Here is a 72,089-nt window from a genome sequence, read left to right on the forward strand (position 1 = left end):
TGATAGAAGCCTAGTAGGATACCACCTATTGTTTAATTGCTTGTCAAGTACTAAAGGCTGGCCACCTTCTGTACTAACTATGCGATGTAACAAGTGTTCATGATCATAGTGATCTCTCAATAAAATCTTTTACTTCTATACGATGGATCAAGCTTTCGAAGATCGAAGCAGCTAGAAAGGAAGTAGTATAAGTGCGGTGGTACTCCGAATCTAACGCGTTGTTGTTACTAAGGTTGACACAATTGTTAAAAGTTTATAGAACGCTAACAAGCTATAGTGTAACCAGTATAGTATTAGGTACGGAAGATAGTAACAATTACGGATGGGAAAAGAGTGGGTATTGAGAAGCAAAAGCTATAGCGCAAGAAGCTATGATGAGAGTCTGTGCGATAGACTTGAAAAAATTTGGAATGATCACTTAGCACGTATCGAGTTTTCTTACGATAATAGATTTTATGTCAGTATCAAGATGACGCCTTATTAAGCCCTTGGGGGAAGACAATGCCGATCTCCCCTGTATCAGAATGAAGTTGGAGAGCACAAGATGCTCGGACCCAAAGTGGTCCAAATGACCAAAGATATAGCTGATCTAATCAAAGGACAAAAGATAGAAACCCCAAGATGGATAGAAGAAGTATGTTGATTTAACTCGAAAGGACAAAAGGTATGAAATAGGGGACCTAGTGTTGTTAAAGGTATCCCCTTGAAAATGATTGATGAGGTTCGGAAAGAAAGAAAAGCTAAGTCCACGATTTGTTGGGCCCTTGGATATATTAAGACATATTGGGAAGTTATCAAATAAACTAGCCCTACCCCGAACCTGCAGCAAGTTTATAACATGTTCCACGTATCAATATTAAGGAAGCATAATCTGAATGTCGGACATATAGGAGAATATGAGCGCATAGACATGTAACCAGACTTGACCTATATGGAGCAACCAGTAATGGTTATGGATTGAAAGGAGCAAGTGCTTAGGAACAGGGTTATCAAACTAGTCAGAGTTTTGAGGTAAAACCACAATGTTGGAAAATAGACTTGGGAGTTAGAAAGTGCAATGCTAGAAAAGCATCCCCAACTGTTTTCTATCTGATTCTGGGACGTAATCCTTTTAAGGAGGGGAGACTGTAATAACCCCAATTTTTGGAATCTTTGAAACCCTAATGAATAGTAATTTTTTGTTGATTGTACCGATTAAGGAAAATTATCAGACCACACTATATAGAAGTACTGTTATGGAAATTCTGAGATCGTATTAGTATTCTATAAATTAAATGAGTGTATGTAAAGGTCGTCAAAATTCAGATTCGAACACTTTGGTTTTTCCCGAAAATCCAACAGATTAAGTATAAGGTAACATAATTAAAATTATTTAAGGATTATAGCATATGATCATTAAAGGAATATAAGATATTAATAAAGATTCAGGGAAGCGCAAGTAATAAGATCCCGGATATGATCCCTCAAACTATTAACGAGAACGAGAATTAAGCGAACCGTAAAACAAATAAGCAACCAAGAGACAAGCTTGTACAAGAAGCCAAGGATTATGACATCATCAAACCACAAGGTGTGGACAAGTGGATGCAAGATGACATGTGCTTGATGACATAAGCATGGTTTAAAAGATATTTAGCCAAGGATGATTTATGGCCATGTATTATGACCTTGGTTAATCAAATCAATGTTAGATTAACTAAACAACTAAAACATCACACCAATTAACCAAGGAAAATCAAATAAGCATTTCATCTCCCCATTTTTCAAAGCTTGCTCTCTGCCAAAACCAGAGCAGAAACTTCAAACTCTTATATCTCCTTCAATACTCACTCAAATAGTATGTTTTATAGCTCTTTGGAAAGGTATTTAGATGGCCTACAACTCTTGTTCACAAGTCTCGTTTAAATAAGCATGGTAAGTATAATATCCCATATTTTCAAATATTATTATTATTATTATTTGGAATTGTTTATGTGATTTTTATGTGAATTTTGGTGAATTATCTGGTAATTGAAGTGATGTTTTGGATGTTTATATGTGATATTCTTTGAGTATTTTAATTTTTATATGTCCGGAATAAAATACCGATAATTATGGTATTTTTCAGGTAATTTTTGGATTGATATATGATTTTATAAGGATTTATAGATTTAATAATTATTTTCTGAGTAATTATAAAACTATTTTATAAAGCCGGGAATCGTCCAACTTCAACTGTTTTTGCGTTTTTACAACCCGAAACTCTTCCGAAAACTCCTTCCTAACCTAATCTGGTAATTCCGGACATTTTCCGTGTTTTGACTTTTTCGATCCGGATTACGGTTTGACCCGTGAGCGGCGAGACGCTAGATTTTCGATACGATAACCATTTCGATAAATCAACAAAACTCGTATTCTCGAGAGACGGGATATTTTTACATTATTTTCGTATATAGTGTTTTATAATAAGAAGCCCGGTTTTGATAATTATCTGATGCTAATATTAATTGTATCGTTTTTATAGTTACTTAGCGGCTAAGTAATCTATTCTCGGATCCAATGTGTAGATGTGATTCGAATTTATTAAATAAAATATGTATATGGGTTCAGTTAGCTGGATATTATTTTGTTACTAATTATATGTGATTATTGGTGTTCGAGGATTAATTGTGTAATTAGTTGTGAAACTGTGTTGTTTTGTTTTTGTATTTAAAGGTGATTATATTCAAGATTTATTTTCATAAATATATGTGGATTATCTCTAAAATCATTTTTATGGCTTCATAATTTTATTGATTATTTTTAGGAGTTTTTAAAATTGAGAAATCAATATTTTATTGATTATTTACCCTTAAATGATTTTCTGATATTATTTATTTGTTAAATCTGTATTTAATACCAAAATTTTTCAAAAATTATGAAACTCATATTTATTTAAGTGTGGAATATTCCGAGAATTTTAAAATTATTTTGGAAATTTTTGGGATTAAATTCACCCGCACGTTGATTCGTTTAATTGATAAAAGCGGGTATAAATTGCGTTTCAAAAATTATTTTAAAATTACGAAATTTATGTTTTTATAAACTTCGGGATATTTGTAATATTTTTAGACTATTTTCGTGATTTTCTGAATTTGTTTCTAGTGCAGCTCGGTTCGTTAATTGTAAAATGCGGGTATAGCACGCAAGTCAAAAATACTTTAAAAATTATGAAAATTTTATATTTATTACTTTTAATTATTACGAGAATTTTAAAATTATTTTAGTAATTTTTCGGGTTATTTTTCACCCGCACTTTGGTTCGTTAAAATACAAAATACGGAACAAACCAGGCTGCCAGAAAGAGAAAATCACACGCATCCTTAATTCCATATAACCACATATGCGTGACAGTTTCTCGCCAAAAGAAAAAGGAAAAAAACACACACATACACGAACCCACACCATTTTCTCTATTATCCCATTCATTTTTTTTAAGCAGCAGTGCCCCCCTCCCTCCTGTGAATCACTGCCCCCCTGTTTTCTTTTCCAAGTTGAAAACTCCTCCAGGCCAACGAATCAATTTCTTCATGTCCCTTCTCCCTTTCTCTGTCTCTCCTCTCTTTCGTATATTTATATAATGTACAGAGTCTCCACCCACCAGCTTTCTTCTTAACTTCTTTGTTGACATTCCCCGAAGCTTCACCTTCTCACCTTTGTATGTAAATTGCATGGTCAGCTGCAAAAAATCCCGCAAAACTGGACCAAGCTGAGAAAACCATTGAATTCCTAGAACAATGTCACTACCATTGAGAGGTAATAACAATACATCTGCCAAGAAGGAGACGCCCTGCATCTTCCATGAAAAATTCTTGATAATCTTGTCACACAACAATAGACCTCCATCATCTACTCGAACACTCATAGGTGCAATCTTTTCAACAGTACAATTCAACCTCAAGGCTTTAGCTGCATCTATAAAATTATGGGTACTTCCGCTATCATGAAGAATGTGTAAGTTCTTTTTGTCATGGTGACCAGTCAAACGCATGGTTTGGAAAGCTGATATGCCTTCCATTGCTTCAACTGAAATCTGGGCACATTGTTTTTGTTCATCAACTGGCTCGTTTTCTTGCTCTACAAACTCTCCTCCCTCCATATCATCCTCGACCTCAATGTGGAAAAACTGATGTTTCTTGCCTTTACACTTATGTCCAGGGACATATTTCTCATCACACCAAAAACATAAATTCTTAGCTCGCTATTCAGACAACTCTTCCGGGGTTAAAGTACGTATATTGTTGTAGGTGGGTGAGGGAAGGGCCAGAGTGGGTTTATTTGGATAAATGGAAGAGGGTTGATGAGTGGAAGTGTATTGAGAAAAAGGTTTACTCATAGGAGTAGGTAATAAATGAGTTTTGTTACTACCTTTGGGCTGCCTCACTTTAATCGAAGCTTCGTGTAGCTTGGCTAGGCAAAGAGCCTGTTGAATAGATGTAGGTGTAAACATTCGTACAGATAGCTGAATCTCCTCCTTTAGGCCCCCCAAATAACAACTGAGTAAATAATCCTCTGAGAGTTTTAGTCTACTGCTAAGGACATCAAAGTGATCATGGTATTCTTGTACAGAGCCTTGCTGTTTAAGAGCTTTTAAATCAGTCATGGGATCATCGAATAACTCACCAAATCGAACATTAATAGCTTCAGTATATTGACTCCATGTGGGCACAACATCATTTAATCTTTGCATATAGGTTTGATGCCACAGTAAAGCCTTACCCTCTAGGTGTATAGCAGCTAGCCTCACTTTTTGTGAATCAGTGATGTCATCCAATTGAAAAAATTGGTTACATTTAAATAACCAAGATCTCATATCTGTCCCATCAAATTTTGGAAAATCCACCCTAGTCATTCTAGCTGCATAAGATACCCCTTTACTCCCCCTATGTTCATGACCCGTACTCCCACTATTAGTCTCATGACCATTAAAGCCGCTGTCATTCCAGACTAATTTATACACCTGAGTCGACAAGCCTAATACTAGCTCATTTAACTCAGCAATGGATTTGGCATTCAGCTCTATTTTTACATTATTATTGTTGCAAGTCTGAATCAAAGTCTGATTCTGAGCCTCAAACAAAGCACGAAGATTTACCTCGATTTTGCTGAGATTTGTTCTTGATGCCTCGCTTTCATCCTCAGATGTGCCACTCCGTGTTCGATTTGGAGCCATAGTGTCCCAGATTCGGTTGGCTCTGATACCAATGATATGGGTGATAAAATGTGGAATGAAAAACATAATTTTTATAAAGATGAATCAATCTAGTCTCAATAATAGAGAGGAAGATCGAAGAAAATTACTCAGAGAATGAGCCAAAATGAAGGGCCATTTTGTTAAGCAAATTTCAGGGATTACAGAACTGAGTCTAGATAGAAAATTACAAACAGTTATCAATATGCATGAATACTCCCAAAGCTCCTACTGTACTATATATTCTTCTACTGAAATGCGGCCTAAATTAACAAGAAATGCAACTAAATGCAAACGTTGAGGTTGTTATGCATGCTCCATAGTGGTCCCCTTGTCCTTCTTTCCATTATTTTTCCAGGCTTCCCGTCCTTCCCCTTTGTCTGACTCGGCAACATGCAGACCCACACTCTCTTCTCCACGTAACGCATCACAACTGGATTTGTACACGTTCTTCCCGATGCTACGGAAAGTTTAACATCTCCCTGTTTGAACCAAAATCCATGGGGGAAATTCCCGTTTGCAGGATTTTTCACGATGATCTCAGCCATTGGAACTTTGATGATCGAATGCTATGCTACTAATTTCTTTTCCAACTCTAATAAATCTCAGAGCACTGCAGCAGCAGCTAATGATGGAGAGAATGGTGATATAGAAAAAGGCCTGGATAATAATTTGCATGTTCATAGCCACGGACACGCGAACCGGTCTATGGATCCATCCCAACAGCTTATTCATCATAGGGTTGTTGCAGAAGTACGTATATTTTCTACTATTGCCTACGTATATGATATATGTTACATTTTTAATAGTAATAGGGTATATTAATTAATTTATTATGGATTGGGGTAATGTATGCAGGTACTGGAACTGGGTTAGTAATACACTCAATTATAATTGGAATATCACTCGGTGCTTCTCAGAATCCGACAACGATATGGCCTCTTGTTTTTGCTTTGGCTTTTCATCAGTTTTTTGAGGGCATGGGTCTCGGCGGATGCATTACTCAGGTTACTCCTTCATCTCTTTTTCATTATTATTCTTGTTATATGGTCCTGAAAATCTACCAAGCGCTGTAACAAAAGTCACCAAAAACTTGAATGAGTAGGATATCATGACTTTGAATGTATAGGATATTTTACAACTCATTGCCTATACAATTTGCGGTCTTAGATTGTGAGATATGATCATGTTGCCTTAATGAACATTATGCATTATTATCGAAACCTAATGTCTAGTCCGACTAATAAGATATTTCTGTTACTCAGTCCTGCGTAGGTATTATTAAATCCAGGCTTAAGCTAAGATTGTCTGATGCCTTGATTTTTTTCACGCTCTACTATCATAACATATATAACCATTTCATATGCATTAGATAATTGTTAGAATGTCAAACTCTTCCAGATGCATAGTTAATGAATAAAACAAAAGAATAAATATAGTGCAAATCTTCATCCAGGAAAAATGGTAGGCAGCTCAGTGCAATAATTTGTTATGCATGCATGGTCAACTATTCACATAAGAAATACACAGAAGTCTTCCTAAGAATCAGGGAGTTGTATGGCGTTGGTATGCAGCAGCTGTTAAAATGAAAGGCTGGGTTTTATCATTGAGCTACTAGTTGGAAGAGTCAAGTTTGAATGCTAGATATAAGGTAGGCTGCATGTTTTCTAGTTAAAATAATATGTAAGCAATGACATAAGAAGTTTGTACACTATAAATAGACATACCTAGGAACATAGCATTACTACAAAAATTTGAAAACATCAGAGAGAAAAAAAAGAGTCATAACTCTTGAAAGAAAGAAACAAGGCCATAGCCTTAGTGTTGTAAACAAAACAAAAGCTGTAGTTTTTATTTATATATAAAGAGTGTGCTTTGTCTGTTTTATTATCAAAAATAATTATACATACATAGCAGCAGGTGTTTTAAATATTAGAGTTAGCCCATTCACGTTTCCAACAACTGGTATCCGAGCCAGCGTTCCGTTCAAGAAAATGGCAAATATAGTGCAACCAAATATTCCAAAATTAACGGCAATAAATTACGGGAATTGGAGTATCCAGATGAAGGTGTTACTCGGTTCCTACGACAATTGGGATATTGTCGAAAGTGGGTTTATTGAGCCCGCAGATGCTGCCGCTGAAGTAGCACTACCAAATACCGAGAAGACGGCATTAAAGGAATCCCGGAAAAAAGACAAGAAGGCGCTATATACAATTTTTCAAGGTGTTGACGAATCTACCTTTGAAAAAATTTCAGATGCAAAAACGGCGAAAGAGGCATGGGAGATTTTGCAAAAATCTTTCCAAGGTGTCGAAAAAGTTAAAAAGGTGCGGCTCTAAGTTCTTCGTGGCGAGTTCGAAAATATTAAAATGAAGGCCTCAGAAAATATTGGTGAATATGCTACTCATTTAAAAACAGTGACAAACGAGATGAAGAGAAATGGAGAAAGTCTCGATGATGTTCGGGTCATGGAAAAATTACTCCGGTCATTGACAAGAAAATTTGACTATGTCGTTACTTCTATTGAGGAGTCAAAAGATTTATCCACAATTTCCATTGATGAGTTAGTTGGTTCACTTCAAGCGCATGAACATCGGATGAACCAGTATGATGATACAAGTCATTTGGAAAAGGCGTTGCAAAGTAAGGTGTCCATTATTGAAAGTTCAAGCAGTAGCAGTTCTGGTCGTGGAAGAGGTGGCTTTAGAGGTGGCTACCGTGGTGGAAGAGGACGTGGAAGACAGTCCTTCAACAGAAGCCAGAACACTGAAGGTTATCGTCCATCTGGCCGTGGTCAGAATTTTAGAAGCCGAGGATGAGGAGGATTTCAACGAGGTGACACGTCTCAATTTCAGTGCTATAATTGTAATAAATTTGGCCATTTCAGTTATGAATGTAGATCACCAAAAGTGGAAGAAAGGAGTCATTTTGCAGCAGCAAAAGAAGACAAAGATGTTGGCACTGCTATGTTCCTCACTTACAAAGGAGACGAGGAAAGCAAGAAGAATGTTTGGTATCTTGACTCAGGGGCCAGTAATCACATGACTGGTCACAAGGAATTATTCATGGAGATAGACGACACCATCAGCGGAGAAGTTACTTTTGGTGACTCGTCAAAGATTCCGGTGAAAGGAAAAGGTACCGTCACAATCATGTCAATGAAAGGTGAAAAGAAATATATAAATGATGTTTATTATATTCCTGCATTGAAAAATAATATTATCAGTCTTGGCCAGCTTGTGGAGAAAGGATATAATATACAAATCCAGGACAATTCCCTCATTATCAGAAATCAAGCTCGGGAATTGATTGCAAATGTTGAGATGTCAAAGAATCGTTTGTTTACGCTTGATATGCAAACAAATGTGCAGAAGTGCTTAAAGTCGGTCATTAAAAATGACTCATGGTTGTGGCATTTGAGATATGGTCATCTTGGATTTTCTGGCCTGAAATTATTGTCAAAGACAAAGATGGTAGACGGTTTGCCAGAAATCAACGAACCAGAAAATTTGTGTTAAGCGTGTGTCAAGGGGAAGCAACACAGACAAAGTTTTCCCGTTGGAAAATCGTGGAGAGCCAGGAGGCCATTGGAGATAGTTCATACAGATATAGCTGGTCCATTTGATATTCCATCACTTGGAGGTAATAGGTATTACCTAACATTTATTGATGATTTTAGCAGGAAAAGTTGGGTGTATATCATCAAAGAAAAATCGGAGGCTCTTGATAAATTCAAGGAGTTCAAAGCACTGGCGGAAAAACAAAGTGGATATTATTTGAAGACACTCAGATCAGACAGAGGAGGCGAGTATACTTCAAACATGTTCAAAAGTTTTTGCAGAGCACATGGCATCAATCATCAGTTGACAACAGCATATACTCCTCAACAAAATGGCATTGCAGAAAGAAAGAACCGCACAATTCTTGACATGGCAAGGAGTATGGTGAAAGCAAAGCACTTGCCAAGAACTTAATGCGCAGTTTATTTGTTGAATCGTTGTCCAACAAAAAGTGTCAGAAATAAAACTCCGAATGAAGCATGGAGCGGAAGCAAACCATCAGTTGGACATCTCAGAATTTTTGGGTGTATTACTTATGCCCATATTCCCGATCAAAAAAGAAAGAAGCTGGATGACAAAGGCGAAAAGTGTATTTTTACCGGATATGACAAAAGAAGCAAGGCGTACAGACTCTACAATCCCCTGACGAAGAAATTAATCATTTCTCGTGATGTTGAGTTCGATGAACCAGATTACTGGAGATGGAGCGAGGATGAAAGAAAAGTTGCTGGTTTATTTTTCAATGGTGATGACGATGACGGTGATAACCAGAACATTGAAGATGACAGAGATGATGATCAAACTCCTCCACCAAGTCCAAATCAACAAACTCCTGGATCGACACCATCCACGGGAGGAAGCAGCAGTTCAGGGAGAGCACCACGAAAGATGCGGAGTCTGGATAATATTTATGAAGCAACAAGTCCGGTACAAACATCCTTTGATTATTTCTTATTTTGCTTAATGGTTGAATGTGATCCAGTTACATTTGAAGAAGCTTCTGAAGAAAGCAAATGGAACAAATCCATGAATGAAGAAATTGGCGCAATCAAGAAGAATGATACATGGGAGCTCACAGATCTTCCAGAAGGACACAAAGCAATTGGTGTCAAGTGGGTCTATAAAACCAAGACGAATCAAGACGGAGAAGTGGAGAAATACAAGGCGAGGTTGGTGGCTAAAGGCTACAAGCAGAGATATGGCATTGACTATGACGAGGTATTCGCTCCAGTTGCAAGAGTTGATACCATACGGCTTCTGACAGCAATTGCAGCTCAGAACCAGTGGAAGATATTTCAGATGGATGTCAAGTCAGCATTTCTAAATGGTTATCTCGAAGAAGAAGTCTACATCGAACAACCTCCAGGATATGTTCAGAAAGGCCAGGAAGATAAAGTCTACCGGCTAAAGAAAGCTTTATACGGCCTAAAACAGGCACCGAGAGCGTGGAATACAAGGGTTGATGAGTATTTTCAGAAAAATGGTTTTGTGAAGAGTCCATACGAGCATGCTCTCTACACGAAAACAAATTCAGGGGGAGATATTATGATCGTTTGCTTATATGTGGATGACATGATCTTTACTGGAAACAATCCTGGTATGTTTGATGATTTTAAGAAAGTTATGACTAACGAATTTGAGATGACAGATATTGGTCAAATGTCATACTTTCTTGGAGTCGAGGTGAAGCAAAACAAAGACGGGATTTTTATGTCTCAGAAAAAATATGCGGAGCAGATTATAAAGAAGTTCAGAATGGAGGAATGCAAGCCAGTGAGCACGCCAGCAGAAGCAAGCATAAAGCTTAGAATTGATTCAACGAGGGAGTCGGTAAATCCGACATTGTTCAAAAATTTGGTTGGAAGTCTGAGGTACCTAACTTTCACTCGTCCAGATATTATGTATGCAGTTGGAATAGTTAGTAGGTACATGGAAAAACCGAAGCAAGATCACTTCATGGCAGCTAAAAGAATCTTGAGGTACATAAAAGGTACACTTGATCATGGTCTGTTTTACACGCATTCTCAAAATTCAAAATTAGTAGGCTACTCAGACAGTGATTATGGTGGTGACTTGAATGTACGGGAAAAGCACTTCGGGTTATGCTTTTCACATTGGTTCTGCAATTTTTTCGTGGTCATCAAAGAAGCAACAGACAGTTGCCCTCTCAACATGTGAGGCGGAATACATGGCAGCAGCAGCATGCGTATGCCAGGCTATGTGGCTAGACTACATATTGGGCGAGTTAAATCTTGTAGAGGAAGGTCCGGTTAAAATTTACGTGGATAATAAAGCCGCTATTTCACTCGCAAAAAATCCAGTGTCCCACAGTCGAAGCAAGCACATCAATATTAAATATCATTTTCTTCGAGAACAGGTGAATGATAAAATCGTGGAATTGGTGCACTGCAGGACAGAAGAAAATTTAGCGGATATATTTACAAAGCAATTGAAGCCAAATATGTTTGGAAAAATGAAGCAGAAGCTCGGAATGCAAAATCGAGTTTGAGGGGGAGTGTTAGAATGTCAAACTCTTCCAGATGCATAGTTAATGAATAAAACAAAAGAATAAATGTAGTGCAAATCTTCATCCAGGAAAAATGGTAGGCAGCTCGGTGCAATAATTTGTTATGCATGCATGGTCAACTATTCACATAAGAAATACACAGAAGTCTTCCTAAGAATCAGGGAGTTGTATGGCGTTGGTATGCAGCAGCTGTTAAAATGAAAGGCTGGGTTTTATCATTGAGCTACTAGTTGGAAGAGTCAAGTTTGAATGCTAGATATAAGGTAGGCTGCATGTTTTCTAGTTAAAATAATATGTAAGCAATGACATAAGAAGTTTGTACACTATAAATAGACATATCCAGGAACATAGCATTACTACAAAAATTTGAAAACATCAGAGAGAAAAAAAAGAGTCATAACTCTTGAAAGAAAGAAACAAGGCCAAAAGCTGTAGTTTTTATTTATATATAAAGAGTGTGCTTTGTCTGTTTTATTATCAAAAATAATTATACATACATAGCAGCAGGTGTTTTAAATATTAGAGTTAGCCCATTCACGTTTCCAACAATAATAGTTACTTTCGAAGGAGCATTCCAGAAAGATAGGTGTCTGTCTAGGGGGGATTGGAAATTCTGGATAGTTTCAGGCTGAAAGGCACTAGATTGATTTAGGCTGATCTTTCATTTAATATAGGCTGAATGGCTGATCTTTATTCGTTCATCTTTGTAGAGGAAGTCCAAGCTTCTTAAAAGGCCGTTAGGTTTCAGCCTCTCACTTTCTAACAGACTTGGCAGTTCATTTGGGTCAAAATTTAAAATGTTTTATGTTTTCTGTTGGCGTTGTTTCACTGAAGTAGTTTGTAAGATGATATTGATTAAGTGTAGTTTAATGTGCCATATACCGATAAACTTATAATACCAGTACCATTATACCAAAATATTAAGTGATTCTAAGTTACAATGACAGATGATATATTAAATATTAGTCATGTGAAGCAGGAGTGACGAAATTGTTCATAAACTATAATAGATGTGATGTGCAGGGCAAATTCAAATCGTGGGCAGTTGCAATAAGGTCACTGTTATTCTCGTTGACAATGCCGGTAGGAATTGGAATTGGCATGGCAGTAACGAATGTATATGACGAGAATAGTTCAACTGCTTTGATCGTGGAAGGGCTATTTAATGTAGCATCAGCAGGAATATTAATATACATGGCACTGGTTGATCTTCTTGCTCCTGATTTTAAGTGTTCCAGATTGCAAAACAACAGAACCCTTCAGTTAGGAGCTAATGTTTCCCTGCTTATTGGAGCCGGTTGTATGGCTCTTCTAGCCATAGCTTAGACATTTTTATTCAATTTCTGTTTAATATTCTTGTACTTCAACCTTTATAGTTTCAGTACTATCAGTACATTTTAATTTGGCTGTTCTGGTCTCTAAAAACTTTCCTCGTATTCTTGAATATGTCATGTCTCCTAATTGTTGTCGGATAGATATTGATAATTGTATGGTTTAGTCTTGATGCGTTTGTCCCCTGATTAGTTCAAGGGTTTCCTGCATTTGGAGGCCTATAATATAATGTAGGCTTAATGACCTTTTCTCCCTCAAAGTTTTCACCCGTGTATCCATAAAGCCCTAAAGTTTGAAAGCGTACCTTTTTGACCCTCGGGTATCCAAAATATGTTTTTTTACCCTTGACTCGAGATTGTTCAGAAATCGGCAGGGCTATTTCAGTAATTGTCCAATATTCAGATAAGTTTAAAACGTACCTTTTGAACCTTAAAGTTTAAAATTGCACCCATAAACCCTTAAAGTTTACATGGATATGATATAAACGGGTGTCCACCTAGCTTTCGATTCAACAGTCACAAGATGATCCTATTCCCAAATCAACACAGACTATAGATGACATACCGACACCAGTCCAGGTGGCTAGCTTGACTGCAAGCAGCAACAGTTTAAGCAACAATGGGAGTACAAAAAGCATCTACAGCGTTTGGAAGTATGCATTCTCATGCAAGTGGATTTACTTCTTTTGTTTATGCTATTTCTCAAGCTGATGGGACCATCTTTATCAATAGAACCAACTTCCCTTGCCTCAGAAGCAATCACGGGTCATCAATCTTTGGAGGTCAATGCAAAGTTTGAAACAAGATTTTTTGTTGTTTATGGTCATGGGTCCGGGGATCCTGGCAGTTCTAGGCATTACAAACACAAGGACTAGAACTTGACACCCTATGTTTATGTTGTTCACCAAGTAAATCTACCATATATAAGATACATGCAACAAACATGTTAGAAACATTTAATTGCTCATATAAAGTCTGACTGTCTGAGCTTCCAAGCATGTATAAATTTCTAAAATCACATCTAGTTTGTCAAAGGTAGAAGAAAGCAAAATAATCCCTACATGGGGTGTATTATGACAGTGAATGGAAATATTACAATTCACAGTAACTAGAGGATGGCCATTTGAAGCTGATACATATGCATTCAACCTCTTCCCCATCTCTTCTTTGTCATCTTGAACGGAAATTAGGACTGTAGTTGTATTTGATTCTTCCCATCAGCTACTTGGGAATACCAAGAATTCCACGCTCCCAACCAAAATAGATCTCTCAAAGCTGAAAGAAATATCAAAAGAAAGTAGTTTCCTATTAGTATAAATTGCTCTAATTCAGGCCAATTGAATACAAATAGAAAATACAGCAAAAAAAATTTGAAGGTAAAATATTAGTTGCTGCATTAGAAGACGAACTTATAACAAGCTTCCACTAAGAGCTGAGAGTTAACAGCCAAAGTAAATAACAATGTGTAGAAATAAACATAAATGTAGAAGTGAGCGTGACACTTGAAGGCATGCAATAAATAACTTATTTTATGGTGGGCAGTCAATTTACTCATCACATGCCAATTTTTGTCTGACTCGCCATTGGAGTCAACAATAATTCAAAGACATTGAACGATGCATCAGAGAATGAAGCAATACCAAGGTTATGATTCTAAGGACTGTGTGTTTTGGCAAGAGTTTCCCAATCATGGATCTGCTTCTGGTTATTACTTGAAGGTTTCGCTTTAGGTACACGTATAGGAGCAAATGGAACAAAGTGATAGTTCTGGACATTCTGTATTGATCCCTTTTCCAAGTCACTTGCATCAACCTTTTTGACAGTGATGCAGTCAGATCGTGTTTGTGATGGTGTTATCCTTGCATCATTCGTAGTTGCATTTAGAGCCGGCAATTTCGTACACGACACGAAAATAACGGGTTTCGTTTGACATTTTTGGTACACGAACACGAAAGTACACGGATGAATTTAGTGCCGGTTTTGGGCTTATACCTGGGTACACGACACGAAACGAAAGTACATGAAATAAATAAATTTATCAAAATTACATAAATACATATATCTTACAATAATATTTTACATATAATATGTACATAAAATAGATTTAAATTTAAATTTCATAATAATTGAATACACTTGAGTCTTTATGACTTATTAACTTAAGACTCGACTAATAAAAAACTTAATATTTAAATATATATTTTATTTATCTTTATTTTTATTTTTAATTTTAAATTACACGAAACACGACACGAAACGTACACGAAACGTACACGAAATGAAGGTACACGAACACGAAACAAAACGAATCCTTAACGGTTCAGATTTGGATTGGGCATTCATGATACGAAACACGAAAGTACACGAAACGAACGAATTGTCAGTTGCATTAACTGATTAAGCCATCCTTCATCTTTTGAGACTAGAGTTTGTGAGCTCAGTTCCAAATGTCCGTTTCTTTATGGGCTCGTGGGTGCGATCCCAAATTTTAAGGTCCAAAGTTTTAAACTTATTTGACTATCGAAATAGTCTCGTCGTTACGTAACATTTTTTGAACATTTTTTGAATATTTTCTGACCCGTCTCGGTCAAAGGTAAAAAAGCATATTTTAAATATCCGATAACTGAAAAGATACGCTATCAAATTTCATAGTTTTATGGGTACGTTGGAACAAATCTCGAGGCCGAAAAGGTCATTAAACCTATAATATAATGTTTGGTTCTGCAAAATTTGTGTTGCGATGTGTGGTGAAATTCTTGGACTTATACATGCGCCTGCATCAGTGTTGAAGAATCACTAATGCACGTTTTGAGCCTTAATTTAGTTGTTCTTTTAAATGTGAATTCCAGTTAATTCTTTTGAGATTCATACTTATTTTCATTAACCTCGTTCTTATCCCCAATTGTCATGATATGATAAACTAATATTTAAAATCTTGTTGGGAGTCAAATCTATCTATTATTACATCTATACTAAATTATAATAATTGAGATAGGGTATAATTTGATATGATCTTTTTTAGTTGGTTTGATTAATCAAATATCTTTTATTTTGAAAAAATTTCACGGACTCCTCAATTATGATCATCGAATATTGTTTAATTTAATGATCATGACCATTAGATTCAGTAACTAAAGAAATATACCATATTCCAACTTTTAGGTTTGAATCCTGCCAATCACAAATATTTATTTTATTATATATTATTTATACGTTATTCAAGTTTCAGGTTCGAATCCTGCCACCAACAAATATTTTTATTATTTATAAACATACTAATAAGATTAATTAATGATTTAAATCTCATCAATCATATACTATATAATATTAACTAAATTTTTTTATTATGATTATAAATAATATAAAATATTAATAAAGACCCATAAATCACACGGTTTATAAAGCTAGTTTTACTGTATACAGCAAACATACAAAAATTGATCAACATCATGGGACTAGCAAGTAAAAATTGGCTAGTTCATTATAGTAGAAACACTTTTTCGTAATAAATCTTTCACTTGAAACTCATGTACAATACGTCTGCTGCTGCCTCAAACATTATTGGATTCTTGGTGTGTTTAATCTCAGACGTTCTGTAATCGCCCAGAGCCTCAATCGAACCATTCATGCTCTCGTGCTAACTTGAAAGAGTAAACATGCGGAAACAGACGCAATAATGACATGCCCAACCAAATCAGATATAACGGTAAATTAATGATTTGAAATAAGACAACATTTCTCTTATATGATCTCTTAACTACTGCACCGCTAGGCTGAGGCTTGGTTTGATAAATATATGCCTCTAATACTTCTCATCGCTATACATTTGACAAATTCTCCAACAAAATTGACTGAATAACATTAGCAGGTTAATTGTTAGGATCAAGACAAATAGCTATTGCTTCTGACGAAGAAATCTTTTCATGTGATCATAACTTTCAGCGTTCACAATAAGACGCATCTTTACTGAATCTTCCCATAGCAAACCGCCATATTCTCGTGCAAAATCACAGGCAGCCTCGAATGCATCCTGGAAAAAAACAGAGAATTTGTTATATATTTATATATAGTAAGAACATTGCCACAGCATCAGATATTTGGTTCTTACCCTGGAAGGAAACTCATCATACAGATGGGAAGGTGTCATTTCAACCCTATTCAAATCTGATTCCCACAACCTTATCTGTCAAAACATAATAAATGTCAGGACTGTCATCTTAATTGATTAGTATATGTCTTTCATTAAATTTTCCTTTTTCACACAAGTAGGTTGCTGGAAACACTACAAAGATGAGATACAGTCAAAATTACTAAACATCGACCATGTAATCTAAGTTTGATTGTTGCCAATTATTGTAGGTTATATTGCAGAATGAAGCAAGCAAGTTATGAACTACATACAGCTAAAAGATTATAAAATCCTTGTGGAAGAATGGGAAAAGAAGAAAAACCTGATCAGTTACGTTCTCTGGTACAGAAGGCACTTTTTCAGCAACTCGAGGATGTGCATTCTGCTGAAGAAAGCAAATAATCTGTGCAAATCCAAAGGTTTAGAACATAAAATGTGTTCCACATAGATGATCAAGCAGATACAAGAAGATATCGTCATAAAATAAATAATCTAGCCTATAGACACTGAGAATCATGTACTGTTATTCTGTTTAAGATATCCTTTATAACACACATCAAAGGGTTCCAGCAGAGAATCAAGGACAGAAAAATAAGGATTTCATGCGCACCATCCTAGATTCTCCAAATAGAATTCAGGTTTTGGTGATGCACAAATTCTGCTTTGTAAACTTTTGAAATCAGTAGCTGACTTGTCATCTGGGTAGGCCTCCCAGGACAGTAGAACTTGAAAAGGCCAAAAGCAAAAGCAATGACTTATGAGCTAGAACAATTTTGTAAAAAGTCCAGCTCCGCAACAAGTGTTTTAGTCGTCAAATTTGTACACAATAAACCTTAATCCCATGTTAATCCAAACTCACAGAGTAGAAATTTTGGGCAACAGCAGACTGCGTAACAAGAAAATGAAGACATTTAACCTCTAGGGCATGGTAAAATTTGATATCATCATCAACGAGAATAGGATACATTTTGTTGAACAATGACTAGTTATGTAATAAAACATTTAATATGCAAAGGAGTGAATTAAAAGGACAGATTATTTATATTAATAGGAAATTAAAAATACTTGCCTGATCTGCTGTGATGCCGTTTTGAAAAGCCTTATAGAGATTTTCTTTCGTAATTGCTCCAACAATGAGATTTGGCAGCTGATACTCTATCCTGCAATTTCAGCACACTTATATATCCCCTATAGATTTCTTTTGAACCAAACAGCTCACTAAATGGTACTATTAAACTTTGATGAACTCGATATAACATATATATACCATAAAAGCTGATGAGGAACGGGAGTGGTTTATATATGTTATTTATGAGTTTATATGTATTCAGATTAGAGAGGATTAAAAATATTTGTTTGTGTTTTATGTGGGGCTAGTAGTTTATTAATTAAATAGGTTTTTAATAATAAAGCCCAAATGTCACGGGCCTTAGTCCATTAGGTTTAATACTAGGGTTTTATAGTCTATATAAGAGATGTAATCCCCCACATTATTAATTAGCTTTGATTATACACTTTCTTGGAATAATATTGATTAATTATTCATGGGAATCGTATAATTCATTGTTTTCATGCTCTTGTTCTTGTTTTTATATTACAATTCATCTTTCTACTAAATCTGTCCTGCATCAAAAGCCAAGTTATAAAGTGAACTAAAACAGTATAAGTTTCTTTACACAATTATTCAAAACAAATAAAGAGCAAGCCACTAAGCGAACTGAAACAGTATAACTTTCTTTACACAATTTATTCAGAACAAAACAAAGCAAAAAACTAATCCACGCACTAAGCCGATAAATTGAATAATTAAATCATACTAATATAATCATGACTATTGATGTACACTTGTATACTTCTATTGATAATCGTCATTCAACATGAGTGAAATAATTTAAAATATCGACAGTATACCAATCATTAATAAAATAATTGATATTATTTACTACTAGTTTTAAGTTTTAACCCCGTACAAAGCACAGTTCTTTTATATATACTTGTTAACTTGATATGATTTAAAATCTGAATCTTTGTTAATTTTTATAATTGATATTATATTTTAATATGTGACTTTGTTTGTTAATTTTAAGCGGAAAAAGTTCCATGAAGTACTCTTAAATGAAGTACTAATTGAAGTATTATAGGTTCTGCAACACGTTCTGCATTTAAATATTGCAGAGCATATTGCAGAACATGTTGCACGACACTTCACTTCTTCTTTTTTTTGAAAATACACGACACTTCACTTAGAACTCCATTTAAGAGAACTCCCCAAAACAAAGCTTTATTTTAAATATTAGATTAGTTGTTAATGAGTATCAAAGACCTTCAGCAGTAATTTCATTATATCCCTCTTACTCTTATTATATATAAGTTAATAATTTGATTTAAATCTGTTACCAAGGAGTATCGAACTCTTGATTTCTAGTAGTACTTTAATAAGATCCCTTTTATGCTTATTATATACTAGCCTATAACCCGTTCGATGCACGGACTAATTATTATAACATTTGTAATTTTATTATATTATATAAAAATAAATTAAGAAAAAGAATAAGTGTATATTATTGAGATTAATGAAATTAAAATATTTACGTATTATTTTGTATGTATTATATTATTGAAGTATTCAAAATTTAGATAGTAAAAATCTTAATAAGTCCTACTACGGCCTCCATAGATCGTTGTGCGGATGCAGAGCCTATATGAAAGTAGCAGTCTTGATAGTTGATAGTTGATAGCAGTGGTGTATTTGAATGATTTGGTAATGTTTTTCTTAATATTAATTTTTTAATTTTTTCTTGATTTATTAATTATTTTGTTATATTTTAATTTGAATTACTAAAATTAATTTTGAAAGTGTTTCCTTTAGGTAACAAAGAAGTTGAGTGTGATTAAAAATTAAGTTGGATAAAAAATCATTATGTTTGTAGTTATTTTTTTTAAAATTAAATTATATTTATTTAAAATTTATTTTGGAAAGTGTTAACAGACTTTTTAGGAAGATGTTAACCAACCGACCGGACGAAACCATGTTTCGCTTATAATAGTATAGTATAGATACACTAGCCTAAAACCCGTACGATGCACGGATTATTTTTAATATTACATAATTTTTGAATTTAATTTGAAGTAAAAATTTTAAGTTAATGAAGTTATTTATTTGAAGTTTTAATAATATGATTTGATAATACTTATTATTATAGACATAGGTGTATAAGTTAGTGATACTACAGTTTTAAAAAATAATATAATGATTGAAATTTTTATTTTTATTGATATTTATAGGTTTGTGATAGGGATAAATAAATCCTGATTGTATAATTAAATATTGCATTAATTATACAAGGTATGGGCTGCTGGGCCCAATAAGAAGATGTATGACATTCAGACCAGAAAGGTTAACATGCTGATCAAGCCTGATGGACCAGATCAGGCCCGATGAAATAAAGAAGGCCCAAAAACCCTGATTATTAATTAATTTCGTAATTAATTAATAAGGGAAAAATCAGCTATTGAGAAGAGTCCCGATAAGGATATAAATCCTTACAGATTAGCCTCAAGGGGACCTAAAAGGATAAGGAATCAGTTTCCTACTATCTAGGACTCCAAAGTTCATTCTAATTATGATGACTTGCCCACCAAGTCTCCTATACCAAGTCCAATTCAAGGACTCCCAACATCTATATAAGGGACCTCACCCCACACATCAGAACTACGTTTTTTGGCTTGATTCTCTAATTCACAGAGATGTAAAGGCAGAATTAAGCTACGAAACACGAGAGCAGCCATTAAAGGCCTTGAGCTCCCGAATCTTAGTAATAAATACAGCAAATAATAACCTTAGTTTTTTATCCATAACATTTGGCGCCGTCTGTGGGAAAGCACAACAACAACCATGGCGAGAACACGGAGAACAATTAGAGCTTTAGAGGAAGGAACACCATCAGAGGCAACCCAGGTGATTTCGTCGACCGTGGAGATTCCTCCCCATTCAACTTATGCATCTACTCAGGGGAAAGCCCAGATAGGGGCAACTCAACCTCAGCCACATAGGACAACTCCCTCGACTATTCAAGGTACGAATCCTCAAGTTCAACAAGTACATATACCTGTGAATTCTCGACCCGTCGGGTATGAATATTCAACTATTGTTACTACTAACCCCCCTTATGGAATGCCCCTTCACCCTGAGGTTGGAGGAAGTGGATATGCTGGGCGAAGTGAAGCACGAGGGCAGTCGCCCCCCTATATACGAGGTTTGGCTCCTATCCCCGAGGATCGAGAATTTTCTGGTCCTTACACTGAGAGAGACTCCGAATCTTCGGATGATGAAGTGGCCCCGAGAAGGAGGCGTCCTGGCAAAGAATCCATGGCCGATGGAAGGCAACGCCCTCAAAGCACCCATGGGCGAATCCCCAAGAAGTGCAGGAAAGGATCAGGGCTCGTGAGGCTGAGATCTAAAGGCTGAGGCGTGATTTAGAGGCTCACCAGGCCACCAGATCCCAGATACCTCCTAGGGGGAGAAATCCTCCTCCTGTCATAGACCTGGATGGTCCGGTACGAAGAAGGATTGTCGTCCCAAGAACTGATCCAAGCAATCTCCTTCCCCTTGGAGATCCTGATGATCCAACTCCACCCTTCACAGAAGAGATAATGAATGCCCATATCTCAAGGAAATTCAAGATGCCCACTATCAAAGCCTATGATGGCACGGGAGACCCCGCTAATCATGTTAGGACATTCTCTAATGCACTGCTGCTGCAACCCGTGAATGATGCTATAAAGTGTCGGGCCTTCCCTCAAACCCTGTCGGGTATGGCTCAAAGATGGTACAGTCGCTTGCCCCCAAACTCTATTGGATCGTTCAGAGAATTAAGTCAGTCTTTTATTAAGCAATTCATCAGTGGAAGAGTCCATGAGAAAAGTTCAGCATCTCTTATGAGTCTTGTGCAGGGAGCTAAGGAATCCTTGAGAGATTACCTGAATCGTTTCACAAAGGAGGCTTTAAAAGTCCCGGACCTTGATGATAAGGTAGTCATGATAGCACTGCAACAAGGAACTAGGGACGAGTTTTTTAAGATGTCCTTGGCCAAACGTCCCCCTGAAAGCATGTTGCAGCTCCAAGAGAGGGCAGGGAAGTATATCAAAGTTGAAGAAAGTATGAGGAAGACCGTAGTAAGTAATGAGCCCACTGGAGGCAAGAAGCGGAAAACTGATTTAGAATATATTGCAAAGGACAAATATCCTAGAACCGAACAAAACCCTGATTCAACCCCCAAGAAGGGAGGACCTGGGCAAAAGTTCACTGAATACGCTAAGCTGAATGCTCCTAGAAGTCAGATTTTGATGGAGATTGAGAAAGATAGAGATATTCGCTTGCCTAAGCCCTTGAAGACTGATCCCGCCAAGCTAGATAAGAGCAAGTATTGCAGGTTTCACAAGGATGTTGGCCATGACACCGATGAGTGTAGGCAGTTGAAAGACGAAATTGAGTTTTTGATTCGAAAAGGAAGATTGAATAAGTATACTGGAGATGGAGGGGACAGAAATAATAATGGAAGGAAAAACTTTGAAGATCGTAGGAGGGACCAAGACGATCAGAGGCGGAATCCCCAACCTAGAGGGCCGGTTATAAATGCAATTTTTGGAGGACCGTGACGCCCTCGAGGACCTGTGATAAACACGATCTTTGGAGGTCCAACTGCTGCTGGATTGTCCAAAAATTCCAGAAAGGCATATACTAGGGAGGTTATGCATATTGTTGGAGAAGCCCCGAAGAGGGTCAGGACAGAAGTAACATTGGCTTTTGATGATTCCGACCTAGAGGGTGTGAAGTTCCCTCATGACGACCCGCTGGTCATAACACCGATAATAGGAAATAGCCCGGTTAAGAGGGTCCTTGTGGATAATGGTGCTTCTGTGGATATCTTGCTCCACGACACCTTTCTAAGGATGGGGTATAACGACTCCCAGTTGACACCAACCGACATGCCGATATAGATTTGCTGGAGTAGAATGTCCTGTGGAAAGGATAATCAAATTGCCAACCACCATAGGTACAGAACCAAGGCAAGCAACGCAGATGCTGGATTTCGTGGTGGTAAAGGCTAGTTCAACTTATAATGCTATCATGGGGAGAACAGGGATACATGCCTTCAAGGCAGTCCCCTCTTCCTACCATTCAGTCATGAAGTTTCCCACCCGAAACGGGATTGGAGAAGAGAGAGGAGATCAAAAAATGGCTAGAAGCTGTTATGTGGCCTCTTTAAGAGTAGATGGAATCGGGGGACATGTTCTTCCTATTGAAGATATGGATGTCCGAGAAAATGACGAGAATAGAGGAAGACCAGCAGAAGACTTGGTTTCCGTTCCTTTAGACCCCGAAAATCCTGAGAGGATGACTTTCATTGGAACCACATTAGAGGAGCCCCTTCGAGGGCAGTTGGTGAAATTTTTGCAAGAAAATAGTGATGTGTTTGCATGGTCAGCAGCTGATATGCCAGGCATAGACCCGGAATTGATTACTCACAGGTTAAACGTGGATCCAAGCCGGAAGACAGTAAAACAAAAGAAAAGAAATTTTTGCCCCAGAAAGACAAGAGGCTATAAAACAGGAAGTAGAAAAGCTCTTAGAGGCTGGTTTCATTGAGGAGATTCAATTTCCGGAGTGGTTAGCAAACCCTGTAATGGTGAAGAAGGCTAATGGAAAGTGGAGGATGTGTATAGACTTCACTGATCTGAATGATGCATGCCCCAAACACTGTTTTCCGCTGCCAAGAATTGATACTTTGATTGATGCCACTGCTGGACATGAAATGCTGAGTTTCATGGATGGATTTAGCGGATACAACCAGATCAAAATGCATAAGGATGACATTCCAAAGGTATCATTTATCACTGACTTTGGTGTTTATTGTTATCTTGTCATGGCGTTTGGTCTCAAGAATGCAGGAGCCACCTATCAAAGGTTGGTAAATAAAATTTTTAAGGATCTTATTGGTAAGACTATGGAAGTCTATGTTGATGACATGTTAGTCAAGAGTCTATTAAAGACTGATCATATAACCCATTTGAGGGAAGCCTTTGAGGTCCTGAGGTACCACAAGATGATGTTGAATCCTACGAAGTGTGCTTTCGGAGTAGGATCTGGAAAATTCTTGGGATTGATGGTCTCAAAGAGAGGAATTGAGGCTAACCCCGATAAAATAAAGGCAATCCTGGACATGGAACCACCAAAAACTGTCAAGGATGTTCAGAAGCTCACAGGAAGGGTCGCTGCGCTAGGACGATTCATCTCCAAGTCAGGAGACAAGTGCTTGTCATTTTTCAAGTCACTGAAGAACATCAAAGACTTTGTATGGAGTGAGGAAAACCAGAAGGCATTCGAAGAGTTAAAGAAGTATATGGCTCAGGCCCCGTTGTTGGCCAAACCATCTTTGAATGAAGTTTTATTCTTGTACTTGGCTGTTTCAGAGAGCGCCTTGAGCGCGGTGTTGGTTAAGGAGGAGCTAAAAGTTCAGAAACCCGTATATTATGTCAGCAAAATTCTGCATGGTGCTGAATTGAATTATTCAACTATTGAGAAATTTGCTCTAGCCTCGGTAATGGCTTCGAGAAAGCTGCGTCCTTACTTTCAGGCTCATCAGATTGAGGTGCTAACGAATCAGCCCCTGAGAAATATCATTCACAGTCCCAAGGCAAGTGGGAGATTGATTAAGTGGGCAATAGAGTTGGGAGAATTCGATCTCAAGTATAAGGCCCAGGCACTAGCTGACTTCGTGGTGGAGTGTACCATACCCAACCAAGAAGTCGGGGGCAGGAGGATACCGTGCCACAAGACAAGGGAATCGATAATGGGAACAAAGAGAAGGAAGATAAGGAGAAAGAATATTGGGTTCTCTATTTTGATGGAGCATCAAAAACAAATTCCAGTGGAGCAGGGTTGGTTTTGCAAAGCCCTGATGGGTTCCTAATTGAGTATGCTATGAAGCTAGACTTCCCAACCACAAACAATGAGGCAGAATATGAAGCTCTGATAGCTGGTCTTGGCCTAGCTGGGACACTTAGAGTCAAAAACTTAAAGGTCCGTGGAGACTCGAAGCTGATCATATCCCAGGTAAAGGGAGAATTTGAGGCAAGGGATGATACGATGGCCAAGTATGTTCGCCTAGTAAGGGTTGTGATGACTCAATTTAACGAATGCCATGTTGAGCACATTCCAAGGGAGGAAAATGCTAAGGCAGATGCGCTATCAAAGTTTGCTTCATCTGAGATAGAAGAAAGTTCAGGAAGTGTGTACTTCCGTGTTTTGAAGACACGAAGCATAGATGTTAAGCTTGTGGCTCCCATAGGCCTGGGGACGTCATGGATTGATCCCATCAAGGCTCACATTCAAACTGGTTGGCTGCCAAGCGATGCAACTGAAGCACGAAAGTTAACTGTTCGCGCACTAAGGTACTCTTTGATAGATGGGATTCTTTACAAAAGATCTTTCGTGGTTCCTTACTTGAGGTGTCTCAGGCCCGATGAGGCACGCTTGGCTCTTGAAGAAGTGCATGAAGGTATTTGTGAACAACACTTGGGGGGCAGGGCCTTGGCTCATAAGATAACCCGTTTAGGCTTTTATTGGCCAGAAATGATGGCTGATGCCAAAGAATATGTGAAAAAGTGTGATCGCTGTCAGAAGCATGCACCAGTTGTTAGACAACCCCCCGAGATTCTGACCTCTATCAACTCGCCTATTCCCTTTGCTATGTGGGGGATGGATATTCTAGGGACTTTCCCTATGGCCACGGCACAAAAGAAGTTTCTGATTGTAGCCATTGATTATTTTACCAAGTGGATTGAAGCCAAGCCCTTGGCCAAAATCACAACTAAGCAGATTGCACAATTCCTGTGGGAAAGCATTATGTGCCGATATGGAATTCCCCGTATCCTCATCACTGACAATGGAACACAATTCAACAACGAGGAATTCAAGAAGTATTGTGAAGAAAATGAAATTGAGTTACGGTTCACCTCTGTGGCTCACCCACAAGCCAATGGGCAAGCGGAGGTAGCGAATCGAATAATCCTGGATGGACTAAGGAAGAGGGTCGAGAAATCAAGGAATAACTGGGTGGATGAGATACTTCCAATATTATGGGCCTATAGGACTACCTGTAGAGTCACGACTGGAGCAACTCCCTTCATGTTGGCATATGGGGCAGAAGCAGTTGTTCCCGTGGAGGTATCGCATTCTTCTCCAAGGATTCAAGCTTTCAATGCTGGGAAAAATGAGGAAGGACAAAGGTTGGCTCTGGACTTAATTGATGAAGTGCGAGATGAGGCATATGCAAAGATCGTAGAGTATCAGAAAAAAGCTTCGTTTTATTACAACTTAAGGGTTAAAGAAAGATTCTTCAAGCAAGGAGATTTGGTATTAAGGAAAGTGGAAGCCTCTGGTGTAGGACAGAAAGGGAAGCTTGTCCCGAATTGGGAAGGGCCGTACAAAGTCAAGAGCGTTCAAGGTAGAGGAACCTACAAGCTGGAGACAATGGATGGTTTTGAAGTCCCAAGAACTTGGCATGCTCAAAACCTGAAGGTTTACTACGTGTAGGGCAATTGAATACGATTCTCACTTGTCTGGATGACAAGTAGGTTGAAAAGCATCTTGAAGCTTTGCTTGCATAGGATTTTATATTCCAGTAGAAAATACATTGTCAGGTTATTATTATTGTTAAGGGTCGAACCCATATTATGTAAGGTTTTGAAAAACCAGACTTCAAATTGAAGAATTTGAAATTATTTCAATCTAAGGATGCTTAAAGTTTAAATGCAAATTAAGTATTGTAAAGAAGAAAAAACAAGTAAGGAAAGCAGCATATCAAATAACCCCGAAGGGTAACAAGTTCTAACATAAACAAAGTTTACATATTTTCTAAAAAAAAATATATATACAAACTTAGGCCTCGGAAGGCTGAGATTCTTCGGAACCACTATCCGAGGTCTCCTCGGACGTCTCAGTCGTCCCTTCAGAAGTCCCTGTGGAGGTTCCATCAGAACTGCCTTCAGATGCTTTGGAGGATGCGGGAGACACTGGATTCTGAGGCGCAGCCCTTGGAGGCTCTTCGACCCTGATCTTCTTCGCAGCAGGCGCTGGATATTCTTCGGATGAAGCCTCCTCCTCCCCAAAACTGAACTCCAGTTCTTTCCTCTTGTGGCCTGGGCTCCCTGAAGGGCCGTCTTTGATCATATCAGCTAGCTTGTTAGTAACACCCCCAAGCTCCGGAACTCGCACAGGGCAAGGAAAGGAGGACTGCTCTAGGACTTCCGGAAATTCATCTTGGATGGCCTCCACAGCAGCGTCCCAGCCCTCCTTATAGCTAACTGGGTGTAGGAGGGCATCGTGCTCCACCATCAAGTCCTTGAACTCCTGGGTGTCCATCCAGCCATCAAAGGCTTTATCCTTCTGCGCCTTCAGAATAACATTTTCGGCCCGGGCTGTTTCCAGGTCAGAAGTGGAAGAGGCCAGTTGAGCTTCAAGGGCCTCTATTCTCTGGTTGGCCTCCTCCAACTTCTTGTTAGCATCTTCCAGGCCAACCTTCCAAGCCTTAGCTTGGTGAATTGCCCCTTGGAAATGGGCGTTAGCCTGCAAGAGAAGCAGCAAAAGTATGAAAAAAGAAACATGAAAAGGCAAGTATGAAGGGCATAGGTAAAGGACGTACCGTCGCCAAAGCCTGGCCTCCGAAAAGCTCATTCCCCTCTAAGTCCTGTTGAAGGACAAAATCTTGATAGTCTACCGGGGAGACGGAATGCTTAGACCATTCCTTGGACAGCGCCGTGCTGCCCACGATTGAATCCTTGCCCCGGATCCCCCAAGCAGGTTGAAAATAGGCCCCTGGCCTCTGCTTGGTGCGCAAAACTTGGCTGGGGCCTTCCTCGCTTGGCTCCGTTGCTTGGAGGAGGAACTCAGGGAAGCGGTCACCAAGGCGAGGGTCTTTAAAGACCTTTCCAGCCCACTTCATCCTGGTTGTCTCCAGGTCCTTAGGCTTGGTAGTCTCCTCAATCTTCTCAGCCACTGCAACAAACGAAGTAAGTTGAAAAATTAATAGAATAGAAAATGAAGTAAAAAGGAGGTAAGGAAGGGAACTTACTTTTCTTATGGACGGGCGAGAGGCCGCGTTCTACCAGGACCGTCTCCCGGATAAGGTCCCAAGAATGGGAAGTCCCATTGTCTTGCGTAAGGAAGTTGAAAGCTCTAGCCTCCTCCTCAGTCAAAGTTATATCATTTGGGCTCCCATCCACGGTCAGCCCAAAGGACGACCGAAACAGGGTGCCCCAATCTCCGCCTTCCCAAACAATGAACAAAAAATCTTTCTTCCACCCCAAGTTGTTGTCGGGGATGGACTTCCCATTCACAATATGGGGAATAGTGGGGCGCTGGTTTAGAGAAACCCAACCCGGACTTTTATCAGGGCTGTTTTTGAACTGAAAAATTTTCCTGAAAACGGCAACGGAAGTAGGGACCTTGTGCTTGGCACATTGTGACAGATAGCACAGAATAAGCCTCCAAGAATTGGGGGGGAGTTGGCAAGGGCTGATGCCCACATCAGCCAGTAACAAAGGAATGAAGGGATGAAAAGGGAATCTGATACCTGCCCTTAGAGTATCCCTATAGACACATAGCGCGTCCTTTTTCCACTGGCAGGCCCTGTCGGCCGCACCTGCAAGAACCAGCTTAAAAGGTTCCTTGATTTTGAAACAGCTGCTCAACTTTTCCAGCTCCTTGGGATCCCTTAAGGCACTAATATGATCGTGCGCGTCCAGATGCGCATCAGACGGGTACTCATCCCCTCGAGTATTGATCATGTCGATTAAAGAAGTGTACCTCGATCGGATAGGGAACTCATTGGACTTTCTAGCCACGTTCATCTTGGCCAAGGGAGTCATTTTCTTGTCAGCCATCTACAAAAAAGGACACATACAGGATATCTTAAAAGGGCACACAATAGAAAAATAGACGCGAAAAGTAAAGGGAGGGATTTTACCTGAAGAAACGCTCCTAAAAAAGGCTTTGAGCTCCGACTTGCTGTTATTGCTCTGAGAATCTTAGCAGGAGGAGAAAGAAGAAAACTTAGAAATGAGAAGGTGAGGAGTAGTAGCCTCTCCTCAATCCTTTATATAAGAGGAAAAGGAAGTTGAAGGGACGAAAGCCCATTAAGGACAAAGGCCCATAGGAAAAAACCCAGAAAAAGGAATATTCCAGAATATTCCTAGGAATTCTAGAGGATTCTAAAACAGGGAATATTAAGCCCAATAAAAGAGGCCCAGTAAGATTTGGAGAAGCCCAATAAAAGAGGCCCAGTAAGATTTGGAGAAGCCCAATAAAAGAGGCCCAGTAAGATTTGGAGAAGCCCAATAAAAGAGGCCCAGTAAGATTTGGAAAAACCCAATAAAAGAGGCCTAGTAAGATTTGGAAAAGCCCAATAAAAGAGGCCAGTAAGATTTGGAAAAGCCCAATAAAAGAGGCCCAATAAGATTTGGAAAAACCCAATGAGGCTCAATAAAAAAGGCCCGGCCCAAATCCAATTAGGATTTGGAAAATACAATACCTTAAATTAAAGCCAAATAAAGAAGGCTAGTAGAAGACCAGGATTCAGGTCGAAATCCAGGTCGTGAATCCTGCCCGAAAACTTTCGAGCAGGCACCCGAAAATAACGGGTAAAAAAGACCAGGATTCAGGTCGAAATCCAGGTCGTAAATCCTGCCCGAAATTTTTCGACTAGACACACGAAAACAACGGAAATAATAGGACTGAATTGAGGTCGAAGCTTCGACCAGGAATGAGGTCGAATAAACCAAGCATCTTTCAAGAATGGGGATTAAAAACCCAGGTCGAAGTTCGACTAGGATCCTGGTCGAATTCCAGGTCGTGGATCCTAGTCGAAATCCTTCGACCAGGAAGCAAGAGAATCAAAGAATTTTCGAACAGGATTCAGGTCGAAATTTCGACTAGAATCCTGGTCGAAATCCTAGTCGATAGACTCGAGTCCAGGAATAAAAAAGGGGGTATGTATTCGACCTAGATCCAGGTCGAAAGTTCGACTAGGATCCTGGTCGAATTCCAGGTGGTGGATCCTAGTCGAACTCCTTCGACCAGGATTGCAAGGCTGCCCCTTACTTCGACTAGGATCCTGGTCGAAATTTCGACTAGGATCCTGGTCGAAAAAGGGCTGGAAATCTGAAAAATCCCAGAAAATTAGGGAAAAATTCAAAAAATAAGGATAAATCCCAGAAATTAAGGGAAAAATCAAGAAAAATAAGGATAAAACCCAAAAATTAAGGGAAAAATCCAGAAAAATAAGGATAAAACCTAGAAATTAAGGGAAAAATCCAGAAAGTTAGAGAAAAATCCCGGAATTAAGGGAAAAGTTCCTGGAAATTAAGATAATTCCTGAACAAAAGGAACAATCGTTGTAAACGTGTAGGTCGCTCCACACTTTACGCAAAAACGAAACCCTGCAAGGGAATGAACAGACTTAACTTTTGCGAAACCTAATCAATGTTTCCCAAAAGTTGGGGGGCAAATGATAGGGATAAATAAATCCTGATTGTATAATTAAATATTGCATTAATTATACAAGGTATGGGCTGCTGGGCCCAATAAGAAGATGTATGACATTCAGACCAGAAAGGTTAACATGCTGATCAGGCCTGATGGACCAGATCAGGCCCGATGAAATAAAGAAGGCCCAAAAACCCTGATTATTAATTAATTTCGTAATTAATTAATAAGGGAAAAATCAGCTATTGAGAAGAGTCCCGATAAGGATATAAATCCTTACAGATTAGCCTCAAGGGGACCTAAAAGGATAAGGAATCAGTTTCCTACTATCTAGGACTCCAAAGTCCATTCTAATTATGAGACTTGCCCACCAAGTCTCCTATACCAAGTTCAATTCAAGGACTCCCAACATCTATATAAGGGACCTCACCCCACACATCAGAACTACGTTTTTTGGCTTGATTCTCTAATTCACAGAGATACGTAGGCATCTCGTAAAGGCAGAATTAAGCTACGAAACACGAGAGCAGCCATTAAAGGCCTTGAGCTCCCGAATCTTAGTAATAAATACAACAAATAATAACCTTAGTTTTTTATCCATAACAGTGTGTTAACAAAAGATTATTATATTTAATTAAAAGGTAAATTTTGGTTGAGATAAATAGTATACTAATTGTCATTAGTCTGTTAACCGACCAAATCCAACTAACTATGTCCAGATTTATGTTTGTTTAATATGTTTAAACCCGAATCAATCGTAAAATTTTACATATCAATGGCAAAAAAATTATGTTAACTTGAGGCCCCTTGTATCAACCAAATTCATCTAACTATACTTACTATTTTGTTTAATTTTATTTTAGTGCGGGGTGATTATTATTTTATTTTAGACCAAATGGATAATATGTATTATATTTTTTTAGTTTGATGACATTATATTGACCCCACAAATTTCCTTTCAAATTTTTATTTTGTTATAGTCCGGTCCAATAATATAATATTTTTAGCGGGATCAATAATATTTATTATTTTATTTTAGCCCGATTCTTCCAATCCAACGAACTATATGTAGTTTTTTAAAAAAAAATATTTAAAATTGGATCAATAGTATAATTTTGTTTAGCCCGACCGGGTGGCTTTTATATATTATTTTGTTTTAACGAAAACCAATAGACATATTATAATTCTGTTATGAATATTTATCAATTTATGAGAGTATTTTATTATAAATATTACTATTATTAGGGTGACCAGACCGACTACCAACCAAAATTTCAGTATTTCGTCTTTAATATAATAGTATAGATAGATATGATATTATTTGACTCCATTAGATAAACCCGCAGATCTTATCTACCGATAAGCACAGCACCGAATTACATGCTGGTGGTGTTTGGATCAATTTCAGCTAGTGTATATGCATACAGAGTTAAGACCTACTAGGTATGGCAAAATCCTACATGACCCGAACCCAACACGAAGAAATAATTTTTGGGTCAGGAGTTTCAGGTCGAGTTCAACCAGAATTAACCCAAAAAATTGAGCTTAACTTAAGGACATCTCATCCTTATGGTTCATCTTTCAAGGGACAGGTTAAAACATTATATCTATGCAGTGGTTTATAGCTAAACCTAGCTAACATGCCAACATACTTTATTTTCTCAAAATATTTATGGCACAAGTCTAGTTTATTATTCCCTCCGTCCCCCTCAATTCTTTATATTGGGGGACGGGGGTTCGACACGCACTTCAATGCTCTTATTAAATGTAGTTGCATAATTTTTTTTTGAAATTTCTTTCTTATAAATAAAAATATAATGTTCAAATTTTTATACAAAAAAAGAAAATTTTAAAAATGAATTCCGGAACTATACTTTATAGTTGCCTTAAAATGCGTGTCAAGCATGTGAAAAACAATGTAAAGAAATGAGGGGGACGGAGGTAGTAACTATTTTGGTAGTTGCATGAAGACATAGTTATATTTTTATTTATAAACTTAGTAGAAGGTGACTTCGCCAAAGAAAGAGATCATAACTAACATAATTTCTATTTCTGCAGTTTCTTAATTTATGTCATTATATTTTGGGAACACGACAAATTTCCCCATGATAAAAAAATATTTTTACAAATTGTTGAAATAGTAAATTCTGACACTTCAGTTGTTATTGTAAGTCATTTATCAAATGGCCTTTTGATTCAGCACTAGCTCCAAGCCTCCACTCATTGAACCTAAATTATTTGGAAGTGCTTGATCATCAACAAACTCTTTCGATTCCATCAAACACCATCTTGCTAATATTCGACTCATATCTGAAAGCTACTAATTTTCTATACAGAGAGCCTTATTTTACAGATCAAGAAAGGTTTCATTAATAAATACAAAATAAGTAACAAAACAAAAACATCTGGAGAAAAAAATAATTAAGTGAAGTTTAGATACAAAGTCATAAGAGGTCAAGTGTCATTCACATAATTGTATATACTGTAGTTTAGTTGTGCAAGTAAATACCTACACATAAACCACACAAGTATAATGAACAAACTGGATTACCTTGCAAAAAGGCGTAAAATCTCACAATGCAACTTAGACGTTGTATATGCATAAAGCCTAAAGTTTGTCTCCACAACAACATAACCCTGCAGATTAAAAAAAATGTTAATAACATTTCTATTCAGCCATTAATGCACATGTATACACTTCTAGAAGCTGATTAGAAGAAATATATATCAGCAAAGTCAAGAATTATTGAGTGCCTGAGCAGTTACTAGGGTGCTCTTAGTGCTAGAAAAGGTCCGGGGTTAATTTCTCAACCCCTCCACCTGCACTTGAATATATCAACTACTGTACAGATAATAAAAAGATATTCAAGTCAGACTGATTTTGACATTTGAGTCGGACACTTTGATGTCCTACAAATCACTTGTTAAAGACAGAACACCAACTAAACCGCCATGAAAATGTATTGTGCTAAAGAATCAATTTAATAATTAATTTATTTTAAATTTAATGACATCATATACAACTCGCATCACAATGTCAATAAACGCATTTGCTGACCTGAACAGCCATATTGTGTCCAGCCAGACTATGTCTATCTTCTCTTTAGTTTAAGGGGTCTACCATCATTCCATTATGGCAATTGGCACAAAACATATCCGGCAGTTCTGTCCTTTATGTCAACAATAGAAGTATTTAACATTTTAGCTGCACCTAAACTGCACACTCAGTTTTGGCAGAACTGAAGCACTTTAATATGAAACATCTAAAGGGCTTATCAGGACTAAGCTGAAGCAGCATAGACAGAATATGGCTAACTCTTGCTAAAGGCTTTGTATGAAACATTCAAAATTGAGAAGATTTCAAATGACATCTTTACAGAGTTAAAGATTTATCAGAGAAAAAACATCCATTATTAGATCCTATGAAGGGAATACCGGAATATCCATAACCCAAATCACTCATATTATATTATCAAGAGAAACATCCATCATCATATCTTGATCCCTAGGTAAATCTTCTATTTTCCTTTAAAAAAGCTTCGTACCTCAAATAATTTCCTTAACCCCCCCACCCTAGTACAATTTTTTTGTCAATCCTGGGTGCTAGAACAGCTTGATATTCAGCAGAACTTAAGTTAGCAACATTGTCCCTGGCTCCTTGTAACTCAATTTAAAGAAAAATACATTTAAAGACCTAGTCTTAGATAAATTTGAAAGGGGAAAAGTCGTAGTTTATCAGAAATCAGATGAATTGAGTCTCAAAAGGTACTCAAAAAGTTACTCAGTATACAACCTATGTCTTCGAACTATTAATGAACACATAATTACAAAATTATACCTGTTTCCTGGATGATGCATCTGATAGACTAATTGAAAGATTGATAGCCAATTTTGTTGGAATGAACCAACTTTCTTTCATGCCCTGGTGGACAAAAACAAATTATAATGTTAAAAATATATAGACAACGGTAGGTAAGTAATAAACATTTGTATCACATACAAAACAGGAAGTAGTAGCATTTACCTGCTGTAGCTTGACTAATCCCAGGTCTGCAAGGTCCTTAACTATGGATCCCTGGGTGTTACTCAGCGTGTTCATATTATAAGCCTACATGTGAAGAATATATTCATAAACTACAATTAGGTATAGAAACCTTATGGAGTAATCTTAACAGAAGCTTTTCAAGCCTCACTAGTATAGAAACGCCTTTCATATATTCGTGCATGCAAGTAACATTATAAATATCTACTTCCCCGCATTGCACATGTCAGTTATAACTAATAAGTATGACCTACTGATTAAACAACTGTAACACTGAATTACTTGCGTGAAGCAAACATATATGAAGGAGGATGTAATACCTCACCAGAAACATGGAAACTGAGCTCCAGTAGAAATGAGATTAGATCTGAAGTATCCACACCTCGCTCCTGCATTAAAAATGTTTTTCCATCGCATATATATGAGAAAATTTAGAGAAATATAGGTACTTTAATACATCTTTACATCATTAGATACTCTAATACATCTTTTTGTCATGAGTTTACTCACTTCTGTCTTTGAGTTCTGATACCCATTTAAAATATGAGTTTCCTTTTGCAATACATATTATCTACTAGTTTAAACCATAATAACCTATACAAATATTAAAAAAAATTGCAATTAAGAAACGAGGATAGTCACTAGAATAATGTTACCAAGTACCAACTACCAAAATTACAGGTTAATTAATAGGCAAGTCATGTATTAGTACAATAGATACAACAACAAAATGATTAATATTCCCTACATCAAGGGATGGTCATACCTAGGGATATATTATTTCACAAAAAATTTAGAGGGTCCTAGGTTACCTCCACAATAAAGATATTGAGACCTAACAGTTCAGCAGTGCCAGTAACACCCCATCAAAAGCCTTAAAACAGAAGGGAGCGGGAGAAAGGACCGTAAGTCCGTAAACCATACCTCGCAATGAGTGATATACTCCCTGATGACATACCACAGTTGTGCATTTGTATCCATAAGCTGTCATACAAGCAGATTAACACAAATTTTAGTAGAAATATATATATAAAATTGATAGTTGGGGTAACCATATCATACCAAGAACTGAAAACCACTTTCTGTTAACATCGGAGCTTCTCTGTCTCTGAGGAAGAAACACCAAACCAGATATAAGTTATTATTTCTTATATAGTAAGATGTTAAAACATAGATGACCAGGATGAATGGATGGAAACCAAAAATTTAAAAATGTGCATTAAAAACCTTTGACTAAGAAGGCCTCTCTGGAATATTTTCATCATAGAGGAGCTGATGTTTTTGGTTGCTTCAGCTTCCGTAGAGCTTATAAGGTGCAACAGGAAACTCTGATATAACAATATATAAGTTATAAAAAGCCAGCAAAACATACTGAGACAACTTAGTAAGTTGATGTATAACTGTAATAGGAAACAATAATGCAAAGAAAAGGCTTGCACCTCCCACTGTTCAGAAGCATAGGCATCTAAATCAACTGAGCTTGGAAGCCTCACATTTATTTGCATTGGTTCCCTTGGTAAAACACCACTGCAATAATATATACATGTGTGAATCACAAGAAGAGAAAACATAATATCCGGCATACATGTACATGTCAGCCATAAAGAATTCAAACTTACCCATGTATTATATGATCCTGAAGGTTTTTCTGAAATGTTGGATTTAATCTGTAACTGGTTTCTCTTTTCCTACTAATATAAACAAGACTTTAGTAATCTATATAACACAAAACAACATCCAAAACAAGAAAAATAATCTCCAACAACAAACACAATATACATTACAACTGTCATCAGAAACTTTAAACCATAAATATATTTTTTTTATTACTAAAGGGTAAGAATTGTCAAATTCAATAATATTGTTTTACCATTATAGCAACTATTTTACCATTATAGCAACAGGACGGCCTTAACGAAACTTTAAGCTACCATTTAAAACAGGACATGATTGGCGAACATCAAATAATTACAAAATCAACGACAATATTATTTCTCAGCCATCATTTTGTAGCACATTTAGGTAGTATACACTTATACTGGATTTGGAATGGCCCAAGTGCTCAAAGGTAACAACATAATTTCAGTACATAAGCACATTAAACTGAACACGAAAAGCATACATATTAAACTATTTAAGTTAATCATAATGGGTGTGTCTTATACATCTTCCAAAAGAATACGTATACGATGGAATTACAAAAATATTGCCCCTTACATGTAAGATGTATCTCATATTCCATGTTCCAACAGGTGGTCCTATAAAACCAATACGCAGGGCACTTACCATATATGACCCTTTAGATACTAAAACCCAAACTGTAAGCCGTGCTAACATTTTTCCATTAAGATGGTCACTCTCAAGAGGTGTAATTTATTGTTAACAAAACAGAGATATATAGATTGTAAGGGTGATATCTGCAATATTTGATTAAATACAGAGATATGTTGGGTTCAGAACTATCATAAGGGCATAAAGCCATTCTCATGTGCACAGTTTAATGGAACTCACACTCTGTTAAAAGGCACATCCCAGTTCCCAAAATGAATTTTTGACAACCATCATATTCCATTATGCTTGATTTTTAATAAGATGTTTTATAAGCAGTTTCAAAAGAGAATTGTACTAAATTGTGGTGTATATATATTTTAAGCTGAAATTTTGCCTATCATAAAAAGAGTAGAAGAATAGTTTGTGGGGCCAAGATGATGTCTAACTTAATAAGCAGGTTAGCAAAAGTAGACTTAAGAAATGGAGCCTGCAGGAAAAAAGAATGGCAGAAATTGAAAACTTGAACTGATAGAGTAGACGCGCACCAAGTCTATCTCAGTTTTAATATTAAAACATATTGCATACCAATTCTTGCAGAAATACTACTCACCCATGTTTGCCTTCACTCTCATAGGCTTATACCATTTACATAAATGAGCATTGAATGGTTGATTATTCCTTAAAATCACTTACCTTTTTATATCATGATCATGGTTGTCACGTCGATGAGTCGAGGCAAGTCGACGGACCTCCCGCTAGTCGATTAGTCGACTAGTTGTAGACTAGTCGACAAAAAAATAATATATTATTATAAATTAAAAATACAATATACATATATATATACACACACAAATGTATATATATTATGTATTTCAGATTTCGAAGTTCTAGGTTTTAAGTTCCAACTCATTCCACAATATTTTATTTCAGATTGTAAGGAATTAAGAATCCAACACTTGGAGAGAATGATTAAAAAGCTAGAAGATCTAACAAATGATAACAAAGAAAAGTACTTGCAATCATCTAACAATTTAGAACAACAAAGAAAAGTGCTTGCAATCATGTGAAATAAGTAACAATTATTCAATAACAATTGTCTGACAACTGTGATGTGATGTGGTAGTGCAGCATGTAAAAAAAATAATGCAGAAAAATAAAAAATATATACACTGAGCAGCTCGACTAGTCGACGAGTCGACCGCTTAGTCGACTAGTCGACGAGTCGACCGCTTAGTCGACTAGTCGACGAGTCGACCGCTTAGTCGACTAGTCGACGAGTCGACCGCTTAGTCGACTAGGACTAGTCGACGAGTCGATCAGGCGACTGAAATATCGACATTCAGCTAGTCGACATGTTGAGTCGACCTCCAATCACCGCTTAGTCGACTAGTCGCCGACTAGTCGACCGACATGACAACCATGATCATGATACAAAATCTAACAATCGACTCAAGAAAACTATATTACTAATTTACTGACTAGAAACTATGACAGACCTTAATACTTCTTCCATGTACAAATGCTAAAGATGGGAATTACACAAATTTTCTTGATATCGTAACAGGTAGTAAAATTTTAACTCACAGCCAACCTAACAGGTAAAGCGGAAAACAATACCTGTCAACAGTTTCGGTAAATAATCTCAATTGAACTAATTTGTCAATGGCAACTCTGTGCTTCGACATTCCTTCAGCAGGCACCCACTCTTCCATTAATTTAGCGGTTAAAGCATCAACAATGTACATCATTTGCAGCACATACTTTTTGGCTAGAGGTGGCAAAGATCTAAGGATGGAAACAACCGTATACAAATACAGACAAAAACTAATATTAAAAATTTATCATAATGTTAATTCAATCAAATACCCATTTCATCTATTTTACCTAATACCCATATTGTTAATTTAATCAAACATACGAAAACCAACATCAAATACATACATATACGTGTGTAAGGGGGGGCGAGAGAGAGAGAGAGAGGAGAGACCTTAGAATGGCTTCACAGATAAAAGCATTGTGATACAACTTATCAAGCTTGGTAGCAGGCAAAGAAGCCACCATGTCCATGAAATTCTTGGCAATAATCCTTACTTGTGGCATCTTTAATATATTATCCTTTCTCTTCTGGGGATGGGTCAACAGAAACAAGTATATAGACAAAGTACAAACAGGACAAATCGATTATTTACTCACTCATCTCGTTTTGCCCAATTGCAGATAGTACATGGAATGGCCCTAAGACAGAGATGACAAAGAGATGGTGTGGTAAAATTAGAGCGACTTTATTTCTTCCCATTTGAACTAGGGCTGTAATCTGAACCCGATAAAACCCGATAAAATGAGCTCGACTCGGACTCGAACTAAAACTCGATTTTGATCATATTTTTTAGCTTAAACTCGACGAACAAAGGACCAAAATGTCACTATTTGAATAAATAATGCCCAGTATGTCACTTTTCGTGAAAATGGCCCAAAATGTCATCTCATAATGGTATATAAACTTCCGTTTTTTAAAAATACAATAACGGAACATCGTCCTCCGTTTTATTTTTTTAAAACACAAAAACGGTACATCGTCCCCCGTTTTGTTCTTTTTAATTTAACAAAATACATCAGCTCATTAAACACATAACACGGAGAGAAGATCAGTTCAAATATCAATATCAACAAAGATCAATTATCAAATATCAATAGTGGTACTTGCAATTTTATATATCAAAGAACAAGCAGATATTCGAAATCAAGTAGTTTTCCTACATCAACCATAAACATTGAGGTAAATATTTGAATTGCATTCATACTGTTTGATAAAATTACCCAATGATCTGTTTTGAATGTTTAGCTAGCTTGTTAGTTGCCTAACACATGTCCGGACTATGATCTTGTTTTTTAGCTTGTTTTTTGCAATTATGATCTTTGCGTTGTTTATCTTTGAAATCCGTCAATTAGTTATTAGGCAATGCAAGAAATTTTCTGCTCCCAACACTACGTTGTGTTCCACAAAAACTGATTCTTGGATAGAATTTCAGTCTCCTGTTTTAGGAAATTGAGAAATTGAGATTAGCGCTTAGCCAACATGGTGTTCCCGTATACCTTTCCCATTGCTGATGGGAGGCCATAAAATCCTCACCTGTCCTGACATTAGTAGTGTCCTTAGTAAACGTTGCATTCGATTCAGATGTCAGAAATTTCGTTAATTTCCTAGAGGTATTAAACAACGGATCTTCGGGCTCGTAAGTTGTCGCAATTATAGTGAAAATCAGAACACCAAAAACAAATATACTGAAACAAAGGTATTAATAACCACAGTCCTTTTTGGGTTGTTTCGAATTCAAAACTAACCTGCTTGTAAGTGCTTTTCCTTTCTTGATTCCTATGATTTTCTCGTGTGTTTTTTTTGCTTTAATCTGGATGTGCTTGTTTTTTTATAATTAATATCCTCCATATATGTTGTCCAACTGTGTAATCCTCTCTTTTTTTTTCTGGTCGGTTTCTAATTCAAAAGTCATGTGGTTGTTAGTTACGTTGTAACTGCTTCCTTTGTTATATGTTTCTCGGGTTCTGGTTTCTTAATTCTTATGTTTAAGTGTTTTCTCGTTTATTTCGAAATTAATCTGGTTGTAATCACATTGTACGTCTCCCTCCTTGGATTTCTGTTGATTGCTTGTTCTTTGTAATTCATATGATCCTTACTTTGGTATATGTTGAATTGGCCAGTTATAAAGTCCTCTGGTTTGTTACATCTTGTTGGTTTGTGTTTGTTTGTGTTTGTACTTGTAAAAAAAAATATTGGTCTGAAGTTTCCTAGAGATATTAAGAGCTTAAAGAGCAGCAGTATATATTTAAGGACTTGATATACGAACATTTTGAATCCGGCATGTAACAACTTAAACTAAAATCAGTAAATAATTAAGTAGTTGTGATGGATCTGATAATATTATACCAGACATATTTAAAATATGCATAAAATAGAGAAACTTGTGAGTTACATGTTAGTTAATGCAGTAGACGTGTGATAAATATTATATATAGATACTACTTATGCTAGTTAAGATGTACTCATTCGAGATGGTGTTTAAAAAGGGGTTTGGTCCAATCATTTGCACATATACTTGTCAAATTAAATTAACCAAACTCAATCTAACTTGATCGTCTCAAACTACACAACTGACCACATTTTGAAGGGTCACAGCATGTCAAACAGCTTTAACCAACTCTGTTTCTTTATTTCTTTCTTGTTTGTTTTTCTTTGTTTGTTTGTCAAACAGCTGCAACTACAATTTTAAAAAGTATTTGACTTGCATATGTTTTGCAGCAACTGTGATTGTTTTTTTAACTTGTTCTTCTATATGTTTGCAGGATGTGCATCAGGGCCCGGTTAACCCTAGCCTTCTTCATCTTCAGCATACACATAGATCTTTAGATATTTGGAGGTTAGGTGGTGGTGATATGTTGAAGTGTCGCCGAAAAAACCCTAATAATGAAGATGATCTTCCACCGCTAGATCTTCGTATGGTCCCTTTACTTCAGTCTACTGGTTTCTATGGCGTTGTTCGAGTGGCCTCTTTACAGATGGATTGGAGTCTTATATCAGCTCTTGTTGAGAGATGGCGGCCAGAGACTCATACCTTTCACTTGCCTATGGGAGAGGTTACTATTACTCTACAGGATGTAGGTGTTCTTTTAGGGCTTCCTGTTGATGGTGATGCTGTTATTTCTGATATCACCCCTGGCCCTGATATGAGTTGGCTTTCTTATGTTGCTGAGCTTTTTGGTAGAGATCCCGATCCGAAGAGAGACATGAATGGATCCAGAGTTCGGTTGTCCTTTATTACTTCATGTGCTCCAGCACGTTTACCGCAGGATGCATCAGCAGATGATATTCACTTTCAGGTCTTGTGTTATCTTGTTCATCTATTTGGTGGTGTACTTTTTACTGATCATTCGGGAGGTCTCTTCCATTCCATGTTTCTACATTTCATTCGTGATCTAGACAGATGCGGAGATTATGCTTGGGGTGCTGCAGTTCTTGCATATTTATATAGGGAGTTATGCAAGACAAGCAAGAAGGACGTTGATGAGGTAGCTGGTTGTCTACTATTGTTGCAGTTATGGGCGTGGGAGAGATTGCCCACTCTTGCTCCCATTCGCACCTCTTCTATCTTGTTTGATGCTCGTTTCTGGGAAGGTCAGGTTGCAGCTCCACGTGGACTGAGGTACTTAGCATTTATTAATTTATTTCTGTTTTAGAATCGTTTAAAAGGACTTTATATGTAACATAACGGTTAGGGTTTAGGGTTATACTTTATTTTCATGTTAGATTAGAATTTTACACTTTTTAATATTTTAGGGTTCATTAATCCCCAAATTGGGTTTTAGAAGCGCTTAAATGAACTTGATATGATATGGAACGATTTAGCGTTTAAATGTAGTTGATATGATATTTAACTGGTTAGGGTTTATGGTTCGTGGTTTAGGCCTAAACCATGGAGCATAAACCCTAATTGTTGATAGGGTTTAGGGTCGTAGTAACCAGAATATATTTTCATGTTAGATTAGAATTTTACACTTTTTAATGTTTTAGGATTCATTAATCCCCAAATTGGGTTTTAGAAGCGCTTAAATGAACTTGATATGATATGGAACGATTTAGCGTTTAAATGTAGTTGATATGATATTTAACTGGTTAGGGTTTATGGTTCGTGGTTTAGGGCCTTTAGGCCCTAAACCATGGAGCATAAATCCTAATTGTTGCTAGGGTTTAGGGCCGTTAGGCCCTAAACCCTAGGAACCAGAATATATTTTCATGTTAGATTAGAATTTTACAGTTTTTAATGTTTTAGGGTTCATTAATCCCCAAAATGGGTTTTAAAAGCGCTTAAATGAACTTGATATGATATGGAACGATTTAGCGTTTAAATGTAGTTGATATGATATTTAACTGGTTAGGGTTTATGGTTCGTGGTTTAGGGCCTTTAGGCCTTAAACCATGGAGCATAAACCCTAATTGTTGCTAGGGTTTAGGGCCGGTAGGCCCTAAACCCTAGGAACCAGAATATATTTTCATGTTAGATTAGAATTTTACACTTTTTAATGTTTTAGGGTTCATTAATCCCCAAATTGGGTTTTAGAAGCGCTTAAATGAACTTGATATGATATGGAACGATTTAGCGTTTAAATATAGTTGATATGATATTTAACTGACTGTTTATAGTAATGTCGTTATAGGTGGCTTCATGGTCATTCCTACACTAGCACGGGTGGTCGTACCCTTTCAGCTATTCGGACGCTATTGGATGGGCTTGGACCATCTCAGTTTATATGGCAGCCATACTCTTCTGATGTCATTTCTGAGCTTCATGTATATTATATCACTGGTGAGCGTATTTGGCGCTACTGCGGGCCTTTGATTTGTATTTTCATAGTCGAGCTGCATTGCCCTGATAGAGTTGCTAGACAGTTTGGGCTCGTGTAGACTATCCCAGTTGATGTTGTTTACTCGGAGGCAGAGCATAGTACAAACTTGAGGGGAAATGACAAAATCAGATGGATTCAGAAACTTGCAGCTAGCACATCTATCTGGGCGCATCGTTTAGATCATTTGTTTGTTGGAGATGCGATTGTTGCCGAGAGTTCAGTGCCTGAATACCATCCTTGGTATTTGGAGAGGACTGTTAGATTCATTTCACGTGTTGGTGCATTTAATCATCGCATTGTAAGTTTTCTTCTTGTACATTTAATTTATAGAATAAGTTGTTTTTCTTATCGTAGTTTCATCACAAATGCTTTTGTAGTTTCTTTATTTCATACAACAATCTTGTAACATGTGTGTCTTTTCTTTGTTTGTTTATTCAGTTACTTATGTTCAGGCACATATCTGAGCGGACATAGGATGTTCTTCCTGATGTTTCTCGTTATGCTGACCAGTGTTGTGATTTTGTCAGAGCCTACACATTACATGGTTTTGATGAGATGCCCGTGGAGGTTCGTAGAGCTAGGCAGTTGGAGGAGAGGCAGCAACCGGCCCGTCGAGGTAGACGCGGCGGTGGACGAGCTGCTGGTGGTAGGCGAGCTAGGGTTTTGGTTGACGAAGACCCTGTTGCTGCAGAGCTTGGAGCTGATGGTATTCCAATACATTCTGATTCTCATGATGTGTGACGGCCTCAACCCCGGGGTCAGGAGTTGACGTCACTAAACACAATTACCAAAAATATAAACAACAGAATTATTATTAAAATATACTAACTTGACCCTGAACCAAGATCCGATCCAGGTTCAAGTATAATTCAGGTTCTCATTATTACAAACTCTTTATTCAATATCTAAGACACATTAACTCTATTCAGCAACTCCTCAGACCTCATGGTCTGATACAAACTACCTCAGAGGAGTCAAGTCCAGTAGGGGCGGGAACACGGGTCGGTCTGACTGATCTTCTAGGCATCTGCGAAATATACATAACAGTTTGTAAGGGTGAGCATAATCGCTCAGCAGTACCAAATATGAATAACAGATTAAAACAGTAATGTAACAATAATGGGAACAGAGCTGTAATCATAATATCAACATTTCATAATGATAATCAAAGTAACTGGATATCACTAATTAGCATGCTTTGTGAAAACAACATAGTGATGTGCTGTGTAATACCAGAGTCCAATTTTAGCATGCTAATCATTTTATAAAACCGTTGTATCAATCAATCATGCTCCTATATAATTCACAAATCCCAATCAGATACATAGCGGATATGTGAAGACAGCTGATCAGGCTATCAACACCAGACGGCTCTAACTGCCATCTCATTTACCTGTTCCGGAACTCAGAGACTAGCTAGGTCTCTGACCTGCTGGACTAATCGGTTTTATAGTGCGCGCAGCCGAATTAGCCTCTTACGCCACCTCAATAGGCCTACTCTGGCCCAAATGTATCCCATATCTGACCGTTTTATCCAGTTTTCAAAACACTTGTACCTATCTCATTTTCAAAATCATTTATTTAACCAACACACATATAAAATCCGTTTCGCAAATCATTCCATGCGAGACAGGTACCTCTCGAAGTTACTTTTCCCCAAAATAATTTTAAAACAGTGAATTATAACTACAGGGGATACGTAACTTAAAACGTTTCTGTTCCATTACGAGAATAAAACATTTAGCTATTCATATGCACTGAACCATAAAAGAATGGTCAAGGGTACTTGCCTTGCAACGCTTTACAAAACCCTAAGTAGTTTTCACACTGACTTTGATCCTGGAACAACTCGACTGGGATCTACAATTACCAAAATACCCTAATTAGTTATATCGACATGCTTGATATCCTCAAATCCCAATAACCCAAGTCCGACAACCCGACTCGTATTATTATTATTATACACATAATCATGTAATCACATCTCTCGAACATAAATAGGGGTAACACGTAACACATAATTATGTACGATTACAAATATATTTTTAGAAAATTTTGGCGGCAACTTCTTTATTTATAAGACTACCCGTCGATTATAATCGACGTCAACAATTCTCAACAATCCTCAACATTATTCCGTACAACCCAACACCAATCAAAATTAATTATTTAAATCCAAACATATTTTACATAATTATTTTATTTTATTCATTTATAGAATTTAAGACTCTGAACATCGTCATCACCGTCCACCGTTGACCACCGAAGTTCGTCGTCAACGGCGGCACAATTTATTGGCGCCCGAGATATTATGAGTTCCCAAATAAATTATACCGATTATTGTAAAACCAATTCCAACACGAATAATTAATATCACAAATATTAATCAATAATTCCATGCAATAAAAGGAATTAAATTAAAATCTGCCCAATCCAAACCAACAACACCCAAACGGCCCAATAAGGCCCAACAACAAAACCCAACTGCCAGGCCCAATAATAGGCCCAACAGAACCAACAGAATCCAACATAGGGAAACAACACAGCACAGGAACCAACACAACCACAACACACATGCGTCGCGGCTCGCGCGCACACACCGCAAACAACACACACAACTCACACACACGACACACACAACACACACACACAATCACAACACACACACACAAGCATATACGAATGAACAGAGAAGCAAAACCGAGTGGCCGGAAAAAGAACCCACCGGAAAATGATGACGACAACCACACCGAGAAGCAATAGGAGAATGAAAAAGAAAAAGAATGAGGAAGAGTGGAGAGATGAGAGATAACGAGAGATGAGAGAAGAGAGACTGTAGAGAGATCGAGATAGAGAGACAATGAGCCGAGAACAGGGATGAAGGGGGGGTTTGTTAAATTTTTTTTTATTTACAATTGCTCCTGCTGCAACACGTATCACAAAATTAAAGGATAAGTGTCAATTCATTTATATATGAAATTGACACGTGTCCAAATATTATCCGGGGACCGAAAATTGCACTTATCGAACCGCCGCGACATTTAAAATGATTCCAGAAAATCATAAAAACCATCTTAATATATTATAAATATCCTGAAGAAAATAAAAATGTAACTTCCGAAATTTTAAAATAATCTTTAAAACACACTTTATACCCGCGTTTTAACAAATAACGAAACAATGCGCGGTTAAAACAACTTCCGAAAATTTCCAAAATAATTTTAAAATTCTCAGAATAATACGAACTTAATAAAATATAAGTTTCATAAATTTTAAAGATTCCCATAATTAAATATGGATTTTAGCATTTAACACACTCAAAAAATCATTTAAAAATGAATAATTAACAAAATATTGATTTCTCAATTTTATAAAGTCCTAAAAATAATTATTGAAATTATAAAATTAGAAAACCAATTTTAAAGACAACCTAAATATTTATGAAATTAAAATTATAATAAAATCACTTTTACAAGCAAAATAAAATCATGTAACTCACTAATAAATCACACAATTCAATTCCACATATCAACAAATTATAATTAATTAAGTACAATCAATACTGCTGCCAAAAACCATTATACACCTTTTATTTATTTACTTAAACCTTTATTACACTTCCAAATAAAATAAAAATACACGAGTCGTTATATCCTTTCCCCCTTAAAAAGATTCTGTCCCCAGAATCTGACTCAACTAAACAAATGAGGATATTTATCAAGCATGTCTGACTCTAATTCCCAAGTAGACTCTTCTACTCGAGGATTTCTCCACAAAACTTTTACTATAGGAAATGACTTATTCCTAAGGACTCGTTCCTTACGGTCTAGGATTTGAACCAGTTGTTCTACATAGGACAAATCTGTTTGAAGCTCAATCGGTTCGTATTCTATGACTTGATTTGAATTAGGAACATAGGGCTTCAACATAGACACGTGGAACACATTATGAATGTGCTGCCACTCTGGTGGTAACGCTATCTCATAAGCGACCTTTCCCACTTTCTTCAAAACCTCAAAGGGTCCTATGAATCTAGGGCTAAGTTTACCCTTCTGACCAAATCGTACTAACCCTTTCCAAGGTGATACCTTTAGTAACACCAGAGCTCCTATCTCTAAGTCCATGTCTTTTCTATGTAAATCTGCATATTTTCTTTGTCTATCTTGAGCTGCTTCCAACCTTTTCCGAATCAACACTATGGCATCCTTAGTCTGCTGAACCAACTCAGGACCTAACACTTTCTTTTCTCCTACCACATCCCAATACAACGATGATCTACACTTACGCCCATACAAAGCTTCATAAGGTGGCATCCCTATACTGGCATGGTAGCTGTTATTGTACGAGAACTCAATCAAGGGTAGGTGCACATCCCAATTACCCTTAAAATCTAAAACACAGACTCTCAACATATCTTTTATGGTCTGAATCATCCTCTCACTTTGGCCATCCGTTTGAGGATGATAAGCGGTGCTCATATTCAATTTCGTTCTTAAGCACTCTTGGAATTTAGTCCAAAACCTGGAATTAAATCTCGGGTCTCGATCCGACACTATAGAAACAGGAACTCCATGTTTGATAACTATCTCATCCAAGTATAACTTCACTAGCCTTTCCAACGAATACCTTTCATTAATCGGAAGGAAATGCGCCGACTTAGTCAATCTATCAATGATTACCCAAATAGCATCATGATTCGCTCTCGTCTTTGGCAATCCCACTACAAAATCCATAGCAATGTCTTCCCATTTCCATTGGGGAATCTCCAAAGGTTGTAACAATCCACTTGGTCGTTGATGCTCTGCTTTCACCGTCTGACACACATGACATTTACTTACCCAATTGGCAATATCCTTCTCCATTCCTGGCCACCAAAAATTTCTCTTCAAATCCTGGTACATCTTGGTACTACCAGGGTGGATAGAAAACCTAGAGTTATGTGCTTCCTGCAATACTTCGTTCTTCAACTCCGTTACATCAGGAATCCAAACTCTGGATGAAAACCTATATAAACCTTGTCTATCTTTTTGAGTACACAACTCTTCTCCTGTCAAAGTATCCAACTCTTGTTCCATAACTCCTTCTTGACATCTTCTAATCTTTTCCATCAAGGCCGGTTGGAAAGTAATTTCATATAGTTGCTCTTGACTTCCGTTAGATTCTCGAACTTCAATTTCCATTATTTCCAAGTCTCGTGCCAATTCCTCTGCAACCTTAGCCATATTCAGCCTTTTCTTCCTACTTAAGGCATCAACCACTACATTGGCTTTACCCAGGTGATAATTAATCGAACAATCATAATCCTTAATCAACTCCAACCACCTTCTCTGTCTCATGTTCAGATCTTTTTGTGTGAATATGTACTTCAGGCTCTTATGATCCGTGTAAATATCACATTTCTCGCCATACAAGTAGTGACGCCATAACTTTAAAGTAAATACTATAGCCGCCAATTCAAGGTCATGAACCGAATATTTCTGCTCGTGAGGCTTTAGCTGTTTGGAGGCATACGCAATCACTTTGTCATGCTGCATTAACACACATCCCAATCCTTTCAAAGAAGCATCACTATAAATTACAAAGTTTCCCGTCTCATCTGGAAATGCTAGCACTGGAGCTGACACTAGTCTTCGTTTTAACTCCTGGAAACTCTCTTCACACTTTTCCGTCCAAACAAACTTCTCATTCTTCCTGGTCAACTTAGTTAATGGGGATGCAATCTTCGAGAAATCTTTCACAAACCTTCGATAATATCCTGCTAACCGAAGAAAACTCCTGATTTCTGTTGGTGTCTTCGGTTGCTCCCATTTTGATACGGCTTCAATCTTTACCGGGTCTACTTTGATACCTTCTTTACTTATTACGTGACCAAGGAACTGTACTTCCGTCAGCCAAAACTCACACTTAGAAAACTTAGCATACAATTGCTTTTCTCTTAACTTTTGAAGGGCAATCTGCAGATATACTGCGTGATCTTCTGGGTTCTTCAAATATATGAGGATGTCATCAATAAATACAATAACAAATTTATCTAAATACTCCTTATATACCCTATTCATCAAATCCATGAAAGCCGCTGGCGCATTCGTCAATCCAAACGACATTACTAGAAACTCGTAATGGCCATACCTTGTTCTGAATGCAGTCTTGGGGATATGCTCTGGCTTTATTTTCAAATGATGATAGCCAGATCTTAAGTCAATCTTTGAAAAGTAACATGCTCCCTTAAGCTGATCAAACAAATCATCGATTCGCGGCAAAGAATACTTATTCTTTATCGTCAACTTGTTCAGTTCTCTGTAATCAATGCACAATCTCTTCCATCCTTTTTCTTCACAAATAACACTGGAGCACCCCACGGGGAAACACTAGGTCGAATAACTCCTTTATCCAATAATTCCTGAAGTTGCATAGCCAATTCTTTCATTTCCATCGGGGCCATTCTGTATGGAGCCTTAGAAACTGGTTCAGCTCCAGGTATCAAATCAATGGAAAACTCTATCTCACAATCAGGCGGTAATCATGGTAATTCTTCTGGAAAAACATCAGGGAATTCTCTTACTATAGGGATCTCATCCAAAATGGGGGTCTCTTTCTTGTATCCACTACATGAGCCAAGTACGCTTCACATCCTTGCCTCAGCAATCTTCTTGCTTGCATCACTGAGAGAAACTTCCTATCTTGCCTCTGCCCTTGGTAACTGATCCTTCTATTATCTGAGGTGTACATAACAACTCTCTTTTTCTTACAATCAATATTTGCCCTATATCGAGACAACCAATCCATACCTAAAATAACATCAAAGTCTCCTAACTCGAAGGGTATTAAGTCAACAGGGAACATATACCCCGAAATTTCTAGGAAACAACTAGGACAAAATTGCTTTACAGGTACTTTATCTTTACTAACCACTTCTATAGTTAGAGGTTCGTCTAAGTCTTCTAACATCAATCACATTTTATTCACACAATTCACAGATATAAAAGATTTGGACACTCCCGAATCAAACAAAACATTAACAGGTACGGATTTAAGAGTAAGCATACCTGCCACCACATCAGAATCATGAACTGGAAACTTCTGGGTCATCTTAAAAGTCCTAGCTCTCGCAGCACTGGTTGCTGGTCCTTGGGACACACTCTTTCCAACATTACCTTGAGTCACTGACTTGCAATTCCTAGCTATTTGTCCCACTTTGCCGCAACTAAAACAAGTAACTCCTTGAATCTCAGACTTACACTCCGTGGAATAGTGACCTTTCTGTCCACATTTAAAACAATTAACATTCTCTCGACACTGTCCACTGTGCTTTTTCCCACACGTCTTACAATCAACCACTGGCTTACTCATCCTCGTCGGGGCAGAGTTAACTGATGTTGTACCGGGCTTAACTTGGGGAAAGTTCTGCCCTTTAAACTTTTTATTCTTATTCTTGCCAAACCAACGCTGGAACTTTCGACTTGTTATTCCTGATTCTGACTTTGCAGGTCCACTTTCAAATTTCCTCTTCTTCTCACCCTGCTCCTTTGCAGCTAACTTCTGATCACTCTCTATCACCAAGGCAGCCTGGACTACTGAAGTATAAGTCTTAAGCTGTAAGGCTACAACTCCACTCCTTATTTCTGGCTTCAACCCTTGTTGAAACCGCTTCGCTCGTTGGGCTTCTGAACTCACATATTCCGGTGCTATACGGGCCAACTCCGTAAACTTCGCTTCATATTCCGTGACACTCCTATTTCCTTGTTTCAGCTCCAAAAATTCCATCTCCATTTGACTTTGGAGACAGGCTGGAAAGTATTTTTCCAAAAATAATTTTGTAAATCTAGTCCAGGGAACTGGACCCTCTTCTTCTAAGGTTCGTGTAGATTCCCACCAATAATTCGAATCATTCCTCAGAAAATAACTAGCATAATCAGTTTTTAAATCCTCACTCACCTTGGTGAGCGCAAACGCCTTTTTCATTTCCTTTAACCATATCCTGGCAGCGACAGGATCTACTTCTCCTTTAAACTCTGGGGGCTTCACTGCTTGAAAAGACTTAAAACTAACACCTTGATTTGCCCCTCTCATCTCATGCTGCTGTTGAATTTGTAATTGCTGCTGTTGGTTTTGATGTTGTTGTTGTTGTTGTTGTATGAGCTGTTGTTGCTGTTGTTGTTGTTGTTGTAATTGTTGTTGCTGCTGCTGGAATTGTTGTTGCTGTTAGGCCAGCTGTACAGTCTGCTGACGCAACAAGTTCATCAAGTCACTCATGGAAGGATCCCCAGCAGATCCGTTATTGGGCTGAGAATTTCTCTTTGGTGGCATCTCATGAAACATGATAGTCATTTATAAGAAAATGGATTGCTCCGGCAGTTTATATTTATGCATCAGGAGAGCGTTGCCACTAAGACAATATTCTCATCCCCCATTATAATTAGATCCGTCCTGAGTGAATGATTATAGTCTAAAAATGCCAACAACAGAAACAACAATAATAATAACAACAATAATAGCAACGCACAATATATAAAAACTGAACAATAATATAAAGCAGCTGAACTACAGTAACCAACAGAATCCAACTAGTACAACTGAAAATCCAACTAAAAATAACCATCCGAATACACACCAAAATTGGCTGTCATAACAGCCTCGCCTACTACAACCTATCACAACATAATGTACATATACAAGGTAAACAACTGCAGAACTCCTAGAGGTCAACTCTAAGCTCTGCATCCCTCTACTGCAGCTCTGTCTAGCCACTACCACTGCCACCAATGGAACCTAGCTCAAACACTAGCCAGTTCACTAGGTCCTGATACTGCACAACTCTGAACTCTGAACTAATGAAACGGTCGACAGATCTAGCCCTCTCTACAGCCATCTGGGTCAATGCTCTCACACGGGCTCGCACCTCAGGGGAAGGGGCAGAAATACCCTGAAATGGTGCAATAGGTACATGGTCCAACTGGGCAGCAAACTCTGGACTCTGATTTCTGATAAAGGAAGTATTCACCGCCCTATGGACATGATAAGGGATCGGTGAAGAAGTACCACTAGGCGCCACAGGAGGTACCGGAGGTCTCATCATGGAAGAACTGAGACCGCAGTCGGGAGGGAAATCCCTGACAGCAGACACAGATCTACGTACCCAACGGGGACGAGGACCAGATCCAGGGATATCTCTAGGCACAAAAGAAGGAACTGGAGGAGGAGGTATAGGGGTCTCCTCAGTAACAGCATCATGGGGTCTCTCAGAATCCGAGCTATCCAAATCAGAAGGATTCTCCCGAGATGGAGAACTCGAAATCGCAATAGGCCACTGCCAACATAATAAATATACAGGCAAGACACAACCAGGTCAAGGCAATTCTATCAAAACATTTAATAGATACCAGGGTAACGCCGTCGGAACCCTCAACTGACTCTAAAAGTTTGCTCCTCTATATGAGTTGCTGACTCACACTTAAAGACTCATGTTATCACCTACTTGACACAATCCTTAACCTGAATCAGGGACTTGAACCTGTAGCTCTGATACCAACTGTGACGGCCTCAACCCCGGGGTCAGGTGTTCATGTCACTAAACATAATTACCAAAAATATAAACAACAGAATTATTATTAAAATATACTAACTTGACCCTGAACCAAGATCCGATCCAGGTTCAAGTATAATTCAGGTTCTCATTATTATAAACTCTTTATTCAATATCTAAGACACACTAACTCTATTCAGCAACTCCTCAGACCTCATGGTCTAATACAAATTACCTCAGAGGAGCCAGGTCCAGTAGGGGCGGGAACACGGGTCGGTCTGACTGATCTTCTAGGCATCTGCGAAATATACATAACAGTTTACAAGAGTGAGCATAATCGCTCAGCAATACCAAATATGAATAACAGATTAAAACAGTAATGTAATAATAATGGGAACAGAGCTATAATCATAATATCAACATTTCATAATGATAATCAAAGTAACTGGATATCACTAATTAGCATGCTTTGTGAAAACAACATAGTGGTGTGCTGTGTAATACCAGAGTCCAATTTTAGCATGCTAATCATTTTATAAAACCGCTGTATCAATCAATCATGCTCTTATATAATTCACAAATCCCAATCAGATACATAACGGATATGTGAAGACAGCTGATCAGGTTATCAACACCAGACGGCTCTAACTGCCATCCCATTTACCTGTTCCGCAACTCAGAGACTAGCTAGGTCTCTAACCTGCTGTACTAATCGGTTTTATAGTGCGCGCAGCCGAATTAGTCTCGTACGCCACCTCAATAGGCCTACTGTGGCCCAAATGTATCCCATATCTGACCGTTTTATCCAGTTTTCAAAACACTTGTACCTATCTCATTTTCAAAATCATTTATTTAACCAGCACACATATAAAATCCGTTTCGCAAATCATTCCATTCGAGACAGGTACCTCTCGAAGTTACTTTTCCCCAAAACAATTTAAAAGTAGTGAATTATAACTACAGGGGATACGTAACTTAAAACGTTTATGTTCCATTACGAGAATAAAACATTTAGCTATTCATATGCACTGAACCATAAAAGAATGGTCAGGGGTACTTGCCTTGCAACGCTTTACAAAACCCTAAGTAGCTTTCACACTGACTTTGATCCTGGAACAACTCGACTGGGATCTACAATTACCAAAATACCCTAATTAGTTATATCGACATGCTTGATATCCTCAAATCCCAATAACCCAAATCCGACAACCCGACTCGTATTATTATTATTATACACATAATAATGTAATCACATCTCTCGAACATAAATAGGGGTAACACGTAACACATAATTATGTACGATTACAAATATATTTTTAGAAACTTTTGGCAGCAACTTCTTTATTTATAAGACTACCCGTCGATTATAATCGACGTCAACAATTCTCAACAATCTACAACATTATTTCGTACAACCCAACACCAATCAAAATTAATTATTTAAATCCAAACATATTTTACATAATTATTTTATTTTATTCATTTATAGAATTTAGGACTCAGAACATCGTCATCACCGTCCACCGTTGACTCACCGAAGTTCATCGTCAACGGCGACACAATTTATTGGCGCCCGATATATTACGAGTTCCCAAATAAATTATACCGATTATTGTAAAACCAATTCCAACACGAATAATTAATATCATGAATATTAATCAATAATTCCCTACAATAAAAGGAATTAAATTAAAATCTGCACAATCCAAACCAACAACACCCAAACGGCCCAACAAGGCCCAACAACAAAACCCAACTGCTAGGCCCAATAATAGGCCCAACAGAACCAACAGAATCGAGCCCAACAGAATCCAACACAGGGAAACAGCACAACACAGGAACCAACACGAGCATAGCACACATGCGTCGCGGCTCGCGCGCACACACCGTAAACAACACACACAACTCACACACACGACACACACAACACATACACACAATCACAACACACACACACAAGCATATACGGATGAACAGAGAAGCATAACCGAGTGGCCGGAAAAAGAAACCACCGGAAAACGATGACGGCTACCGCACCGAGAAGCAATAGGAGAACGAAAAATAAAAAGGAGGAGGAAGAGTGGAGAGATGAGAGATAACGAGAGATGAGAGAAGAGAGACTGTAGAGAGATCGAGATAGAGAGACAATGAGTCGAGAATAGGGATGAAGGGGGGGTTTGTTAATTTTTTTTTATTTACAATTGCACCTGTTGCAACACGTATCACAAAATTAAAGGATACGTGCCAATTCATTTATATATGAAATTGACACGTGTCCAAATATTATCCGGGGACCGAAAATTGCACTTATATAACCGCCGCGACATTTAAAATGATCCTAGAAAATCATAAAAACCATCTTAATATATTATAAATATCCTGAAGAAAATAAAAATGTAACTTCCGAAATTTTAAAATAATCTTTAAAACACACTTTATGCCCACGTTTTAACAAATAACGAAACAACGCGCGGTTAAAACAACTTCCGAAAATTTCCAAAATAATTTTAAAATTCTCAGAATAATACGAACTTATTAAAATATAAGTTACATAATTTTTAAAGATTCCCATAATTAAATATGGATTTTAGCATTTAACTCACTCAGAAAATCATTTAAAAATGAATAATTAACAAAATATTGATTTCTCAAATTTATAAAGTCCTAAAAATAATTATTGAAATTATAAAATTAGAAAACCAATTTTAAAGACAACCCAAATAGTTATGGAATTAAAATTACAATAAAATCACTTTTACATGCAAAATAAAATCATGTAACTCACTAATAAATCACACAATTCAATTCCACATATCAACAAATCATAATTAATTAAGTACATTCAATACTGCTGTCAAAAACCATTATACACCTTTTATTTATTTACTTAAACCTTTATTACACTTCCAAATAAAATAAAAATATACGAGTCGTTATATGATGTGCCCGAGTCATCTACTCATGATCGTACTGATTCTATGGCTACATATCTTGGCGATGATCGGGATCCTCCTGTACGTGATTCTGTTGCTCATACTGTTTCTGTTCATGTGTCGGGATCATCTACTCGCGTCCAGCATGATTCTCAGATTCCGGATAGGTATGCATATGTTCCTCCTTTTGATCTTGGATTGACTCCTACTCCCGAGCATCCTCATACCAAGGACCCTTCCACGGAGCAGCGTCGTACCGAGGAACCTTCCTCTGAGCAGCCTCCTCCTCTGCATCATTCTCATAGGCCTACTGAGCATGTATCTATGGATTTCTCCATTCTATCATTCAGTCTCCATGTAACACCTACACCTCCTACTGATCCTGATGCCGGTACGGATTTCACTTCTTCACAGAGTACCCAGGACCAGAGTTCCCAGGACCGTCCCGGGAAGTATGGTCATTTCTACACTTCCCAGGGTAAACGGCGTTCAAAGAGAACTGCTAATCCTCCAAACTGTGGAACAGATGGGCATAAGTGCGCGAAGAAATGAGGGTAAGCTTAACTTTAAGTTCTTAAGTGTGTGTGTTTAATTGTGTATGTTTAGAATGTATCTTAATTATAAATTTAAGTGTTGAATTGTGTGTTACTTGTCAAATGTATTTCCTAAATTTATACTGTATATTTAAAAAATTCATTTATTTTATGCAGATGATGAAGTGGATTGTGGATTATAGGCATTGATGATGGAGTCGCTTGTGATTATTATCTATATTTTTAGGATTTTACTTTTGGAATCTTGTAAAAAATAGTATTGGAGATATTTTGTTGTTTATTATGATTCAAACTTTTTAATTATTTGTATTTATTTTTTTAATTGTTCATATTTTTTGGTGTTTATTTTGTTTGTGTTAGAAATAATGTTATTTGTTTATTAGTCTTTTTATTTTACATTTTAAGTAGTATTAGAAATAAATATTGAACATGTTATTATATAAATGTTAAAATGAATAGGGAAATATTTAGCAAAATTAAAAAAAAAGGAACAGGGAAATGAAAGAAAACGGCAGATAAAACAACGTTTTGGTAAGGAAAACGGAAGTTCGTGTTCCGTTTTGAATGTTAAAAAAAAATATATATATAGTTTAACGGCAGTTCGTGTTCCATTTTGGTTGCTTTTAAAAACCACATATAACGGTTCTTCGTGTTCCATTTTACTTGTTTAACAGATAACGCGGGACGAAGTTCCGTTTTGTTTTATTATTGCAAATGTAACAGATGCACACAATTGTCTGCTGTGTCTCTCACTTTGCAAACACAAGTGTCTTCTGCTTCTTACGTTGCAAACCTAAAATTTGAATATCAAATAAAATTATATATATATATATATATTTAATAAAATTCTTACATATTTATTAATGGCTTCGGGTTCGGGATCTGGAGCACAATCAGTGATGGTGATTGCGTGGATATATACCGATGGTAATATACGACAAACTCAATTAGAGGGTTACGTATATGATAAACCGGTTTCAAAGCAAGTAAGGCTCGATTCTAGTATGAATTTTAATAATTTGCGCGACGTACTGTTTTTGAAATTGAAAATTGATAGGAGTTTGTATGATTTTAAGTTGTGTTATCGATGGAAAAATTTCAATGATATAAAATTTGGTATTATTCGGTTGATGATGATGATGATGTTGAGATGATGTTTGGAATTATTGTTTCGAATGGACCTCCTTTCTTTGTTGAAATTTATTTACAAAAAAATTCAACTTGTCCATTAACTGAAACAAGTACGAGAGTTGTGGAAACTAGTTCGAGATTTTCTGAGAGGAGTGGTAGTAGGGGTTTTGATTGTCAAGCTACTAGTAGTATGTATGTTGGTGGTGATACGGTTAGTAGTAGAAGTTTGGATGCTTATGATGTTGTTGATTCGGCTTTGATTACACGGGAGGAGACATTGGAGCCAATGGAGTTGAGGGAGGGGATGATATTTGACTCAAAAAAAGTGTTGATGCATATGGTTAGAGACTTTCATATCCGGAATCATCAAGAGATTAAGGTGGTTAGATCAAGTGATGTGTATTGGATTGTTGTTTGTAAGAATAAGGATAGTGGTTGTGAATGGAGTTTAAAAGCTAGGTTGCGGAAATCACTTGGAAAATTTCAAATTATGGAAACTTCGGGACCACGCACATGTTTGCGCACCACCGTTACTCAAGACCATCCTAATTTGACATCTTATGATATTCTTGAAATAGTTAAGGATCAAATTGTTGTGGATCCCATGGTTAAGGAAAAAGTTTTGATGGCCACGGTGAAAAGCATTTTTGGTTACCAACCGGGAAGAAAGAAGATTAGAGATGCGAAAAAGCTAGCAATGGATGAAGAACATGGTTCTTGGGAAGGTTCATATGAGGATCTCCCCTTTTTGATGGAAGCATTCCAATGTTTTAATGTGGGAACCAAGGTTGATTGGTTTTTTAAGGAGGATGAGATGGAAGATCGGGGGAGCTTAGAGGTATTCTATCTCTTTATACTAGTATCGCATAGATTTTTTAAAAAAATTCCATATTTATGTAATGTTTTTGTAGTTAACGAGTATATTATGTCTTATTTTGAACAGGAAGTGACATTCAAGAGACTCTTCTGGGCTTTCAAACCATGCATTGATGGATTTGAGCATGGTATGCCTGTCATACATATTGATGGGACTCACCTATACGGTCCATATTCGGGTGTACTATTGAGTGCTGTGGCAGTGGATGGGTCTAGTCATATTCTTCCACTTGCATTTGCTATTGTCAAATCCGAGAATGTTTCTAGTTGGGGGTGGTTCATGGATAGATTGAGGAGGTTTGTGGCAGGTAGAAGACATGGGATTTGTGTAATTTCTGATAGACATGCTGGTATTATTGCTACTATGCAACAGATAGGATGGTGCGAGCCCCTTGACCATCATAGGTTTTGCATTAGACACTTGGCTGCAAATTTTTGTACTGCACATAGGAGAAAGGGTTTGAAAAATAGGATAGTTGAGTTGGCTTCTCAGGTGCAAGAGAAGAAGTTTGAATATTTATGGGAACAATTGTTGATTGTGGAGCCTAGGACGGCAAAATGGTTTGAGGATAAACCATTAAGTAAATGGTCTTTAGCATATGATGGAGGGAAGCGTTATGGCATGATGACCACTAACCATGCAGAAAGTTGGAACAATGCGAACCTTGATGCTAGAAAACTCCCGATTAGTTCATTGGTTAGAGCATTATTTTTGAAGACGGTTGAGTATTTTGATGAAAGGCGTTTGGAAATTGCAACCGAATTATCTAAAGGTCTATTATTAACTAATCATGCAAGCAAGAGGTTGAGTCGGTCCATTGTGCGTGCTAGGGGTCATAGTGTTAAAGTTTATGATCGAAATTCATTGTTGTTTGAAGTAGTAACTAGAAAGGTTGACCAAAAGGGGGGGGGAATAAGCATACCGTTAGGATTCCCGAGTACTAGTGTTTTTGTGGGAAATGGCAATAGTATCGTATTCCATGTTCTCATGTTATAGCATGTTGCGCACATTTGAAATTGAGTCATGAATCGTTGGTTGACGAAATCTATAGGTTAGACAATGCATCAATGGTTTACAATGGTGTTTTCGAACCCATTCCTAGCAAGGGAGATTCTCGTTGGCCGACGGGTATTAATTTCCCAACCGTGATACATGACAAAGATGTTGAGAAAAAGAAAGGAAGAAGGAAGTCGACGAGATATCAAAATGCGATGGATTTTCAAGCACCCAAGGGAAAAAATGAGTTAAATTAGTGATTTGTTTAGTAATAATGTTTCCTAAAAAATTGTATTGACTTTGAAGAATTTTATTACTTATTTTAATATATTCATGTGTTTTTTATTATCAATCTAATTTTATGTTTTAATTACATGAAATAGCAAGTTTTTATAATGTTTTGATGTATTTTAGTAAAAATTTTAAAAAAATTCCAGTAGCTGCTGAAAATAACTAAAGCTACTGAAGTTCAACATGCAAAACGGTTCTTTATATAACATTTTGATTAAAATGGCACATCGTGTTCCGTTTTGATATAAAAATATTTCACGAAAACGTTTCTTTAAACCACGTTTTACTTAACAGGAAAACGGTTTATTAACCTCCGTCTTAGTCTAAATGGTTTAATAATAATTTTTTTAAAAACCCAAAACGGCGGACGAAACCACGTTTTACTTAATTCTAACGGGTCACGAAGTTCCGTTTTAACTTTTTTTTAAAAAATGTCAAAATGGAAGATGAACTTCCGTTATGAAGTGACAATTTGGGCCATCTTTTCCGAAACTGACAATTTGGGCCATTTTCTATGTCAAAGTGACATATAAGGCCACCACCCAAACTCGACTCGATAAGCACGAACTTGACTCCGATTGAACTCGGAGTCTACATATATTTTAAGATTCTTGGCCCTCACGGCTTCGGTAAAATTTCATCCGACTATCAAAACTTCATACTCTGCTTCGTTGTTTGTTGTTGAGAAGTCTAACTTCAAAGTGTATTTGATCATGAACTCATCGGGACTTTGTAAGACTACGTCTGCACCACTAGATTTTGTTTTGGATGCTCTATCAAAATAGAGAATCCAAAACTCCTTCTGGGGTTACTGTCCCTCACCTCCCGACTTCTTGCTCGTTAATGGTACATTCGACCATGAAATATGCTAATTCCTAAGCCATGATGGCTACTCGAGACTTGTACTTGATGTCAAATTCACCCAATACAATTGACCTTTTGATGAGCCTTTCACTGACTTTCGGGATGTCAAGGATGTTCCTCAAAAATTAGTCCGCCAGGACTTCAATTTTGTGTGTCTGGAAGTATGATCGTAACTTCTTTGAGGCTGTTTTCAGGGCAAGTGCAAACTTCTCAGAGGATGAGTAGTTCAACTCCATTTCGTAGAGCACTTTGCTCACGTAGTAAACAAGCTTTTGAACCTTATGCTCTTCCTTTACTAGAACGACACTCACTGTTTGCTCAAAAACTGCCAGTTTTAGGTACAGGATGTCGTCCGGACTTGGTTTGGCCAATAACATGGTTTCAGTAATGTATTTATTTAGCTGTTCAAAGTCCTCTTGGCTCTCAGATGTTTACTTAAAATTCTTCACCTTCTTCAAGGTCTTGAAATATGGTAGGCATTTGTCCTCCGACTTGGAGATGAACCTTCTCAAAGCCGCAATATTTTCCGATAGCTTTTTAACGTCCATTTTGAAGTGTGGTGGCTCCATGTCTATGATGGCCTTGATCTTATCGGGGTTAGCTTCGATTCCTCTCTTCGAGACCATGTGACCCAAGAGCTTTCCAGATCCAATGCCGAAGGCACACTTGTTGGGGTTTTACATCATCTTCCGGTGCCTCAACACTTTGAATGCCTCCCTGAGGTGATTAATATGGTCGGTCTTGGCTAGGATTTTGACTAACATGTCATCAGCATAGAGCTCCGTGGATTTATCAATTAGGTGGACAAAGATCTTCTTCACCAATCTTGGATATGTGGCTCCTGCATTTTTTAGTCCAAAATTCATAACAAGATAGCAAAAGACACCAAAGTCAGTAATGAAAGATACCTCGTGGGTGTCGTCTTTGTGCATCTTAATCTGATTGTAACCGCCAAAGCCATCCATAAATCTTAGCATTTCATGCTCAGTAGTGACATTGTTCAATATGTCAATCCTTGGTAGGGGTAGTAGTCTTTAAGACATGCATCGTTTAGATCAGTGAAGTCGATACACAACCTCCACTTCCTATTGACTTTTTTGACCACAACCAGGTTAGCCAACCACTCCGGGAACTAAACTTCTTCAATAAATCCAGTTTTTAAGAGCTTCTCGACATTCTGTATAATGGCTTCCAGCCTATCAGGGGCGTAGGTTCTCTTCTTTTACTTGAACATCTTTCGAGTTGGGTCGACGTTCAATTTATGAGTTATAAGGTCGGGGTCGATCCCAAGCATGCCAGCTGTTGTCCAAGCAAACACATCATTGTTCTATTGCAAGAACTTTGTCAATTGGCCCTTCAGGGTCTTTTCCAAGGCTGCTCCAATATAGGTGACCTTATCTGGGTATGATGAGTCTAGGGGATTTGGGACTAAGTCCTCAGCTGGCTTTCCTCGACATTCTTCATTATCACGGACATCCATATCTTCTATTAGGGGGACCTGCCCCCCGGTTCCATCAGGCCTTAGTGCGGCCTCATAGCAACTTCGAGCCATCTTTTGGTCTCCTTTTTCTTCTTCGACACTATTTCTAGGGGGAACTTAAGAACTGTGTGATAGGTTGAGGGCACGACCTTGAACGCATGAATTCCTGTTCTTCCAAGGATTGCATTGTAGGTAAATGTTGCCTTCAAAATATGAAAATTTAACATTTACGTGGCTTATCTTGGCTCTTCACTAGTAGTCATGGAAAGTTGTATTGCTCCTTCGACTTTGCACTCCACTTCATTGAACCCGTATATGGGTGTGTCCGAAGGGGTAAGTTGGGAGTCATTATACCGAATCCTTAAAAACATGTCGTGAAATAGAATGTCCACCGAAGTTCCACTATCTACAAGGACCCTTTTGACGAGATGATTTCCAATTACTAGAGTGATAACTATAGGATCTTCCTGGGGAAATTTCAGACCTTCAAGGTCGGGATTGCGGAATTCAAGTGTCATCTCAATCATTGCACGCTTAATATGCTCATTAACTCTTTAGCATAGGCCTTTTGAGAGTTCTTAATTGTCCCATCAGTCGTTGGCCCTCCGGAGATCATGTTAATCACTAGCCCTTGGGCTTGTGGGTTACAATCTCGGTCATTACCCCTTCGATCATTATCTTTTTTCTGGCCTCCGCCATCTTCACCCTTGGTGAATTGGACGTACTTTCCTCTTCGAATCAAAGTACTCGATCTTGTCCTTAAGTTGTGTAACATCCTCCAAATTCGGGGTCTAGATCCGAGGGTTACTTGCTAATCTCCAATATAATACAAACCTGTATAACAATTATGCAAACATATATCACCCCTTTAACATTTATCCAGGATCTTTAAAGATTGAGGTATGAAAATAAGAACAACACACTATCTTTATTACAAACCCAAATTTAACATCTCATAGAACACTCTTTATTAAAAACCATTATCTAAACAAGTTTTAAACTAAGTTCATTTTATTCTAAACACACACCACATCTATCTATACTACACCTGCTCAGGTGGCTCAAAGCTCTCCTCTTTTATCGGGATCAACACATTTGGTGAGGGTGTCCCGCTGCTTCACACGCTTCTTTACCACGCGAGTCCGAATAGGTTTCATTTTCTTTCTTGACTGAAAAAAATAAAGTGAATAACAACAAAAGGCGTGAGCCACAATTTGCTCAGCAAGTACACAATATATAAAATAGTATTATAAGAAAGCTTAATGAATCGGTAATCTGATTGTATCTGTAAAGATGTAACCCTGTAAGGAAATAACGAAGGCCACTATCGGGGATTATCAATAAACTAGACTAGACACAAGTTTGCACCCATATTCTGCTAATCAGTCAGGTTACGGTGCAGATCTATACCTCTATGTATAGATCCATTCATGTACCCAGACTCTACGATCCAAAACATGGATTCGGTTAATTCCCAGTCCATAGGATCAAGTGTATACCCGATCCTTATCATCACCATCCAGTCCACAGATGAGCAACCGGAACAATCGGTATGCTTTGATGTATCCCAACATCAAAATATATCAGGATACATATAATGTGTAATATATTGGAATATGAATAGAGTATTCAGTGTATCAGGAGAAATCAGGAATCGAAATGAAATACAACCAAAAGAACAATAATTGTGTATCAGTGTATGTGAATGGAAATTATCAGTGTTTAATTGAATTGAGAATCTGAATAGAAGAAAGCAATTTACTATTCTGGACTTAGAATAGGAGAAGAACTTTCCTGTTACGCGATTTACCGCAAATATATCACAGTTCTCTAACATTGGCTCGGTCCGCCTTGTGGGCTTCGTCCCTATCAAAGAAAGATACTCATTTAGTCGACTTATATTTAATCGCGTCTCAAACCAACTTCGCGTAGCCCTTATCGTCTACCTGCACACTTATAATTGACTCGTATAACAATTACTAACAATTAGGACTCGATTAATCCACATAATTCACATAGCACGTAGGTCACATAGTCATTCCGGGTTTAAAAAATATTTTTAGAATTGAAATCAGATCAATATTCGCATTATTGTACAAGATCTTGCTCGTTTCCTAATTTTCAGAATTTATCGGACTCGTCTCTATAATTAATAGGGTCTATAAGTAAATAAATATCGAAAGCCGACTCATTTCCAAAAGAAATTAAGATTTAAAACTATTTTTTATTGAAAACATATCATTTTTCTGAGTCGAAGGGCTTTCGTTTCGTTTAAATCAGATAAACGGTTCAATTATTATTCAATAAGTAGGAATAAATCAATTTATTATTCAATAAGTAGGAATAAATCAATTTATTATTCAATATAATCAATTATTCAAAATAATTAAACCTCAAATATATTTTTAAATAATTATTTGGGTAAAATCAGAATTAAAAATAATTTTTTCATTATTTTGGAATTAAAATAAATTTATAATAAATTATTGAAAATAAACTGATTAATTATCAAAATAATTAATCATTTTTGAATTATTGATAAATAATTAATAATTAATAATTAATCTCGAATTTTAGAAAATATTTCAGATTAATAGCTCAAATCATCCCTGAAATCAGTTCTCCAATCAAACTACTCTGTTTTCCGGCCAAACATCGATTTGGCTCATCTATACATGAATCTTCAAGATTAATAGCTCAAATCAAAGCTTATTCACTATACAATTAAACCCCTAACCTCTAACATACCAAAAATTACTCAAACTCAAAAACGATTAAATAAAAAATTCATATAAACCCTAATAATCGAACTATCAATTACAACTATCATTTGATGAATTAACTGCCACAAATCGATTGTAAACTATCATATAAAGCTATTCAAATAATCAATTACATCAGATAACCCCAGAATCAAAATCCCCTAATTTGAACATAAACCCTAGAAATTAAAATTGAAAAATAACGTGTTAGGTCACACACACACTGTAGAGGGGGTGAATACAGTGCAAAGTACAATCAAATCGAACTTTAATAACTCAAGTAACAAAAAACAAACTTTATTGAAACAATAAACTCTGTTACAGTATGGAACTGTTACCTCTAAGTGATGAACAAATATCATGAGAGCTGCTAGGGTTTGGATGAATAATCTTCTCGAATATGATAATAATTATAGTGTAAACCCTATGTCTGTGTTTATATACTACACAGTTATAAGATAATCGCTAATTGATATGGAATATAATTCTGCTTCCTAAAATATATCAATCAGATATCTTTTCTTCCAAGTATTCTATTCTTCATAGAATTCCTTCTTCATGCATATCTCTTCTTATATTTATCTCGATCTTCTTTCCTTTAATCAGCTGCTATCCTTATCTGAATGTCCTTCAGTACTTAAGTTCTGATATTCATCTTCTGATGATTATCTCCTGATAATATAAGTACTGATATCCTTAAGTCCTGACTTCCAGAGTATCCATCCACATCCAATCTATCCGCTTACCGGCTTGCTTGTGACCCGTGAAAGCGTAACATGTCCACAGGTTGATCCCTAGTTTCGACAGGAGAAGGAGTAAGTACTGATTTATCCTGTTTAAGTAAGATCTGAAAACTAAACATAAATCATATTAGCCATGACATTATCAAATATATCTAACAATGTCCCCCAACTTGTAAATTAGCATAATATACAAGTTTAACAGATATTTGATGATGTCAAAAACATTAAGTACAAATGCATGAGAATTAGACTAGATAACTACAACTTATAGTCCTTAAAGCTTTACCAATCTTTAACTTCTGATAACAACTTCAGTCTGTACAAATATCAGAATTTGAGCAGTTGTAGATCTTGACTTGGCTTCATCTTCTGATCTCTCTAATGTCAGGAGTTGTTCTGAGATAGTTCTTCAACAAACATTTCTCACCATATCTGAGTTCGTCAATCATCCTCCTTTTAGCATCTTTAAGCTCTGCAGTATCTTCACCAATTTGAAAGATTGCAGCCCTGAGATCATTAATCTTAGCTTTTCTTATATCCTGATCCAGTCTGATCAAATATGCTTTATCAGACTCAAGATTGAATTCCACAGCCCTGTAACCTAGAAAGGTAGTTATAATCTTAGCAGTGTTGGACTTCATTTCAACTATATCACCCTTGTGATCTCTGTACTTTGGAAGATATGTGCTGTCAGACTTAATAGAATAAAGCCTTTTTTGTCTCTGAATCTGATCCTTCAAATAGTTTGTAGCACTTTCTGTTAATTTGTCATTCACTTGAAGTAAGAATAATACATGCTCCAGTTCTTCAAAATACTTCAATGGAATGGCATTTTGCCTTATATGATAAACCCTACCATCTATCATGAAGTACAACAAGATGTGTTCTTTCAAGTAGGTATGGTAAACCATTTGTACAGATTCCAGTTGATTCAATCTCTCAGGAGTTGCTCCAATACCTGGTTTACTCAAGGAAGTTGGATCACTTGGAAGTGTTCTGTATTCTTCTTTCATCAGCACTTCCCAATCCAGTTTTATCTCTTGTTTCCTTTCCAGTAACTACTCTTGCTTCAAAACCACTTGCAGTAGTCTTCAAAGGTTGAGTCTGTTTTGCTTTAGTGAATCCTGGTAGAAGTGTCTTTGATTTATCTTCTGATATCAAGTTAACTTGAGCTATGTCAGAGGTTACTTGCTTCTTCGGAATATCAGAACTTACTGTCTCTTGACTCTGAACAACTTGAGCCATGTCAGAGGTTGTCTTAAAAACTTTTCTTGAAGTCAAAGCAAGATCATCCTTTTCATCAGTGATTTCTTCATTCTCAGGAGGCACATAAACCTTGATAGGTTCACAAACTTTTTCTTTACCCTTGGATCTTGGATCTATCTGTGGTTGTGATTTAGCCAATGTTGCTTCAGTATTTGTCCTTTCTTTTATCACAATGCCTTTGAGTTTTGGAAGTGTCTTTTTACCAGAAGCTTCAGATTTAGATGTAACTTTTTCTGATTTAAGTCGGGCTTCTTCTTCAATTAAACTCTCCAAGTCCATTCCTGGATTTTCCTGAAAAAATAACAGTCTTGACATTTCTTCATCAAGATCTAAAAGTTCATCAGAACTTATCCTTTTACCAAAAGCAGAACTAATTCTTTTTCCAGTATCAGAACTTGTCCTGTGACTTGTGATTTCAGCTTTTCTTGATGAGAAACCTCTACCTTGATTATGACATCTACCCATTCCAGAGTTTCCTTGGTCATCCTTTTCATCATCCTTCCCCTTCAGTGTCTTATCAATTTTGCATTTGGACTTAATTACTTTCTCCCCCTTTTTGGCATCAGCAGGTAATAGAAGAGAGACAAGCAATTCCACTGAGGCTTGGATTTCATTAAGTTGAGATTGCTGAGAAGCTTGATTTTTCAGAATATCATCAATCTGAGCTTGTTGGTTCTCTTGAGTCTTCTCAATATAAGCAACTCTATCGAAGGTAGGTTGGAAGAACTTTTTCTTATCAATTTTTTGAACTTGTTCTTGCTTCATGAGTTCTTCCCTAAGATGATGTAACTCTGCATGAGTAGTTGAATGGAGACCTTGTAAATGTTTAGTACTCAATGCAGTGACTCAAAGCTGTGTTTTGAAATCATCAGTATTTAACATTTCATCAGCTTTTGTCAAGTGCTCAGCAAGATGCTGTGCAGATGGAGCACAGGTAACTGAGTTCCATTCCTTAGTCCACTCCTGTCCTGCAGGAGTTTCACTCCAAGGCACTGGTGCTTCTCTTGTAACAAACTTCTTAACAAGTTCAGATTTAAGAACAGTTTGTTGAGGAGCATGTCCTGAAGGACCTACTTCATCAGCATCTTCATTTGGAGCAGCATTACCAGTATCTCTAGCATTTACAGCATCAGAACTTACAGAATCAGTATCTTCTGATAAAACAACAGTATAAGTAGCAATGGAGGCTTCAGGATCATCCTCTAATTGCTGATCTGGTTCCAAGTTCTGATCAACAGCCATATCCTGATGCTCACCTATATTCTGATCATCAGCATCTAGATGCAGAGAAAGTGTAGTAGATAATTCTGGAATTTGAGCAGCATCAGTAACAGGTGTTGTTAATGGATTAGTTGATGTTGGAGCTTCTAAGTAAAGTACTTCAGGCACAACCAAGTTCTGGATATCAATATCAGTACTTGTGCCTGAATTAACAGGAGATACAGTCTTAGGAGACATAGAAGGTGTGTTGGCCTTTTTAGTAACAGCTTCCTTAGTTGAAGTCAATGGAGAAGCAGTGGCCTTAGCAGATTCTGGTTCTTGTGAGATCAGAGATTCCTGATCTCCTTCCTTAGCTGCTGCTTCCTCATCATCTGAAACTGGCCTTTTTGCCCTCTGTTTCTTGTATCTCTTTGAAGACATGGATTCCTTGGGAGTTTCATCAACAGTCATTCTTCTAAGCCTTTTGAGAAGCCTAGATCCCCCAATTGCAGAATCCTTCTGAGAAGGAACTTTCTCAGCTTCTTTATTAATAGGTTCTGAAGTAGAAACATGTTCCTCACTATCAGATTCATCTCTCAAAACAATCCTCCTTCTCTTCTGAGGTGTTTGAGAAACAATCTTTGTCCTCTTAGCCTTGGAAGATGAAGGCTTCACAGTAGGTGCTGAGGATGAAGGTCGAACTGTCTGTAAAGTGGAGATATATGATTTGAGATATTGTCTGAGGGTAGGTTGAGTAGTATGAGAGGTATGTTTATATAGGCAAAAGAATGCCAGGAGACGCAAAGAAATTTAATGCTGGCAGGTAGAATTAATTCTACCTCATCTCCCTAGACTGGGAAGACGAAAAACAGTCATTGGAAGTATAAGTCAGGGTTAATGCACATAAGTAACCAGTAAAAATTACTGTACGTGTACGTGAACCACTATCCCTTATGATATTGAGTGTTAATATTCTACCCAAACATGTTCTGATTTAAAATGAAACTGTTTTTAGATTTTAACCATAAATAAGTCAAGTAAAGGATCAGATTTTAATATCAGAACTTAGACTTATATCAGAACTTAACATTTATCAGAACATGATTTTTTAACTCGAAAAATGAATGCCTATCTTAGTAAGTCCTCACACAAATGCTGATATAGATTCTTCAGAACTTAATCATCAGAACGTGCAATCAGAACTTGTCCTCAGAATTTGTGCAATGTGACACAGAAACTGTTCATCTAAAATAACATAGATTACCACAGTAAGTTTCATCATTCATATGGAGTGTTTAGTGTGTGCATTAAGCTAAATATCAGACAAAGAGTAAAGTCTGATTCACTTCAGTATATCTTAGAAAGAAGGCATAACTAAAACTTTACTAAAAATCTGTCATTATTCTGAAACCTACTATTGAATGAGTTCATGCTTGAGTCCACCTCAACTATTTTATGCTAATTTTGTGCATCTTTTGAAATTCCATTTTACAGTGGCTTCTCAGTGTAAGTGAGTCACGACTGCTTATCAGAATTTATGCTATTATCAGAGTATTTCTCCAGTAATCATAGAGTATGAAAAGTCACCAAGAAAATATTTTGCTTTTTTGATGCATATTTACTTAATACCAGCAATGCACTTGGGTCGTCCCTTCCACATTTGTACTCTAGATCTCAAAGGAGTACCCGAATTTTAATCCTTGATTCTTTTTTTTTTGATAAGAGAGGTTTATCAGCACTTAGTACATTCAACAGATTTACTAGCATCAGAACTTAACAGATGAGAAGCATTATTCTAGTTTGTGACTTAGTAATAAGATAGACAAAGTAAACTCAACTAAGCTCAATATCAGAATTTGCTTGTGTCAATAGATTTCCACAGAAATAATTACTTCTTACATGGAATCCCTAGTTTATTGAAGACTACTAGGTCAGCATCTAGCACATGTATCCTCATAGGATTGAATAGTTACATAAACAGACATATCATTTTCAGAGTTTAGAAAATTACATCAGACAACAGTCAATACTTAAGCAAATTTTCAATTAAGCACAGAATACACAAAGAGAGTAATTTTTGTAAATACTGATCATAAAGTCTGATGCATCAGAACAAAACTAAGCAGATTTAGAGAAAGAACCTAAAACCATTCCAAGTTCATTTACCAATCTTGTAAAAGTAGCTTCACACAGTGGTTTTGTGAAGATATCTGCTAGTTGTTGATCTGTTGGAACAAAGTACAATTCCACTGTACCTTCATCCACATGTTCCCTTATGAAGTGATACCTGATGTTGATGTGCTTTGTCATTGAGTGTTGAACTGGATTACCTGTCATAGCAATAGCACTTTGATTATCACAGTAAATAGGGATTTTAAAATATGTTAACCCATAATCCAGTAACTGATTCTTCATCCAAAGAATCTGTGCACAACAGCTTCCTGCAGCAATGTACTCTGCTTCTGCAGTTGATGTGGAAATTGACTTTTGTTTCTTGCTAAACCAAGAAACCAATCTGCCTCCAAGAAATTGGCAGCTTCCACTTGTGCTTTTCCTGTCAATTTTGCAACCTGCAAAATCTGCATCTGAGTAACCTATTAGTTTAAAATCTGATTCTCTGGGATACCACAATCCCAGATCAGTTGTTCCCTTAAGATACTTGAAAATTCTTTTCACAGCTATTAAATGAGGTTCTCTTGGATCTGCTTGAAATCTTGTACAAAGACAGGTAGCATACATGATATCAGGTCTACTAGCAGTTAGATAGAGTAGAGAGCCAATCATACCTCTGTAATCAGTAATATCTACTGATTTACCAGTATCCTTGTCCAGTTTTGTTGCAGTGGCCATGGGAGTGGATGCACTTGAACAATCTTGCATTCCAAATTTCTTCAGCAAGTTTCTGGTGTACTTAGTTTGACAAATAAAAGTGCCTTCTTCATTCTGCTTGACTTGAAGGCCCAGAAAATAGCTAAGTTCCCCCATCATACTCATATGATACCTTGACTGCATCAGTTTGGCAAACTTTTTGCAAAGTCTGTCATTTGTAGACCCAAAAATGATATCATCAACATAAATCTGGACCAGAAGTAATTTCTTTCCATGGTTGAGGTAGAACACTGTTTTGTCTATAGTTCCTCTGTTAAATCCACTTTCCAGAAGAAACTGAGCTAAAGTCTCATACCATGCTCTAGGAGCTTGCTTAAGTCCATAAAGTGCTTTATCAAGCCTGTAGACATAATCTGGATATTTGGAATCTACAAAGCCTGGAGGTTGTTCAACATATACTTCTTCCTCCAATTCTCCATTGAGAAAAACACTTTTCACATCCATTTGAAAGACAGTAAACTTTTTGTGAGCAGCATAAGCCAAAAATATCCTTATGGCTTCTAACCTAGCAACTGGTGCAAATGTTTCATCATAATCAATTCCCTCATGTTGAGAATATCCTTTTGCAACCAGCCTTGCCTTATTCCTTGTAATTATGCCATCACTGTCAGTTTTGTTTCTGAATACCCACTTTGTACCAACAACAGATCTATTCTTTGGTCTTGGCACTAGGGTCCAGACTTTGTTTCTTTCGAATTCATTTAACTCTTCCTGCATTACTTGCACCCAATCAGCATCTTGAAGAGCTTCTTCCACTTTCTTTAGCTCAGTCTGAGAAAGAAAAGAATTGTAAAGACATTCATTTAAAGTACCTGTTCTAGTTCTGACACCTGCATTAGGATTTCCAATTATCAAATCAGGTGTATGTGATTTAGTCCACTTCCTTGCAGATGGAAGGTTTTCTCCGTAACTGGATGGTCCCCCATGATCCATGCTGTCTTCATTTTCATTTTCTGATGCTCCCCCTGAAACTATGCTCTCTGAGTTGGATTCTTTAGAATTTAGATTTTCAGAACTATCAGAACTTGGCTTATCAGAACTTGGCTTATCAGAACTTGACGAATCAGAACTTGAAGAGCCAAATGTATGTTCTGATGCTTCATGAGATGTGGTAAGATCTTGAGTATGCTCCCCCTGCATAGGTGCATCTTCCCTTGGCGTAGTCACCACAGTTTCAATAACGTCAGAGTTTAATCCATCAGAGTTTGTAGTATCAGGACTTAGATTGTCAGGATTATCAGTATCAGAATTTGAGTCTTCATTTTCAAATCTCAGCTGATCATGATCAATAGAATCTTCAAGTCCAGTAATCTTCTTGTCATCAAAAGAGACATTGATAGACTCCATGACCACTCTTGTTCTCAAGTTATAGACTCTGAAGGCTTTTATGGAAAGTGGATATCCAACAAAGATTCTTTCATCAGCTTTTAGATCAAATTTGGATAGCTGTTCAGGATGAGTCTTAAGAATAAAACACTTGCATCCAAATACATGAAAATACTTCAGATTTGGCTTCTTCTTTTTCACCATCTCATATGGTGTCTT

General features: G+C 37.2%; 4 protein-coding genes and 1 long non-coding RNA gene across 8 annotated transcripts; 2 read left to right on the top strand and 3 right to left on the bottom strand.

The window, feature by feature from the left end:
• Window positions 1-5,638: 5,638 nt before the first annotated feature.
• LOC141691116 (zinc transporter 5-like) lies at window positions 5,639-12,681 on the top strand (the record flags this gene model as incomplete). Its single annotated transcript, XM_074495859.1, has 3 exons — window positions 5,639-5,966; window positions 6,068-6,216; window positions 12,323-12,681. Coding segments are annotated over 3 exons (780 nt in total), but the record flags the coding sequence as incomplete, so codon positions are not given.
• An 895-nt stretch (window positions 12,682-13,576) lies between these two features.
• Window positions 13,577-14,399, bottom strand: LOC141689283 (uncharacterized). The gene is made up of 2 exons (XR_012562327.1): window positions 14,271-14,399; window positions 13,577-13,905 (listed from the first exon to the last, which is right to left on the bottom strand). It is a non-coding gene; the product is annotated as an uncharacterized LOC141689283 (long non-coding RNA).
• Window positions 14,400-15,957: 1,558 nt separating this feature from the next.
• Window positions 15,958-38,926, bottom strand: LOC141692703 (general transcription and DNA repair factor IIH subunit TFB2). Of its 3 annotated transcripts, none has more exons than XM_074497622.1 (15): window positions 38,606-38,924; window positions 38,236-38,403; window positions 35,967-36,035; window positions 35,787-35,874; window positions 35,575-35,675; window positions 35,410-35,455; window positions 35,272-35,331; window positions 34,668-34,736; window positions 34,330-34,413; window positions 34,144-34,227; window positions 32,857-32,942; window positions 17,829-17,919; window positions 17,082-17,162; window positions 16,739-16,813; window positions 15,958-16,660 (listed from the first exon to the last, which is right to left on the bottom strand). In XM_074497622.1, exons 1-15 carry the CDS (start codon window positions 38,716-38,718, stop codon window positions 16,526-16,528), a joined length of 1,350 nt encoding a protein of 449 aa, XP_074353723.1. In that variant the 5' UTR covers window positions 38,719-38,924; the 3' UTR covers window positions 15,958-16,525. The 3 variants fall into 3 exon arrangements, with proteins under 3 accessions (XP_074353723.1, XP_074353722.1, XP_074353724.1); XM_074497621.1 differs by having other exon boundaries at window positions 35,967-36,038; XM_074497623.1 differs by lacking the exons at window positions 15,958-16,660; window positions 16,739-16,813; window positions 17,082-17,162 and adding an exon at window positions 17,207-17,645 and having other exon boundaries at window positions 35,967-36,038; window positions 38,606-38,926.
• LOC141692878 (uncharacterized) lies at window positions 26,160-30,088 on the bottom strand. 2 transcript variants are annotated; one of them, XM_074497828.1, is made up of 4 exons: window positions 28,789-30,088; window positions 27,895-28,705; window positions 27,466-27,818; window positions 26,161-27,389 (listed from the first exon to the last, which is right to left on the bottom strand). In XM_074497828.1, the coding sequence occupies exons 2-4, from the start codon at window positions 28,703-28,705 to the stop codon at window positions 26,703-26,705; spliced, it is 1,851 nt and encodes a 616-aa protein (XP_074353929.1). In that variant the 5' UTR covers window positions 28,789-30,088; the 3' UTR covers window positions 26,161-26,702. The 2 variants fall into 2 exon arrangements, with proteins under 2 accessions (XP_074353930.1, XP_074353929.1); XM_074497829.1 differs by lacking the exon at window positions 28,789-30,088 and having other exon boundaries at window positions 26,160-27,389; window positions 27,895-28,761.
• Window positions 38,927-57,195: 18,269 nt separating the features above from the next.
• LOC141691117 (uncharacterized) lies at window positions 57,196-59,049 on the top strand. The gene is made up of 2 exons (XM_074495860.1): window positions 57,196-58,014; window positions 58,120-59,049. Exons 1-2 carry the CDS (start codon window positions 57,196-57,198, stop codon window positions 59,047-59,049), a joined length of 1,749 nt encoding a protein of 582 aa, XP_074351961.1.
• Window positions 59,050-72,089: the final 13,040 nt, after the last annotated feature.

The sequence above is a fragment of the Apium graveolens genome, chromosome 10, assembly GCF_009905375.1.
Source record: "Apium graveolens cultivar Ventura chromosome 10, ASM990537v1, whole genome shotgun sequence".
Classification (NCBI taxonomy): domain Eukaryota; kingdom Viridiplantae; phylum Streptophyta; class Magnoliopsida; order Apiales; family Apiaceae; genus Apium; species Apium graveolens.

Excerpts from the sequence above, each read along its gene's own strand:
- LOC141692703 (XM_074497621.1), bottom strand. The coding sequence starts at position 38,718 with ATGCCACAAGTAAGGATTATTGCCAAGAATTTCATGGACATGGTGGCT. Across the intron at positions 35,456-35,574 it reads AGAGGCCTTCTTAGTCAAAG|AGACAGAGAAGCTCCGATGT; the intron begins GTTTTTAATGCA and ends TTTCTTCCTCAG. Across the intron at positions 34,737-35,271 it reads AGTATATCACTCATTGCGAG|GAGCGAGGTGTGGATACTTC; the intron begins GTATGGTTTACG and ends TTTTTAATGCAG.
- LOC141691117 (XM_074495860.1), top strand. The coding sequence starts at position 57,196 with ATGATGTTTGGAATTATTGTTTCGAATGGACCTCCTTTCTTTGTTGAA. Across the intron at positions 58,015-58,119 it reads AAGATCGGGGGAGCTTAGAG|GAAGTGACATTCAAGAGACT; the intron begins GTATTCTATCTC and ends TATTTTGAACAG.
- LOC141692878 (XM_074497829.1), bottom strand. The coding sequence starts at position 28,705 with ATGGCTGACAAGAAAATGACTCCCTTGGCCAAGATGAACGTGGCTAGA. Across the intron at positions 27,819-27,894 it reads CTCGCCCGTCCATAAGAAAA|TGGCTGAGAAGATTGAGGAG; the intron begins GTAAGTTCCCTT and ends CGTTTGTTGCAG. Across the intron at positions 27,390-27,465 it reads GAGGCCAGGCTTTGGCGACG|GCTAACGCCCATTTCCAAGG; the intron begins GTACGTCCTTTA and ends CTTCTCTTGCAG.